This window comes from Lampetra planeri, chromosome 56 (assembly GCF_965212315.1).
Source record: "Lampetra planeri chromosome 56, kcLamPlan1.2.h2, whole genome shotgun sequence".
NCBI classification, from domain to species: Eukaryota; Metazoa; Chordata; class Hyperoartia; order Petromyzontiformes; family Petromyzontidae; genus Lampetra; species Lampetra planeri.
The window spans coordinates 4,284,484-4,356,572 of NC_136162.1; the positions used below are offsets into that span (position 1 = coordinate 4,284,484).

The following is a 72,089-nucleotide window of genomic DNA, read 5'->3' on the forward strand; positions in this document are numbered from 1 at the left end:
GTGGTGGCGGTGGCAGTGGTGGTGGTGGCGGTGGTGGTGGTGGCCGTAGTGGTGGTGGTGGTGGTTGTGGCGGTGGTGGCTGTGGCGGTTGTGGGAGTGGCGGTGGTGGTGGCGACGGTGGTGGCGTTGGTGGTGGCGGTTGTGGCGGTGGTGGTGGCGGTTGTGGCGGTGGTGGTGGCGGTGGTGGTGGCGGTTGTGGCGGTGGTGGTGGCGGTGGTGGTGGTGGTGGCGAGAGATCTGTTGACTGCGTTGTGTACCCGGAGGAGGAAGCTCCGCCGGGCTGTCAATTTTATCGCAATTTCATTTTTTCCGTAAAAAAAAAATCTCTCTCGCGCGTCAAACACCACAGATTGGTTTCCGTTGTCACGCGAGCAGCGTATTCCCAGCCATGGTGACCATCGGTTGACGGCGAAATCAGAAACCATCCCCCTGCCTGCGTCCTCGCTGCCCTTCACCAACGCCGCAGAGGAGCTGGGAGAGTGCCCACACCGAGCCCCACCACACGAGGCCTGCCAATCGACGGGTGCAGGCACGCACGGGTCGTTTGATTCACACGAAAGTCTGTGGCGGGTTTTTTTTTTACCACCGATTTTTTTTTTACCACTGATTTTTTTTTGTTACCACTGTTTTTTTTACCACTGATTTTCTTTTTTAGCACTGCTTTTTTTCCCACTGCTTTTTTTTACCACTGCTTTTTTTTGTTACCACTGTTTTTTCTTTTTTACCAGTGTTTTTTTTTTTAACCACTGATGTTTTGTTTTACTCGGTTTAACGCGTAGTTAAGGAGTTCGCGACCGATATTATTCATGATAAAGGTTTTTGGGTTAGATCGCGTAAGTATAAATGTGTCCGTGACCCTCCACCAGCCGACACAGCCAGTGAGGGTTGTCGCGTAAACATAACGTGATCATTAGTTTACTACTTCAACCGACCGGTGAGTTTACAATTGCAAATGTTGTGGAGAGTAAATCCACAACAATTACAATTGTAAATGTTGTGGATTTTCAAAATATTGTGGATTCACTCACAACATTTAGAAAATGCACAACATTTACAAAAACCACAAAAATTACATTTGCAACATTTACAATTGCAAATGTTGTAGATTTTCTAAATGTTGTATATTTTCTAAATGTTGTGGATTTACTCTCCAACACACCGGTGGGTTGACGTAGTGTAACTAATTGGCACGTTTTGTTAAGGTGACAAACCTTACTGGCTGTGTCGATCTAACCCAAAAACCTTCATTTTGAATCATTTGTGTTTGTTTTTAAGCGCTGTTTATTGATTTATTTATTGCTCATCCTGTTCACGGAAAGATGGCTTGGTTTTCATGTCAATAATTTGTTGCTGTTGCTGCTGCTTTAATTCGTTTGCACATGCCCAACGTCTAGCGTGCTGAGGCCGCCTCCACTGCCGATAGCCATGTGATGTGGTCGTCTCTCCGTGAAAAGAGCTGCGGCCGAAATAATAAAGTCTGAATCTGAGTGAGTACAGCAGTATGGTGAAAAATAAAACACTCAAACAACAACAACAAACCCATGACCGACGTGGCACGAAGAAAAGCCTCTATCGGCGAACTCAGAGTGGCTGGGAATCACTATGAGACCTCCTTTACCAGTGGCAAAATATAGTGATAGGTTTTTATCCTTTCAACTGGTACAAAAATTGACACCTTTATACAAGGCATCATGTTTGCAATAACCACAACACAAGCAGTCAAAATGCAAAAAAAAGAACAACAACTCTGATGATGATAATGATATGCATATCATTATGTATGCATATCATTATATATGCATATCATTATCATCATCAGAGTTGTGGTTATTGCAAACATGATGCCTTATATAAAGGTGTCAGTTAAATTTCGATTTAAAGCTTTGTGACTGCAGGGATTCATCTTCTTGGTTCTTTCGGTAAAGTCACGTAGAATGGGAATAATAAAATAATAAAAATAAAACATAATAAAATAATTCTCACGATGTTTCGGCCACAACGCAAGCAGCCGTCCTCAGGTGGAGAACAGGTCTGTCGAGAAGACAGCGTCTATCTTAGACCTGTTCTCCACCTGAGCACGGCTGCTTGCGTTGTGGCCGAAACGTCGTGAGAATTATTTTATAACGTTTAATTTTTATTATTTTTTTATTTCCCTTCTACGTGACTTTACCGAACGAACCAAGAAGAAGGTGTCAGTTTTTGTACCAGTTGAAAGGGTAAAAACCTACTACTGGCTGGGAATCGTTTCATTTTAAATTGCGAACGGGACGGGGGGAGCGGCCGTCGCCACACAACTCACCCCAGCGCTTGAGAATAGCGAGCGAAGGAGGTTGCACGTGGCTGGGACTTGCACCCACGGGACAGGAGGAGAAGGAGGAGGAGAGGGAAGAGGGGTGGGGGGAGGGGACAGCGTTAAACGGCGTTGGCTAAGTTCAGGCCGGCAGGTGCGAGCGGTGTGCGCAGGGCTCGACGCTGGGTAGCTGCGTTTACAATCTCTGCTGGGGGGGGGGGGGGCACCGCAGCGTGAATGTTGTGCAGCTGTTGTAGCCCATCGCCCCCTCCTCCTCGTCGTCTTCGTCGTCGTGAAAACCAATCTGGCATCTATTGACGCCGCTCCGAACCAAACCGCGCAAAACCGTGGCAGCAGATGCCCGATGCCCGAGGTGTGAATGGGAAATTAAATGAAACAAAAACTTCTAGATTTGAAGCTTTCGTGACTGCAAGGATTCATATTCTTAGGTTTTTTTCGGTAAAGTCACGTAGGTATAACAACAACAACAACAAACAAACAAAAACAAACAAACAAAAACTCTCCGGCGGAGGCCTGCGACCGCGGAGTCATCCGGAACGGACTCTGCGCACAACGGGCAACGGACGCGTTGCCCCGAACCACACAAATACGGAGCAGACATCCCAGCCGGCGATACGCTACGAATAATATCCCCTCCCTTTGATGCTGCTAATCCTGCATAATGCACGGGCATAAATAGTACTATTCACATACCTGCATTTCCCATATCACATACCTGCATTTCCCTAATCCCCCTCCCTTTGATGCTGCTAATCCTGCATAATGCACGGGCATAAATAGTACTATTCACATACCTGCATTTCCCATATCACATACCTGCATTTCCCTAATCCCCCTCCCTTTGATGCTGCTAATCCTGCATAATGCACGGGCATATGCAGTACTAATCACATACCTGCATTTCCCATAAATATGCTAAATTCCTATTGATATGCATATTCTTTTTTCAAGGCTCCCCCTTTCTTCCCCCCTTCCAATCCAGCTTATATATATGCTCCAAGCGCGTGTGCTGTTTCATTCAGACGCTAACGCCTCGACAGACCTGGTTTTCACCTGAGGACGGCTACTTGCGTTGTGGCCGAAACGTCGTGAGAATAATTTTATTATGTTTTATTTTTATTATTTGATTACTTCCCTTCTACGTGACTTTACCGAAAGAACCAAGAAGATGGACTACTAATAATCTCGATTTGAAGTTATGGATGCACTTCGACTACTACTCCGCTCGCTCTCGACGCCGTGGTCTGGCTTGACCAGCTCAATGTGAAATTGTAGGAACCACTGAGCCCCAGGGGTCAAAATTGAACAAATCACGGACATCCCTCGAAACAGATAGTTCATGAAACGTTTCCTCGATATGCTGTGCGTATATCGAGTTGCCCTATAACAGGGATCGGCAGCCAGAATAACAAGAGACATTTTTTTCCAAATCGGCAAGAAAAAACCCTCGATATTTCTCTCCACCATTCGTACTCCGCGCGCATCAACAGTTTAACAACATCACAGCGGCGATACATCACGACTGCTGCTCCGCTGGATCTTGACGCGGTTGCCTGGCTAGCAGAGGTCGCAAACGGGTTTTGATTCCTTACCCGTACCCGGCCGCATCAGTGTCGCAAACGTGTACCCGTACCCTACCCGATACCCGGATACCCGTACCCGGCCGGGTAACGGGTAGGGTACGGGTATCGGGTAACCGATTGCGACCTCTGGGATGAAGCCACGTTGCAGGCGCGGGTGGGTTGATTCTAGGAACTTGAATCGTGAGAAGAGACAAGACGTTGGGAAATGAGTGACAAACGGTTACTCCCCAGTGACTCACGGCCTACCCGTACCCGTACCCGGCCGCACCAGGGTCGCAAACGGATACCCGTACCCGGCCGGGTACGGGTAGCCGGGTATCGGGTAGGGTACGGGTATCGGGTACCCGGTTGCGACTTCTGCTGGCTAGACCAGCTGAATGTGAAATTGTTGCTGTCGCTTTGCATCCACATCAGCTGCCGCACGGAAGAAAAAAACTGGCGCTCAGCGGCCCTTCCAACTACTTCCAGTCTGTGAGAAAATAACTTTATAATATCGGATTCCTCTAGTATGACTAAATATTCTGATTCTGAAACCGCTGGATTTCAGGGCAACGTGACAAAAATGCCGTTCGCTCTGCCGCTAAGCCTCCGGGGCCAGGAATAAGTTAATTATCTGATAAATGTGCTTCTGGTACATCACACTCTGTTGCTGTTAAACTGTTGGTGCGCGCAGAGTACGAATGATGGAGAGCTCCACTGAAAGAACTGCGGCTCAGTGGACCTTCCAACGATTGAAACAGCTGTAAAAAAGAGCTTCATTGCTTCAATAGACATCCTTTGCCAGTACCAAAATATAATAATAGGGTTTTCTCTCTTTTTCCTGGCAACAAAACTGAAACATTTTTACGAGGATTCATGTCTGCATTAACCACAATACATGCAATCATAGTGTGTTTTTTGTTTGCATTTTGACTGCAAGTATTGTGGTTAATGCAGACATGAATCCTTGTAAAAAGGTTTCAGTTTTGTTGCCAGAAAAAAGGGGAAAACCCCTATTATTATAGCTTCATAGCTTATGGGATACCTCCAGGATAAATACAAATACTGATTCTGAAACTGCCCGAACTCAGGACAACATGACACATGCCTATTCCTGCAACCCCCCCCCCCCTCCTAGTGACGGCGGCTAGCTCGGATCGTCGGTGAAAGCGGGCCTGGAGTTGTACTTGCTGGGGAGGTGTGGGTATCGTGAGCATACCGAGCCGTCTGTACGAAAGCTCATTTGTTTAGAACTTAATTCTAGATTTGAAGCTTTCGTGACTGCAAGGATTCATATTCTTAGGTTTTTTTCGGTAAAATCACGTAGGTAAAACATTAAAATTAATAAAAGTAAAATAAAATAAAAATCACGACGTTTCGGAGGCAACACAAGCTTCCGTCTTCAGGTGGAACCGTCACAGCCACGACAGCTGTATCAAGTAAATGAGCTGCTTTTAGTTTCGTTTGTTGTCCTTCCCCCGCACTTCCAATTAGCAGGCTTGGCGAAGTACGGCGCGAATGAAGTTCGGCATACATGCATGCATGCATACACATAACAAATGTAACGTACAATTTGCATAATTACGTCAATTCCTGCCGATTTGGCAACACCAAACGCAATCTTGGGCAAGGCAGCAGAACAAAAGCAATGGATTCTATCCGAATCGATTGACGATCGACCAATGCGGTGAACCCATTTAGACGGCCGGGTTGGATCGACGCGGGGGGGGCGGGGCAGTGGTGGAGAAGGGCGGGAGGGGGCGGGGTGGGGAGGGGGGCATTTACGAAACGTCGCCTCGATGTTTCACCCTGCCGCGCCGAGAGATCGAACTGCAGCCAACAACGACATCGCGGGCGAACACGTGACGCGCAAGACCCGTCCGATGGCACCGCCCTCAAAGGAACACAACAATACGCACTGGCATTGAGAAGGGGGCCCAATCTTGTTTCGAAGTTTTCGTGACTGCAGGAATCCATACTCTTTGGTTCGTTCGGTAAAGTCACGTAGAGTAGAAAAAATAAAATAAATCACGACGTTTCGGGCGCAACGCAAGCAATCTCCGGCTTCTCTCCCACTTGGGTAAAATTACTTGCTGTGGTTGTCACACGTGATGATGATTGCTTGTGTTGCAATAGAAACGTCGTGATTTAATAAAAAAAAAAAATTTTATCTTTTCATTTTTTTTACCTACGTGACTTTACCAAAAGAATCAAAGCGTATGGGGGCCAATATTGCTGAAAATGTCACGCGTCGCCTATGTTGATGTTAAATTTCGATTTAAAAGCTTTCGTGACTGCAGGGATTCATCTTCTTGGTTCTTTCGGTAAAGTCACGTTGAATGGAAATAATAAAATAATAAAAATACAACATTATAAAATGAAATAATATAAAAAATAATATAATATATGTTGATGTTTTCGCTGTTGTTGTCCTTGCAGTGTGGTGCTATTCGACGGGGTGTCGAGTGGCCTTCTTGGCCTGCAAGTCCCCCCGGTGCGCTCACCGTCACGAGCCGCTGTGGCTCGTGACGGTGAGCGCATAATACAGGGGGTTGTTTTCTTTTTTTGGGTGGGGGGGGGGGCGTTAGATCGCGTTAGATCGCGTAAATAATTTATATATTGTATAGATCGCGTAAATAATAAATACGTTTCGATTTAAAGCTTTCGTGACTGCAGGGATTCATCTTCTTGGTTCTTTCGGTAAAGTCAAGTAGAAGGGAAGCAATAAAATAATAAAAAATAAAACATAATAAAATAATTCTCATGACGTTTCGGCCACAACGCAAGCAGCCGTCCTCAGGTGGAGAGCAGGTCTGTCGGGGAGACAGCGTCTGAATTGCCGAAATGTCGTGAGAATTATTTTATTATGTTTTATTTTTATTATTTTATTACTTCCCTTCTACGTGACTTTACCGAAAGAACCAAGAAGAAACAAATTAATACGTTCTCATCATCTTCTTGGTTCTTTCGGTAAAGTCACGCAGAAGGGAAATAATAAAATAATAAAAATAAAACATAATACATTTATAAATGTACGCGATCTCACCCAAACAAGCAAACAAAAAACAAGCTGTACTTTACCGATGTGCGTTTGCTATTTTGGCGGGCGGTCCCTGCAAACATCGCGATCCCAACGAAGCCCTTTTGGAGACGGACGTAACGGATGCAACGTCGCTAGGACGTCGCATTTAGTCGCCCTTCGCTCAGCGACGGGGTCGTGGAAGGGGGGTGAGGTGGTGGTCACTCGTTCAACTCCCACTACTCCCAGGGTCCTGGAACTTCCTTCACACCCCCCCCGCACGTCACACGCCGCGCCATCAAATACAAGCCGACACCCATTAGCGACCACCCCTCGTACAACACCCGGGATGGAGGGTCGGGAGACAGGTAACCATGGACTAGAGGCCGACCGAAATTCGGTTTCGGTTTCGGCGCCGAAAGTTGGCAAATGGCTCTAGATTTGAAGCTTTCGTGACTGCAAGGATTCATACTCTTAGTTCTTTCGGTAAAGTCACGTAGGTAAAAAAATTAAATTAAAATAAATATAAAACAATCAAAATCACGACGTTTCGGAGGCAACACAAGTCTCCGTCATCAGGTGGGACCGTCACAGCCAGATTTGCTGCATCAAGCGAGGGAGGGATTCAAGGTGCAAGCTCTTAAGTACCAGTTAAGGGGGGAGGGGGGACTTTTGGCAAATGGCCTCTTTCGGCATAGTTTCTGTTTCGGCCGAAAGTAATTTTTTTACCATTGGAACCTCATTTGCCAGTAAAAATATGATAATTGGTTTTTTATCACATTTTTGGCAAAAAAAGGTGTCAGTTTTGTTGCCAAATAGAAGGGTAAAAAACCATCTTCTTGGTTCAATCCGTAAAGTCACGTAGAAGGGAAATAATAAAATAATAAAAATAAAACATAATAAAATAATTCTCACTCATTGTGAGAGTTATTTTATTATGTTTTATTTTTATTATTAAAATAAAACATAATAAAATAATTCTCACTCATTGTGAGAATTATTTTATTATGTTTTATTTTTATTATTTTATTACTTCCCTTCTACGTGACTTTACCGAAAGAACCAAGAAGATGAATCCCTGCAGTCACGAAAGCTTTAAATCGAAGAGTAAAAAAACAATTACCGTAAATTGTTTACTTTCGGTTTATTTTGGTTTCGGCCGAAAGTCAATTTTAAACTTTCGGTTTCGACCGAAACCAGAAATTCAGTTTCGGTCGGCCTCTACCATGGACCAAGGAGGCCATCGCCACGGCAAGATTATACGGGGAGCCGGATCCAGAGGAGTGCGAAAGATAAAAAAATAAAAAAAAACTCGTTGAGGTCGCCTCTTGCGTTTTTATTTGATTCTCAATGTCAGGCGTGCTTTGGTTATATCCCACTCTCCTCTTGTCACCCCTTCCCCATTATTATTATAACAACACAAAATTGTCCTTGGTGGGACTCACCTTGTATGGTTTGGGGCAGCGAGACTGCTTCCTTCATCTTTCTACACCCCCCTGCTTTTCATAACGGGGTTGGATTCATGTTGACGGTGTGTGTTGTGTGCGTGTGTGTGCATGCGTCACGACGAGATGTATCGGGCCTGCACATGTGCCTCAATAAAAATAAATATTTGTAAAAAATACAACCGTGAGCTCCAATTTTGGCCACCACGGTGGCTAGGAGATGTTAACTACCTCGCCTGGTAAACAGGAGGTCGTGGGTTCGATCACGACCCTGACGACGCCTGCTGCTGCATATTTGAAGTCTGCGTGTTCTGTCTCTCGGTCCTCCGAGTTTTTCCCTCCACATTTACAATCGGCTGCTGTGAAATGTCCACGCGAAAAAACACTTCGTCCGCTAGTTTTGATGATTGCGATGTCTTTTCCCCCCCATTTGAGTAGTTTGCAGGTAAATTTGGAAAATTCGAACTGAGTGGCAAAGAACGCATGGCCTGCTCTCTTTTACTCAATTGGAAACCTATCACATACCAATCATCTACCCCCCCCAACCCCCTCCCCCCCGTAATGCGAAAAAACCTGGCCAGGACCCTCGTGAAAAAAAGTTACGAGGCGCGGTCAATCTTTCCTCGGCGAAGCAAGTATAATAACAACACGCGACATGAACAACGTAACGTCGCACGACGTTGAAACGTTCCGCTGCGAACCGGCAACGGCGCGGGTGCTGTCCGCGAGACAGTGCAAACCGCGGCATTAACCGGGAGGGGGGTGGGGGGCCCTCACTGCCTCGCGGCACCACCGCTACCACCGCTGCCGCCACTCACAGCGATCGTGGGCTCCACCGACGACAGGTCGGTCTTGACCGTCACGAGGTTGCCCGTCGACCGGGCGCTGCTCGTCGACGGCCCGTTGAAGGGCCTCTGCTCGGCCCACGCCTGGCGCGACGCGCGGGGGATGACGTCCAGCGGGTTGCCGCCGGCATCCGCCGCCGCCGCCGGAGCCGCCCCCCCACGTGGCCTGCAGATGGTCACGAGGGCCTTGAGCTCGGAGCGGAAGCTCTCGTTGAGCCAGCAGTAGATGAAGGGGTTGTAGCAGGTGCTGCTCATGGCCAGCCAGTGGAAGGCGAAGTAGATGCCGTTGTTGGTCTGGATGGCCTGGCTGGAGAGCAGCACCACGTAGCAGTTGAGCGGGAACCAGCAGACGGCGAAGACCACCACCACGAGCATGAGCATCTTGATGGTCTTCTTCTTCTTGCGCCGTTGGGCCACGTACTGCTCGGTGGTGACGTCGCCGATGGCGTTGCGCAGCCACAGCTTCTTGGCGACGGTCACGTAGGCCACGGAGACGATGAGCAGCGGCAGCACGTAGAGCAGCACGAAGGTCGCCTGGTCCAGGGCCTTCCACACCACGTCGGACGGCTCCGGGAAGTCCGGCATGCACATGCTCCGGTAGTGCTCTTTGCTGGGGGAAGAGAGAAACGTCGCTGCCGTTGTTATTTTATTTCACGAGCCGAGCGGCGGTGGGTGACGCAGGCGGAAGGATACGCGTCGTTTGCGGAGGTTCGAACCCAGCGTCCGCCCTGATTAATACGGCGGGTGTACAGCAATGCCCAGGGTTTACGTCGCTTCCACTGTTGCTACGTCGTTTCGCGAATACGTCGTCACTTTGTTTTATTGACTCCACGGCCGGATTTGCGTCGCCTCGACCCCCCCCCACGCACACCCTCTCACGTCGCTGACGGCCTTGGCCCTCCGTTATCGTTCCACGTCGCCTATCAGCCTTCGGCCTCCACCACCACCTACGACTAATACTGCTACTACTACCCTGTAAATCGCTTTGATTCCGTACGTCGTTTCGACATTCGTCCTCGCACCTTTCAGGAACGCATCCCACCCCGATGTAAACCGAGGTGTTGCCGCATTAAGCGAATTTTAAAAATATATATTTTATATTTTACCAGGCAAGGCCCAATGAGCTACATAGCTCTTTTTCAGAAGCGACCTGGCATTCACAAATGATAGGTCAACAAAGTGGCTCGTCATCGTCACGCGGAAATGTAGGACAGCCAACTCCTCTAATCGCAAGTTGATTCTAAATGCGTCGGACTAAATGTCACGTGCACCGCCAAGAATGATTTAAGGGTGGCTGCAATTATTGAGACCGCGGGGAGAAAAGTAGACGACCGTGAACCATTAATCATCAAATCAAAGTTTCTGAATATGTATTCGTTCCGGTTGTTGCTTTTTGTCATCGAGCGTGCACCCTGAGTCCGTCCCGTCGCGCCCGATATTGAACGAGCGAATCTGGCGACAGCGGCGGCAGACAGCAGAACAAACTCACGGTTGCTCGCACACGAACGGAAAAAAATAATAAGTTAGACCACGATTCATTCATCCAAATGTCACTGGACTAAGAAAAGAAAATCTTCGTACTGCGGAAGCTCTAAATGTTTAAACTCGCCGATGGGAAAAAAAATGACCTTGTGTTCCAAACAGTTCAAATAAACAATTTCCTACACCGCTTTCAGATGCCAGGCGTTTTTAAATTCGTTATGCCACTGCATTGATGTCCAAGGCTCTGAAAGGTCACCATCTTTCCGCTCTTGAGCAACACTATGGGTGGACAAAAAGGATGTCAAATGGCAAAGGCGAACTCGCCGCTGCAATTCCGGCGCCTTTGAGTTGTCTGTATACGGATTGTTTCGCGTGAGCGCGGAGGAGCGAAGGCGCAGCGGTTAGCGCACCGCTCAATCAACGCACCCGGGCGACCCGGAGTTTGATTCCCGGCCACGGCTAACGATCAGTGGCGAGCGATGTCATGGGCAACTCATTCAACCGACGCACAATGACCAGCGTGGCGAAGTAGAGACATTCCACAAGTAGTGACTAATCCCATATCTGCATTTCCCATAAATATGCTAAATTCCTCTTGATATGCAGATTATTTTGTCAAGGCGCCCCTTCCCCCCTCCAACCCAGCTTAAATATACGCTGCCAAGCATGGTGGTGCCCATTCAGACGCTGTCTTTCCAACAGACCTGTTCTCCACCTGAGGACGGCTGCTTTCGTTGTGGCCGAAACGTCGTGAGAATTATTTTATTATGTTTTATTTTTATTATTTTATTATTTCCATTCTACGTGACTTTACCGAAAGAACCAATAAGATGAATCCCTGCAGTCACGAAAGCTTTAAATCGAAAAATAAAACCACATCGTCGCGTTCGTCACGCGTCACGTTCGTCTTCTTCTTCCTCTCCGCAGCGTTCAAAAAGTAAAAGTGGAATGACAAAAAAAACGAACGCGTCTACGATTGTGTTTCTAAATTTGTAAAGACATTCCACGCCATCTGGAGGGAGGCAGGGGGAGGAGGGATGGTGGTTGTTGAGTGGATATATTGTGGATTTGTAAACACAGCCAACTCGTGACAGATCTCCCTCCCTCTGGTGTGCCTCAAACACACGGCCATCTGCTAGGGGTGGACCGGTGATGGGACATCAGCAATGCTTCTTGTGTTATTCATTAGACAGACAGTGGCGCTGCTCATAGCAATAGCACATTATTGGCTAATCCTTCGTCCCAATGTCATCCATAAACGAAACTATTTAAACTAAATTACTTTTAGATTTGAAGTTTTCGTGACTGCAAGGATTCATACTCTTAGGTTTTTTTCTGTAAAGTCACGTAGGTAAAAAATAAATAATATAATTGAAAAATAATAGAAATAAAATAATAAATCACGGCGTTTCGGAGGCAACACAAGTCTCCGTCATCAGGTGGGACCGTCACAGCCAGATTTACTTTCTCACTTGAAATCTATAGCGGCAGCCGAATTCTCTAAACGCGTGATGTTGATTCTAAATGTGGAGGGGGGGAAAACAGGAGGACCCGGAGAAAATTCAACACGATCACGGGGAGAGAGAGAGAGACACGGAAACTGAAATTATGCAGCAGGCGTCGGAGTCGGGATGAAACCCACGACCTCCTGCATACCAGGCGAGGTAGTTGACATCTCCACACCAATTACGGCTATCGGTGTCACATCGTGAGCTCTTCTACGGTGAGGGTAAACCATTGAAAAGTCGATACTGATTAGGTAAAAAATATATATATAAATACCTACTTGCAGTACTGCCCCTTAATCTAATTGTGTATTTTTATCGAGGACATCTTCACTCAACACGCTCTCTGACAGAGCTCCCAAGACGGTGATGGAGAATGGAAGGGCGTAGTTGGCAGGGGTCGCGCTGCGAAGATTGAACGCACGTTGAGCTATGTTTCGCGAGTGTACGTAGCCAAAATGATGAAACATAAGGAGAGGATTTACCTTCATCCAGAGGTGTTAAAGATGTTCAACACCAAAGAGATATTCTTGGTTCGTTCGGTAAAGTCACGTAGAAGGAAAATAATAAAATAGTGAGAATTTTATTTTTTATTTTTATTATTTCCCTTCTACGTGACTTTACCGAAAGAACCAAGAATATAAATCCCTGCAGTCACGAAAGCTTTAAATCGAAATAAACTAAAGAGATAGTTTTTTTTGTTTACAATCTGAGTACAACGTTTCGCCAATAATTACAAATCGCATCCTCAGGCGACAGCCTAAATGCTTTCAAGCTATCAATTCCGGTTTAGTGATTCTGCACTTGCTCTATTACTATAGTACTATACCGCCTTCGACTTTTACGAACGACCGGGTGTTTACAGTTAGCGGTTTGTCGTATTATCTGGCTGTATAGCCAATGAAAAACTACAATTACTTTACTTCGCAAGTAAAAAATGTATGTGTTTTAATATTTATATATATTTTTAATGTAGGGCCCCTTTATAGCAAATGCTACTGGCCTCGCACTCGCTTAATCCGGCACTGGGAAGGGGGGGGGGGATGTGTCACTTGGGGATAACCCAAAGTGTAGGTGAGGCATCTGTTTAATGCGGCATCCATCATAGGATCGCAATGCACGAAAAGCAGGACACAAAAACAGAACCAGGACCCAAACTAAGGAGGCAAGGCCACTTTAAAGAGATGGGGTTTCAAAGCAGACTTGAATAGGGTCGGGAGGAAGGGGACGGGAAGGAGTGGGGTGCTGTACCTGTACTCGAAGCTGAAAAGCTTCTGAAAGACGGCGTGGGGCAGGGAGAAGGCGGTGGCCAGTACCCAGATGACGGAGACGCAGAGTCCCCCCTTGAGCATGGACATGCGAGGTTTGAGCGGGTGCATTATGACCTGGGCCGGTGGCACAAGGCACGCGAATAAGACACACGGTCACGCGCTTTGAGTGGGTGCATTATGACCTGGACAGGTGGCACACGGCACACGAATAAGACACACAGCCACGCGCTTTGAGCGGGTGCATTATGACCTGGGCCGGTGGCACACGGCACGCGAATAAGACACACACACACGCACACACACCTGCATGAGCCGGGGGGAGGGGTGATTCAGGTGACCGCGTGCGCAACCGACGTCGTTCCTCCGATCGCCGACACGGAAAAGCGTTGACGAGGCCGCGTCTCGTTCCGCGCACAGATGAACCGTCAAGGGGCAGTCAACCATCGTCAACGCAGCAAGCAGCAGAGCAGCACCGGCGGCTTGTGGCTGGCCGTCACCGCGTCGCGGGGCGCTTTCGGAGGCGTTTCTGCGGCCGTCTGGAACGCCCCTGCCCTTCCGATATTTGGAAGCCATTTGGAGCGATGCACTTTTAAATGACCCGGATTGGCAAACGCATTTCTTTAGAGCTGCTTTTTTGTGTTTAGTTTGTTGTCCTTCGCCTCCGTTTGGCTACGTACGGTGCGAAAGAAGTTCAACAGACAAAGACAAAGATGCCCCGTATAGCCGTAACGGACTGTAGGGGCAAGTGCTGTTAGCGAGCACCTATGAAGGCGGAACGGTACACGAGGGGGTGGGTGGCCAGCACCACGCCCGACCGCCTTTGTCTCCCCAGTGGCGATGTTTACACACCGCACCAGGCACTCGTTTGAGGCTGAGTCGACCTAGGGGAGGCCCAGGACCGGTTCAGATAATCGTCACTGGTGTTGGCCGTGAGCGGGAATCAAACTGGGGTGGCCAGGTTCGTAGCGCCGCGCGCTAACCGCTACACCACCGCTCCCACCAATTACTGCATACACACACATATACACACATACACACCTATACATACACACAGACACATACACACATGCACACACACCTATACAACAACAACTGCCATTCGCCACTAAGTGGGGGTGACGTCACCACGACGCTTATACATACACATACATACACATATACACACCTATATATACACACAGACACACCAATACACACATACACACACACCTATACATACACACATATACATGGACACATACACACATCTATACATACATACACACACATATACCGTGTGTGTATGTATATGACGCTCGTACCCGTATCTGACATCGATTTATACAGCGGCGCCTTTGTTGCGAGGCGCTGAACGGCAATTATACAAATGGTGCATGAGACGATAGTGCTTGAGATAATTGAGCAGTCTGTGTGGGGGGGGGTGTTAAAAGTGTGGTGTCAGCAGAACGGGAGGGAGAGTTCGTGAAAGGCCCCAGTTAATCCGTATCCTGGGCGAGGTACATCCCCACGTCCGTGTCGTTTATTCGGGGTTATATGACCATACTTCACCATTGCTGGTTGGCAAAGGGGGTCCCAAGACGGTCTGATATATCGCTCGCCTCGTGACGTTTAACTGTGGCTGGGAATCCAACTCAGGGGAGCAACCGGGAGGTCTCGGCGCAGTGCAGCCCATGGAGTTTGTCTTGAAATTCGTCCTGAACGGCGTTTCTCGAGCTCCGAGTTGTCATCCAACGCTATTTCGCCGTCGTTGCGTTTTCCCCTGATCACGGCATTCTGTGCATTGCCACGGTCGCTGGAATGTGGGGGCGAAATCCGCGTTGAAAATATTGAAGAGCATCAGCTGGGCTCGGTCTCCTCTCAAAATGCGAATTACTGCTGTGCGAGTGTGATGGAGGAATGTGAAATGAATCGCGTGCTATGCGGAGTTTGAAGTGTTATGTGATGGGGAGGAGTCGTTCAGCAGCAGCAGCAGGAATACTGGGTGGGGGCTTTTTCGCGGTTGTGCCAAATGCCTCTCCGACCGTGATTTTCGGCTCCTACTGCTACTATTCTTAGGTTTTTTTTCGGTTCCACCTGAAGACGGAAGCTTCTTAGGTTTTTTTCGGTTCCACCTGAAGACGGAAGCTTGTGCTGCCTCCGAAACGTCGTTATTTTTATTTTATTTTTATTTTTTACGTACGTGACTTTACCGAAAAAACCTAAGAATATGAATCCTTGCAGTCACGAAAGCTTCAAATCTAGAATCCTACTGCTACTGTTGGGCATGACGTCCGACTTTGTTTTGCTCTTTCAGGAAACAGAATGGGCTCTACGGACGTAGACACAACGGAGCTACCTCCGAGATCACGTGACCTCTAGTCCACAATCACAACAGAGGGCAGCACCTTCCTGTCTCGCTCGTCACGTGGTACTCACCGATAAAACATGTTTTATCTCCCTCGCCTGGTATGCAGGAGGTCGTGGGTTCGATCCCGACCCTGACGCCTGCTGTATATTTGGAGTTTGTGTGTCTCTCTCTCTCATCATGATCACGATGGCTAAGAGATGTTAACTACCTCGCCTGGTATGCAGGAGGTCATGGGTTTGATCCCGACCCTGACGCCTGCTGTATATGTGGAGTTTGCGTGTCTCTTTCCCTCCCCCGTGGTCGCGTGGATTTTTCTCCGGGTCCCTCCGGTTTTTCCCCACCACGTTTAGAATCGACAATACGCCTTCAGAGTATTTGGCTGCTATAAAGTTCCACGTGATGATAAGCCACTTCGTTGAGGCTATCATTTGTGATAACCAAGTCGCTTCTGGAAAAAAGGCTACATAGCTCAGTGGGGCCTTACCTGGTAAAATAAACAAAAAATAGTTTAAATCGAAGTTCTTTGTCACATAACCATGAAATGTGATGGTATACTTGTTTTGGTGTAGCCATTGATGCCCAGGCTCAGACAGTCATCTCGCTAGACTCGAGAACACGCTTTAAATCGCAGGCAGTGGGCCGAACCCCGGATTCGAACCCAGGACTCTCAGCGGTGCCGTCTCTGACCTTTGACCTCCGATCTCTGACCTCCGAGCCATGCGGCCATCTCGCGTTCGACGATTTCTTAAGCGGCAGTTGGTTGGCAGCGAACTGTGACGCACTAAAAGTCAGCACGCGCGTGATTTGTATCCTCAAAAAGCGCCTCCTGTAGCGAATCGCAACGAAACGTTTGCGTTGAATTAAACTTCATAATTATTATGCGAAGGCGATGTTTCATTCTCGTGGTTATCGCGAGCGGTGCGGATGGCATTTGCCTCTGCAAGCGATCTGACGTGTGCTCGCAGTGCGCAGTTAATTCCGTTTAATTACACGTAACGAGCCAGGCGATGCCCAATACATCACCCTTTTCATGGTGTGCAGAAATTACAAAGCAAAGATCTAACATTCTGAATAATCCATGCACTGGGAACTACGAAACGTCCGAACGTCTAATTAAATTCTGCTCAATGATGTCCTTTAAGCAAGATGAGAGCCCATTCATTATTTTTTCTATTCATTATTGGTCAAGAGCTGTTCTACCATAATAAAATATGCTTTTTAAATTTTATTTCACCAGCAAGGTACCCAATGAGCTGCCGGGGGTTATTTCATGCGCGTTCTGCGACGGATTTTAGTTTCCATGCAACGTGCCGGCTATCGTCATACCAGCCGTGCGCAAGAGCCCCTGTAAAGTGCCCCATGCCATGTAACGTGATTCTAATTCAGAATATGATCGCTACCGTCGTATCAGCCGTTTTGGCCCGGCTCGCTATTGAAAAAAATAACTTCTGAGCTCAATGAGGCTTCAGCGGAGATAAAGCGACTGATTTAAATCTCGCAAGATCCTTTCTTCTTATTTTTCCTTTCACCCTCCCCCCCTCCTTGTGTGCTTCATCCGAGGGGGGGGGGGGGCGTGGGGATGGGGGGGCGGTGATGCGACCAAATACACACGTGCGATGCGAACAGCAGTAAGATGAGATGTGATGACCTTGTTTTTTACGTGGGGCAACGTGATATAGATTTATTTTCTTTACTCTAAACTCAGAATCAAAAGGTTATTTTAGTTTTTTCCCCAGAATAAATTCTACGTGTTTTAAAAGCGTATTTTTTTACAGGTGTCCAGTCGGGGCGGTTTAGAGGGTTACAGAAACAAACGAAACAAAAAAGAACACGATCTGAGTGCAAAATATAGGAAAATAATTCAATTCCCGGCCCGTGGCTAAGAGCAGCCGCGGGTGATTTTCTGAACCGGGTCCGGTCTCTCCCCACCCCACCCCACCCCCTCCTCCACCAACCTGCACCGAACAGCGTAGTGAAGTGTGGCCAAACCATCCCCTTCAGCCAGCAGTGGATTGATACTACAAGAAAAATATCAAGATAAACGAAACTAAATATTTTTTCGATTTAAAGCTTTCGTGACTGCAGGGATTCATCTTCTTGGTTCTTTCGATAAAGTCACGTAGAAGGGAAATAATACAATAATACAAATAAAACATAATAAAATCATTCTCACGACGTTTCGGCCACAACGCAAAGAGGACGGCTGCTTGCGTTGTGGCCGAAACGTCGTGAGAATTATTTTATTATGTAATTTTTTTTTCCCTTCTACGTGACTTTACCGAAAGAACCAAGAAGATAGATATTTTTTATTTCACCGGGTAAAGCCTCACCGAGCTCTTCGTTATTTTTCAGAAGCTGCTCTGGCCAGCAGTGACAAAGTCAACGAAGTGGCCGATAGTGTCGACATTTATAGCGGCCAAAGTCTCCAAACTAAACGTCGCAGCTCTTGGTGACGCGATAATGTTGTACGGTAGTGCCCTGCGCACGCGCGCTAGAGGGAAGGGCCCTGAGACTTCATCGCTTGTTGAGCGCGTGCCGAAAACGCGTTAAATAAATCATTGCAGTTAAATTGTAAATGCCGACCTGGAATACGGGAGGGAGAAGGGGGGGCAGTGTATACAAATGATGTAATCAAAATGTTCTAATGCATGAAGTATACATTTTTTTATAATAACTTCCTAAGCAGGCAGCCTACGGGGCTTTAACGAATGGCTCCGAATAGAATTGGAGTGAGGACAAGGCGATTTGACTTCAAGCCATAATTACCATCGTGAGTCGTGCTCTATCAACTTTGTACCTTTCAGTTTAACACGTGGCAAGGCTTTCGCGACCAATATTATTCATAATCAACGTTTTTGGGTTTAGATCGCGTTATTTATAAATGTGTCGTAACCCTCCACCACCCGACACGGCCAATCAGTAAAAAAGTGTCACGTTGACAAAAGACAAATAGTTCACTGCTTTAGCCCACCGGTGTGTTGAAGCGTGAAACCACAACATTTACAATTTGAGTACGACGTTTCGCTGGTAATTGCATCCAGCATCATCGGGCAATTCGCCAGAATGGTGAGGCTCTGCTGTGTCTCCGTGTTCTTATATAGAGCAGCAGCAGCAGGGTGACGTCATCATTAACTCATTAACTCATCAGGTGCAAAGATTTGTACCTTTTGCTGGAAGCTCCAGCGAAACGTCGACCGTGCCGGATGCACTCTGCGGCCAAATCGTCGTAGACACGTGGCAAATGTTGTTCGCTGCTCAACGTCCCTCCGCTCATGCTGACCAACCCAATCAAATGGCACGTTTGACCCCGAGCCCACGTGACAACTCGTTTTGATTGGTCTTCTTGGTTCTTTCGGTAAGGTCACGTAGAATGTAAATAATAAAATAATAATAAAACACTATTTTATTATGTTTGATTTTTATTATTTTATTATTTTATTATTTCCATTCTACGTAACCTTACCGAAAGAACCAAGAAGATGAATCCCTGCCATCACGAAAGCTTTACATCGAAATTTAAATAGTTTTGATTGGCTCTGTCGCCTGTCGCGGTGTGGGGGTGTCGAAGCGGCGTCCTTCATCGCATGGCCCCAGTGGCAATCGGTGACCCCTAGTGGCCTTTAATTCGGTCTCTGACCTGTGACCCCCGACAATACGCAAAGAGTGAAAACACTCCCCCCCACCCACCCCAGCATCATCATCATCATCATCGTGCTGCTGTCAAACTCCCAATGGTCTCAAATGTGTGGCGGCCCCTCACACTCATGATGATGTCTCATCGACGAAAGTGCCTCCCTCTGAAAATGAGTGAATAAAAAACTGCGTTAGAGTCACAACATTGACGATGGTGCCTTCACGATGTAACCCGAAAGGGACCATTTATAATTGGTCAACACACTTTATCTGGCATAAGGTATTCCAACGGTTTTAAGGTAATTTTGGGGTGCTGATTCCAAATCTGACATCAGTTTTTGTCTATCATATCGGGTTTTTGAGATATCAAATATTGCATTTTCAATAAAAACTGCAGAAGAAAAGTATTAAATAAATGTGGATATCTACATGAAATTATATTATAGACACACTATCCTAAAAATACAGCACCATATTTTAACACTAAAGCAGGCACTGACTCGCAACAACTTGCAATCATAAGTGACATAGTTAATTTCGGGTAAAATCAATGAAAATGGGGTATGCCGATAGCATAAAAATGAGATGTGATGGAGCAAATCTGAGATCAGATTTGGAATCAGCACCCTGAAATTAGTCTAGAACAGCTGCAAAAGTTCAGGCCAGAAAAAAATGTTTTTTTTGTTGACCAGTGTTATGCATGATTATGATTATTATTTTTAAAAAAATTACGTAACGTGGGCGAGCGATTTCAGATGTCGCGGCGTTGTTACCTGGTATCGATCGAGCGCGATGGCTGTGAGCGTGAGTGTGGACACGTGGAGCGAGCAGTACTGAGCGAAGCGGCTCACGTGACACATGGTCTTGCCGAACACCCAGTTGCTGTTCACGAATCGCACCTGACAAGACACAGAGAGGGGCAGGCATGCACGCAACCGCACGTGTGTCCATCCGGTACAGGTACTCCTCAACTTACGAATGAGTTAGGTTCCAGAGGTCTGTTCGTAAGTCGATTTGTTCGTAAGTGCAACTTTGCTCCCGTCAATTCCAAACACATTGTGCGGCGTGTACACTAAACACGGGGGAATGGTTTTAAAAGTTGTATAATCTCCTGTAGATGTAGATGCCACTGATCCTTCATGTCCTGTAGATGTAGATGCCACCACCGCCATCTATTGCGCGGCGGTTGAACTTAGGGCTCTCGATCTGAACAGGCAACTGGACACAGGCACAGGTTTGTTCGTATCTGTGAAAGTTCTTAAGTCGCATGTTCACGAGTAGAGGAGTCCCTGTACTCGCTGAGCTGCATTGGCCTCCGGTTACCGGTGAAGTCGCACTCATCACACACACAAAGTGCCTGCCACAAATGAACCACAACACCTCACGCGAACTCTGCGGTCATCCTCGCAGCTTTTGATTCAGCCATTGAGCAAATACGACGGTCGTCGCATCGCACGGCGCTATCAGATTGCGCGTATGCGGCCGTCTGGAACGCTCTTCCTTCCGAAATTAGGAAGCCACCGGAGCTATGAACTTTTAAATCATCCGGATTAAAAACTTTTTTCTGAAAAAGTGCTTTTTGGTGTTTAGTTTGTTGTCCTTCCCCTGCACCTCCGATTAGTACGGTTGGCTACGTACGGTGAAAAATAAGTTCAACATGATACTTCATACAATAGAAGGGGGGGCGGAACATTAATTGGCTGGACCCCTGAGTGGATTCCTGTCTGCCTGGACGCCACGCGCCCGAGTGCGCGTGTGGTGACGTCACCGCGTGCGTCTGAGTGGTGACGTCACCCATGTCCCTACAGTGCTGAGCCCGGGGTTCGTGCGTCACGCTGATGTCACATCTCCCGCCACCCACCCTCCTTACAGGAACACATCACTTTAAGGACATTGCCATTCCGGGCGAGGCTAAAGAATTGGGCTGTAGTTGGAATAAAACTCGTCACTTACCCAGTGCCGGATTAAGCTATGTTATAAAGGGGCCCTAAATAAAATGAAAAAACACGTAAATATTAAAACACAATTTTTTTTACTTGCATAGTAAAGTAATTGTATTTTTTTCATTTGCTATACAGCCAGCTAATACGACAAATCGCTAACCTTAAACACCCAGTCGTTCATACAAGTTGAAGACAGTATAGTACTATAGTAATAGAGCAAGTGCAGAATCACTTAACCGGAATTGATAGCTTGAACGCATTTAGCGCGGGGCCCTTGAAAGTGCGGGGCCCGTAGCATACTGTATGTAGCTACTGTTGCTCCTAGGATAATGGGGCACAGCACTTACCCCTCGTCTGTCCAATTTACTGCGAATCGCACGAGGTGCTGCGCATGTTGATGGCATCTAAATTGAGGCCGGGGTGATTTTTTTTTCTCTCTAGCCAAGGTCACTTTTTTTTCTGCGTCCGTTGACCTTTGGTGGGTCGCAGCTCTGAAGGGGTAAAACGAAACAACACAATTAAGTGGCATTTCTTGACTCAGAAAGGCCCCAATGAAAATCTCGCAGGTAAAAAAAAACTTGCCTCGCGACATTTGGGAAAGGTCGGCCAACCGGATCTTGGTCGGAGTTGGAACGGCCCAAAATTACTACGGCGGCAATTTACTCAATTTAGGATTTCTGTAAACATCGCAAAAAAATATTACCCCCCGCCCTCGCCACCTCTCGCTGCGAACAACTTGGTGCGAGCCTTTTCAATGAGACCCTACAACCCTAAAGTCCGCCTGATGAAGCTGGTTGTAATTACTGGCGAAACGTCGAACTCAGATTGTAAATGTTGTGGCTTGGCTCTCCAACACACCGGTGTGCTGTCCTAGTGACGAATTTGCACGTTCTGTTTACGTGACAACCCTTACTAGTTGGCTGTGTCGTGTGGTGGCGGGTTTAACGACACATTTATATATTTACGCGATCTAACCCCAAAAAAACTCTATTATGGATACATATATTGTATATAATTGACCTTTCATTTGTTAAAATTCACTGCTCTGATACTTTATTCTCTTCTGCTTTCGGTCACTGGGGTTGAAATTGATTGGATTTCGATACAAAATCTGGAAAATCACCGAGAAATGTCGATTTTACCACAATGTAGAAGCATAAATTAGACTTACCTTTTGTCTCGAGTGCTGAAGAAATAAATAAAGACACCAAATACACTTTGTTGCTGCGTAGAATTAATTATTAGATTCACTCTCAATAAATAAACGTCAAATTACAGAGAATTTGCGGAAAAAAATGTCTTTCCGCTCGACCTTGTTCTGTATGAGTGTAAAAAAATCCACCTCATGAATATTCATGAGGGGCTGCGGCCTGTGAGTAATACTAATGCCTACGTGTTAAACTGACGTTATTTTATGTACACCAGATAAACAATATATAAAATACCCCAAGAGTGTGAGGTGCAAATTACTCGTTTAGAAATAACAATAATCTTCTTGGTTCTTTCGGTAAAGTCACGTAGAAGGGAAATAATAAAATAATTAAAATAAAACATTAAAAAAAGATTTAAAAAATTCAATTTTATGTTATTATGTTTTATTTTTAAAAGAATAAAAATGAAACATAATAAAAAATAAAATTTTATTTTATTTATGTTCTATTTTTAAAAAACCATAAAAAAGAAAAAAATGTATTTGTATTTTTTATTATGTTTTATTTTTATTACTTTATTATTTCCCTTCTACGTGACTTTACCGAAAGAACCAAGAAGATGAATCCCTGCAGTCACGAAAGCTTTAAATCTAAAAATAACAATAATATAAGCAAAGGTGTGCTGGGATTCTCCAATTGTGATGGATTTTTTAAAATAATTTACACGAAGTGTTGAGTTCAAGTTCAAGTTTCAAGTTCATTTATTAGGTATAGCCCTGTGAGCCATTCGGCTCTTGAATCGGGTGCAACCGCAACAAACAAAAAACAAAAACATGAACAAGAAAACATCTTAAAGTGAATATGTGACTATGTGCAAACAGAAAATCCAAGAAAAGGCAGCAAAATATTGCAGAAAAAGCACCGTACACCAACACTGTGTGCAAAAATCCCAGTGGGATGCAAGTCAAACAACAACAACAACCACAAGACAACTTAGATTAAGGCCAACAGTCTAACTCTGTCCTACAACAAACAAACATGGCCAAACCAAAACAACTTTTCGAAAATCACCAAAATAAAGCCATGAAAGCAATGAAACAGCGATCATAGGAACTGTGACCGAATTTTCACAATTAACGACGTAAACAACATGTACTACCAAACTCTGCAGCCATAGCTGGCTGCATGAGTCACTCCACACAGCAGGAGCATCAGTCGGAGTATCAACATTTGTTGTACTCAAACAACTCATTACGATCCAGTGTAGCCGTATATACGCGTGCGTGTGTGTGTGGTAGTGGGGAGCGGTGGTGCAGTGGTTAGCGCGCTGCGCTACGAACTCCAGCCACGCGAGTTCGATTCCCCTTCACAGCTAACACCAGTGAAGAATATCTGAACAGGTACTGGGCCTCCCCTAGGACGACTCAGTCTCAAGTGAGCACCTGGTGCGGTGTGTAAACATCGCCACTGGGGAGACAAAGGGGGTCGGGCGTGGTGCTGGCCACCCACCCCCTCGTGTATCGTTCCGGCCTTCATAGGTGCTCGCTAACTGCACTTGCCCCAACAGTCTGTTCAGGCAATGCAGGGGATCTTTTGTTATTTTTTATCCACAGCCATTGGGTATCCATCTCAATCGTGGAGGTCCCACGTGATACTTCTTTAAGTGGCAATCTCAATCTCGAAAGGAAACCAATGGAAGGGACGGCAGTATCTGTAAATGTGGAATTTAGCCTATTTTTTAAACCGTAGTGGGTTTGATTTTGCTGAATTCGCGTGAAGCGCTCACAAGGATGTACATTTTCTGCGAATGACATGAACCGGCTCTTTGATAAATTTGAGTGGTGAAAACACAGAGTCGAGGTCATAGTCTCCTGCTGCGTGTGTGTGTCTCTCTTATTATGACTGCATGCGTTTAAACAAAACTATTTCACTTGTTGGTGAAGTTGTGAAACGAGGGGCTTATTGGCCCCTGGTATTCACACAACAGCCTAAGATTGTGAACTGCGTAGCAAGATGTTGTACATTGTCAACTTAATAGTACATGGACTCATCTTCTTGGTTCTTTCGGTAAAGTCACGTAGAAGGGAAATAATAAAATAATAAAAATAAAACATAATCAAAGAAAAACATATAATTCTATTTTATTATGTTTTATTTTTAAAATAATAAAAAGAAAACATAATAAAATAAATAATTCAAATTTTCTTTTATTATATTTTATTTTAAAAAAACATAAAAAAGAAATATTTTTTTTATTTTATTTTATTATGGGGTTTTCCCCCTTCTACGTGACTTTACCGAAAGAACCAAGAAGATGAATCCCTGCAGTCACAAAAGCTTTAAATCGAAAAGTACATGGACTCCTCTACTCAAGAAACACTCAACTTATGAGTTTTCAGAGATACGAACAAACGTGTCCGTATGTCGAGTTGCCTGTTCAGATCGAGAGTCGTAAGTTCAATAGATGGCGGTGGTGGCATCTACATCTGCAGAACATGAAGGACAAGTAGCATCTACATCTACAGGAGATGATACAACTCTTAAAGCCATTCCCCCGTGTTTCGTGTACATGGCATACAACGTGTTTGGAATCGACAGGAGTAAATTTGGACTTGCGAACAAATCGACTTACGAACACACCTATGGAACCTAACTCGTTTGTACGTAGATGAGTCCTTGTACCATATTGCATAGATTTTACTATTTTACTTTGCGCGTTACGTTTATGCAGTCTTCCGATTAAGGGTTCCTACCACGTGTTAATGCTCAGTGCGCCGGACTTTTTCATATCCTGGCGAGGCAGTTGATCCAACGGTGCAAGTTTTCTTAACCCTCCCCCCCAACCCACGCACTGCATCTGCCCACACATGTCAACTCAACCAGAATGAGATATTAAAATAAAAAAAGTTGTATATACTGGAGGAATCCGATGAGCCTATGAAGATATTTTTATTCACAGATGTCGAGCGGTGGGCGTGCAACTGCTGGGTGGGCAGAGGTTGACGGCGATTTTCGGAAACTTTGCCACCACAGCGGAGGGGCAGGTGAGCGTGTGGTGTGTGGGGTGAAGTGTGGCTCTTCCCACCTCTTCTAAGATGCCTGGCTGGCCAGTGTGGATGGGTACTCAAGATATAAATGTTCTATCTACGGGACCTTTTTGCCAGACTCCAAAATGATGAGGTTATACCCCTTTCTGGCAATAACAACAGGACGTGTTAAGATGTTCAAAGACCAAATAGCTAAATTTCGTAGAGCATCAAGCCTGCGTTAAGCACACACACAATTGTAGCAAAACAAGCCAACAAACATGCTCTGATTTATATTGTCTCTGGACTGTTTGCCTTTCGGCGTTCTGTGGTCTAACACAGGTCAGACAAAGCCATTAAGAAGGCTGTTTCTAGTGCAGGCCAATCAGCCTCAAAGACAATGCCATCCATTATCAGAGCACGTCTGTTCGCGTGTTCTGCCGCAAGCACTGTGTGTGGTGAATGCAGACTCGATGCTTTGCAAAAAAAAAAAAATTCTATTTTGTGTTTGAGCATCCAAATCTGAGGTCGTGGCTCGCTCCTGTTGCATTGCCAGAAAGGGTAAAGACCTCTTCTTAATTAATATCCTCTCTTCTTGGTTCTTTCGGTAAAGTCACGTAGAAGGGAAATAATGAAGTAATAAAAATAAAACATAATAAAATAATTCTCACGACGTTTCGGCCACAACGCAAGCAGCCGTCCTCAGGTGGAGAACAGGTCTGTCGGGGAGACAGCGTCAGACGCTATCTCCCTTCACCTGAGGACGGCTGCTTGCGTTGTGGCCGAAACGTCGTGATAATTATTTTATTATGTTTTATTTTTATTATTTTATTATTTCCCTTCTACGTGACTTTACCGAAAGAACCAAGAAGATGAATCCCTGCAGTCACGAAAGCTTTAATTTAATTTAATATTCTCTCCTCCAGACTGTCTCTCTCAGCGCGTCCCCTGCGGCGGCGTGAACTTCACTGGCGGCAAGGGTGGGAAAGCACCTTTACCATTTAACATTTCTGCACAAGATCGGAAAGAGGAGGGGTTTTTTTATACTGGTTTATACTGGTAGGAACCACCGCCGCAGGAGCGCGTTCCAGACGGCCGCCGTTCTCTGCTCGACGGTTAGCCAAAGGCCGCTGCGAGAATGGCCATGAGATTGCGTGGTGGTCGCCGCTGTGAGTCATCAGACCAGAGCACATTGCCGAGTAATTTTTCTGCATTGGGATTCTTTTCACAGCCAGTAACGTGGTAACATTATGTGGGCGTAAGTGCGTTTCTTTTTCAAAGGGCTGGGGAGCGGTGGTGCAATGGTTAGCGGATTGTGCTATGAACACGACGATCCGGGTTCGATTCCCGCTCACGGTCAACGCCTGTGACAATTATGTGAGCCGGCCCTGGACCTCCCATAGGTCGACTCAACCTCAAATGTGTACCTGGTGCGGTGTGTAAACATCACCATGAAGGAGACAAAGGCGACCGGGCGTGGTGCTGGCCACCCACTCCCTCGTGTGCCGTGCCGGCCTGTATAGGTGCTGCTCGCTCACACCACTTGCCCCTACAGTCTGTTAAGACTATACGGGGGATCTTTGTCTTTCCAAAGGATACACCCAGAGAGAATCCCTGGAAACGCGTCATAGGCTGTGAAGTTTCACATAAACTAACCAAACATTTTTTTTATTTTACCAGGTAAGGCCACACTGAGCGAAATAGCTCTTTATCAGAATCGACCTGGTCACAAACGAGAGCTCAACTAAGTGGCGTATCATCTCGTGGATATGTATAGCAGTCAAATAATCTACGCTGCATGTCGATTCTAAACGTGGAGTTGAAAACCGAAGGACCGGGAGAAAAATCGACGCGGCCACGGGGAGAGCGACAGAACACGCAGACTTCAAATATACAGCAGCAGGCGTCGTCAGGGTCGGGATCGAACCCACGACCTCCTGTTTACCAGGCGAGGTAGTTAGCATCTCTGAGCCAGCGTGATTATGATGAAAGAGAGAGACACGCAGACTTCAAATACACAGCAGGCATCGTCAGGGTCGGGATCGAACCCACGACCTTCCTGGTTACCAGGCGAGGTAGTTAGCATATCTGAGCCAGCGTGATGATGATGAGAGAGAGAGACACGCAGACTTCAAATACACAGCAGGCGTCGTCAGGGTCGGGATCGAACCCACGACCTTCCTGTTTACTAGGCGAGGTAGTTAACATCTCTGAGCCAGCGTGATGATGATGAGAGAGAGAGACACGCAGACTTCAAATACACAGCAGGCATCGTCAGGGTCGGGATCGAACCCACGACCTTCCTGGTTACCAGGCGAGGTCGTTAACATCTCCTAGCCACCGTGGTGGCCAAAATTGGAGCTCACGGTTGTATTTTTCCAAATTTTCATTTTGATTGAGGCAATGTCTGGGCCCGATACATCACGTCGTGACGCACACACACACACACCGTCAACATGAAGCCGCCAACCCCGTTATGAAAAGCAGGGGGGGTGTAGAAAGATGGAGGAAGCAGGCTCGCTGTCCCAAAGCAAACAAAGGGGTCCCACCGAACGGGGAAAGGGCAATTTTGTTGTTGTTATAATAATAATAAGGGAAAAGAGATGACAAGAGGAGAGAGGGATTTAACCAAGGACCCAGAGAGAAATCCACGAGTCCGCGGGGAGAATTCCAAATATACAACAGCAGACATCAGAGTCGGGGTCGAAACCGCGACCTCCTGTACACCAGGCGAGGTAGTTAACATCTCCTAGCCACCGTGATGATGATGAGAGAGAGACACACGCAAACTCCAAATATACAGCAGCAGGCATCAGAGTCGGGATCGAGCCCACGACCTCCTGTAGACCAGGCGAGGTAGTTAACATCTCCTAGCCAACTGTGATGATGATGAGAGAGAGACACACGCAAACTTCAAATATACAGCAGCAGGCATCAGAGTCGGGATCGAGCCCACGACCTCCTGTACACCAGGCGAGGTAGTTAACATCTCCTAGCCGCCGTGATGATGATGAGAGAGAGACACACGCAAACTCCAAATATACAGCAGCAGGAATCAGAGTCGGGATCGAACCCACGACCTCCTGTACACCAGGCGAGGTAGTTAACATATCCTAGCCACCGTGATGATGATGAGAGAGAGACACACGCAAACTCCAAATATACAGCAGCAGGCATCAGAGTCGGGATCGAACCCACGACCTCCTGTACACCAGGCGAGGTAGTTAACATCTCCTAGCCACCGTGATGATGATGAGAGAGATACACACGCAAACTCCAAATATACAGCAGCAGGCGTCAGAGTCGGGATCGAACCCAAGACCTCCTGTACACCAGGCGAGGTAGTTAACATCTCCTAGACACCGTGATGATGAGAGAGAGACACGAAAACTCCAAATATACAGCAGCAGGCATCAGAGTCGGGATCGAACCCACGACCTCCTGTACACCAGGCGAGGTAGTTAACATCTCCTAGCCACCGTGATGATGATGAGAGAGAGACACACGCAAACTCCAAATATACAGCAGCAGGCGTCAGAGTTGGGATCGAGCCCACGACCTCCTGTACACCAGGCGAGGTAGTTAACATCTCCTAGCCACCGCGGCGCCCACGTAGAATGCATCGCAAGCTTCCCCTTTACTAAACCCGAAGGAGGCGTGGGGATAATGTTCGCGCGTGGCAATTTGCGATGCGCAATTGCGGTGTTCCAACGCAGATTTTTTTTTTTGCGCAAGAGACTCTCCGCCGCACGGAGGCTCGTGCGCTTCTGCCCCCCCCCCCAGGGGTTTGATCGGAAGGCGTTCGTGGACAGAGCTGCATGGAGATATTCTTAGGTTTTGTCGGTAAAGTCACGTAGGTAAAAAATTAAAATTAATAAAAGTAAAATCAAAATGATGATGTAAAGGTGCGTGTAAAAGGGACTGAGCCTTTTTGTTATGTAGAGATGATGCGGCTGAAATCCCTGCCAGGAAATTCGTTTTTGTTGTTTTTACTTTAATTAACTTGAACTTTTTTACCTACGTGACTTTACCGAAAAAACCTAAGAATATGAATCCTCGCAGTCACGAAAGCTTCAAATCTAGAATCTGCATGGAGATGTCGAGGCAGAGGCGCAGCCCGGCAATTCCTTGCTCGCGCCAACTGCCGGCAGAAGGAAGGGCTGCAGTGCTAAAGGAGCCCCACGAGATGGTGTTCTGGGTATACTCTCGCAATTCTAGATTTGAAGCTTTCGTGACTGCTTTTGTACTTTTACCATCTACATGGCAGAGGCTCGGTCTCATTTGCAGCATTTTGTTATGTAGGCTAGCCGTAGTCTCAAGCCGCACCTCACCATAATAAAGGCTCAGTCATTTGTTATGTAGTCTAGCCGTAGTCTCAAGCCGCACCTTACCATAATAATAAAAAGTGGGCCGTTCCTGGCTCATCCCCCCCCCCTCAACCATTCTATATGCGGAGTGGTATCTCTTGTAATCTCTCATTTACTTGATACAGCTGTCGTGCTGTGACGGTTCCACCTGAAGACGGAAGCTTGTGTTGCCTCCGAAACGTCGTGATTTTTATTTTATTTTTATTTTACTTTTATTAATACTCTCGCAAGCCGCGCGGCCGACTTTGAAGAGCACCCACATTTGAATCCCACGATATGCGCGTACAACCGCAGTTGATTGCTCGACAGAGGCGATGGAGGTGGGGGGGGGGGTATTATTATAATTTTTTAATGCCACGTGGACAACTTGCTGTGCTGGGAGGTCGAACCTGTGACCTTATGGATTGCAAGTCCAGTGGTGCAGCTGCCATGCCAAACGTCCAGGGAGTCTCAGGCAGAACTAGATTCTAAAGTATTTTACGAGGCAGAAAAAAAAGAGTAATTTTATCTTCACAAACTCAAATGATACAGCTAGCGCAATTTGAATTTTACATTTGCCCTGGGTATATTATTATTATTATCACCGCAGGCGTTACATTTTACAAGCATTCTCCTGGTTCACACCGCACGGTGTAGTCTTTGTGTAACGTGCACATCGTGGCATGCGGTGTAAAATTGACTTCACAAGACTGATTGATATCAACATGAGAAGGAGTCTGCATTCGAAGCAGCCATTCGGAGCCTACGGCGCTCTTCTTGAATGTGGTTGATTATAGCAAAAAGCCAGCAATTTGAAAGTTTGAAATTGAAGGAAGTAACCACCCACCCACCTTTTGCACGCACCTGGAGGTTTGGGGGGAGGGGGGAGAGAATCACTTTGCTGTGTGCCTGACAGGGGGGAGGGGGTGGCGAGCAGTAGCTGCCAGGAGACTCGGAGTTGAAGTTGTTGTAAGACAGAGCGAGAGAGAGAGAGATATGACACGGGGAACGAACAGGCAGAAACATGTTGAACTAAACGCGTTTCATACTCTTGGTTTTTTTTCACTTGAGTGAAGCAATGGCTGGTGAACCCGCCAGATGGTTTACAGGCAAAGGGATATTCGTCGAGACGTGATCGCTGCACGCGAGTGGGATTGCTGCGAGAGGCTGGAATTGACACACCACGTTGTGACGATCATCACGACATTCGATTGTCTCATAGCTCTTGTAAAGCGCGATGTTGGTTATGCATCTGCGTGGGCATGCGGGTGGGCAGAGCTAAACGGGCAAAGCCATTCTGCCCTTAAAAAAAAAAACACTCGCGGACACGTCCCGATCTCTGCACATGTTTTTTTTTCTTTTCACACTTGATGATGATTGCTTGTGTTGCAATCGAAACGTCGTGAGAATTTTTATTGTTTTATAATTTTATTATTTTATTATTTCCCTTCTACGTGACTTTACCGAAAGAACCAAGAATACGAATCCCTGCAGTCACGAAAGCTTTAAATCAGAATGTGTTTTTAGCTCGCTGCGGTATAATACGGAGGCTTTCGCGACCAGATTATCCATAATCGAAGTTTCACCACGGCCCTGCGGTGTGATTTTTTAGTTGTTAAGATTTCTGGGGCAGGCGGCGGTAATTGCAGTGGGAAACCCAGAGGCTGGTAGGGGGCCAAGATATCTCAGAAGAGGTGGGGGGGGGCGAATGGGACTGGGCACCCCGCGTCCAACCCCATGGCGTTTCCCGCACCAGGGAGCCGATGACACGTGCCAACCACCGTACCACATGCACCCCGCTGGTTGCAGGAATTCAATGTCCGTGGTACGTGCGGGGGGCTTTCTGTGCCCCAGGCAGTCTCACCGGGGTGGAGGGGGGGCAGTGCCGGATTAAGCTAGTGCGGGGCTTGTAGCGTATGTTATAAAGGAGCCCTAAATAAATAAATAAACACTTAAATATTAAAACACACAATTTTTACTTGCATAGTAAAATACTTGTATTTTTTCATTTGCTATACAGCCAGCTAATACGACAAATCGCTAACCTTAAACACCCGGCCGTTCGTAAAAGTAGAAGGCGGTATAGTACTATAGTAATAGAGCAAGTGCAGAATCACTGAAGCGGAATTGATGGCTTGAAAGCATTTAGCGCGGGGCCCTTGAAAGTGCGGGGCCCGTATAGCTAATTCATATGTAACAGCTACATATGTAATAGCTACATATGCAGCAGCTACATATGTAGCTACTGCATATGTAACTAATTCATATGAAGCTACTTGTGCTACTACGATAATCCGGCACTGCGGGAGGGGGGGGGGGATGGATGTTCCAGGGCTCCAGAAATGAAATATTGGCGTAGGTGCCAGCTGCCTGTCGCACAGCTCAGCGGTGGCGTGCCGTCACGCATTTGCACAGACTGCCCGATGGCCAGTCAGAGGCTGGCCGGTTTTGTTTCGAATTCCCACTCAACGCCTGTCCACCGAACCTCCGATGAGCGTGGTTGTCTACGTACGGTGCGAAAGAAGTTCAACATACATGCGTAGACTCACGCAGAGACCCATAGTTTGTTGTGCTTCCCATGCGCCACAGGCCGTAGTAAGATGAACGAGAGGAAGGGAGACACGGGGCGAGTGGAGGAGAGTGGTGCGTTAGGGAGTCGATGAAGAGGAAGTGAGACACGGGGTGAGACAAAGACACGGGGCGAGTGGAGGAGAGTGGTGCGTTAGGGAGTCGATGAAGAGGAAGTGAGACACGGGGTGAGACAGAGACACGGGGCGAGTGGAGGAGAGTGGTGCGTTAGGGAGTCGATGAAGAGGAAGTGAGACACGGGGTGAGACAGAGACACGGGGCGAGTGGAGGAGAGTGATGCGTTAGGGAGTCGATGAAGAGGAAGTGAGACACGGGGTGAGACAGAGACACGGGGCGAGTGGAGGAGAGTGGTGCGTTCGGGAGTCGATGAAGAGGAAGTGAGACACGGGGTGAGACAGAGACACGGGGTGAGTGGAGGAGAGTGGTGCGTTAGGGAGTCGATGAAGAGGAAGTGAGACACGGGGTGAGACAGAGACACGGGGCGAGTGGAGGAGAGTGGTGCGTTCGGGAGTCGATGAAGAGGAAGTGAGACACGGGGTGAGACAGAGACACGGGGTGAGTGGAGGAGAGTGGTGCGTTCGGGAGTCGATGAAGAGGAAGTGAGACACGGGGTGAGACAGAGACACGGGGTGAGTGGAGGAGAGTGGTGCGTTCGGGAGTCGATGAAGAGGAAGTGAGACACGGGGTGAGACAGAGACACAGGGTGAGCGAGGTGAGCGGTGCGTTTCAAGAGCCGATGATGAGGCTCGACAACGGGTTTGGTGATGATGATGATGACAAAGAGCAGCGATGACAGCACAGGCGAGAAGACAATGCAGCGAGGGTCAGGAGGTAACCGGGTCGCATGATAATTGGACGACGGTGATGGCGCGATTCGTGGCTAGCCCTACATTGGTGAATCAAGTGGGGATTGTGAAGAGTGGGCATTTGTTGTAAATTCTATGACTTTTAATTGCGCACGAAATGACGGAACGTCGAAGTGCGCGGTCAAAATCCATCGCTGGTGCTGTACGTGCACGCTTGCTTCGAGGTCTGCGCTCCCTGCCTTCGTCCAACAAGCGGTGAAGTATGATCAATTAACTCCCGACAAGGTGGGGGGGGGGGTAGGGGGGCGGTGTTATTTCACCGTGCAACGCAGTGGATTGACAAAATAAACGGCTGCGAGGCGAGTTCGCGTGTCATTTGAGCACAACGCCACGACTTCGGGCATCCCACAACAAACCTGCTGTGATGTTAACTACCTCGCCTGGTATGCAGGAGGTCGTCGGTACGATCCCGACCTTGACGGGGTGGTGGTGGGGGGGGGGAGTAGATGGGGGGGTTGTAGGGGGTGGTGGGTGACGGGAGCATTTATTTTGGAGAAATGGATTTTGCTGTCCTGGTCAACTTGCTAACAAGGTAGCCCAACGGCAGCCTATAACACCTGGTATGCATGGCAGTCACCCCCATCCAGGTAACTATCCAGACTCAATCCCCCCCGCCCCCCCCCCCCCATCGCTTGGCTTTCGTTATCTGATTAGATCGGCATGTTCCTGGTGATAAAGTAATACCGTACTTACAAAAAGTGTTGCATTTGACGCGAACAATTCGTATTTCACATCAAAGCCTTGCCGGCGGGCGTGTCAAGAAACGCGCTACCGGAGCCAGAGCACGTGTCCGGAGAGGTTGGCCACGTGTCCGGAGAGGTGGGTCACGTGTTCGGAGAGGTGGACCACGTGTCCGGAGAAGTTGACCACGTGTCCGGAGAAGTTGACCACGTGTCCGGAAAGGTTGGCCACGTGTTCGGACAGGTTGATCACGTGGGAGCCGCTAGCCTCCACCGCCTGAACTCCACCACCACCTCCACCAAACATCAACCTCAACTCCATCACTCCACCTCAACGTTAACTCTCCCTCCACCACCTCAACCACCATCACCACCACCTCAACCTCAACTACCGCACCTCCACCAACCTCAACTCCACCACCTCCAGCTCGACCACCGCAACTCCACCACCTCAACTCCACCACTTCCACCTTATTGTCCTTCGCGTGCACCTCAGGTCGGCACGGTTGACTACGCACGGTGCGGACAGAGGAGGTTGAACGTGCGAGTCGCTTGCCACGATGCCCGGCGTTTCGCTCCGCGTGCCAAAGCAGCTTCTTCGCTCCCTGGAAGTTTTTTTTTCTTTTTGTTGTTGCCGTCTTCTTCTTTCAGTTTAGCTCCTGGAGAGAAGCTCCTGGGAACGCGAGGTGTAAAACGTCGGACGTCGCGCCGAGCGATAGGCACAGCCCGTGAAAGCGCACGGCAGGGCTGGACCGCCCAGCAGCGGTCCATCTCCGCCACTGCATCATCCCGCCCAGGGGTAGCGGCGCGCCAGTGAATGTCTCGCATCGCCACTGCCCGCCCCGCGCCCCCTTTAACGCAGGAGGAAGAGTAAAACGACACGGACTCTCTCCCTCTTCCTGTCTCTCTCTCTCACGCGAGGCCCTCTCATCGTGGACAACAGCAGACCTCGACATTGGCGGCATCGATCTCGTGAAACGCGTTCGTTGCTTTTGGCTATAGCCATCGAACTTCACGGCTCAGCCATCGGACACGTGCGGCGGTGGTCGGCGCGTCGCGGGGCGCTTTCAGATGCGCTTCTGTGGCCGTCTGGAACGCTCTCTTCATTCCGATATTAAATTTTAAAAAAAGCCGAAAGCTGGGCACTTTTAAATCGTCTAGATTGACAAACTCATTGTCTTTAGAACTACTTTTTGTGTTTAGTTTGTTGTCCTTACCACGCACCTCTGATGAGCGCGGTTTGCTACGTGCGGTGCGAAAGAAGTTCAATAAAAAATACAAATATCCCCCATATATCCTTAGCAGACTGTTGGGACAAGTGCTGTTGGCGAGCACCTGTGAAGGCTGGAACGGCACACATGGGGGTGGGTGGCCAGCACCACGCCCGACCGCCTTTGTCTCCCCAGTGGCGATGTTTACACATCGCACCAGGTATTGATTTGAGGCTGAGTCGACCTAAGGCAGGCTCAGGACCGGTTAAAATAATCTTCGTGAACGGGAATCGAACTCGGCTCGCCTTGTTCGTAGCGCAGAGTAGCGCTAACCGCTACACCACCGCTCCCCAACGAGTACCACCCCTCCCACCCCCCCAAACACACAGACACACACACAGACAGAGACACACACACTGACACACATACAGACACACACAGACACCATCGACTCAGCTGACGCGCAAAGGTGCACGAACGAGGGAACGCCGCAATCCGCGTGCACGCGCGTTGCTCGCCTCGCTCACCAGCGTGAAGGGCGTGTTGAGGGTGGTGATCATGATGTCGGCGATTGCGAGGTTCACGATGAACATGCTGGTCGCCGACTGCATCCGCTTGTTCTTGATCACCACGTGGCACACGAGCGCGTTGCCGAACAGCGAGATGACGATGATCACCGAGTAGGCGACGATGAGCAGCGCCTTGACGGTGCCGTCCTGTCGCACGGAGCTCGCGGCCAGACCCTTGAGTTTCTCAATCGAGAAGTCCGCTGCTGCTGCTGCGGCGACTGCGATTTCGCCTGTGCCGTTGTTGCTGTCGACAGAGGCAGAGGGGTCGGACGGGCCGAAGTTGGCGCCCGTGGTCAGGGCGGCGTGGGGGGACACGGAGCCGACGCCGCCGACGGAGAACTTGGCGACTAGAGACGCGTTCCCATCGCCGCCCGCGGCAGTGCCGAGCCATGCGTGCCGCGTGTGGTAGGGCAGAGCGTGCCACAGACTGTGGAGGAATTCCACCATGGCTGGTGAAAGGGCACGACCCCGCGGGCTGGTTGCGTGTGCGTGGTGGTGGTTGTTGTTGAGATTGAAGAGGGTTGTTGTTGTTGTTGTTTGTTTGTTTGTTAGGAACGACCGCAGACGGACAGAGTGAGGCTGGGTGGTGGGGGTTGACAACGGGCAGACTGAGAGGCAAATGACGACAGGGGAGACACGCGCAGAGAGACAGGGCAGCGAAGGGAAGATGAGCAGGCCTCGTGGAAGGTGGTTACACGATCATGGGTTCAAAGGAGAAGAGGGGTAATCAAAAGAACGAATCAAAGACATGCAGTTCTCAAGTTATCTGTTTGATGGGGAATCAATTAATTCCGATGCTCTTCATCAATTCCCTGCACTCTCAATGAATGTATTAATTGATGCAATGGAGGACATGCATATGTATGCCCTGGGTAATGAGAATTGGGAGATACATTGTACAAAAAAGGTATGAATATAGTTCTTGAAGCCTGCTCTTCAAAAGCCTTTTCGCATCAAAATAAAAAATGCGACTGGATCAAGCGACAAACGGCCAATTATAAATGTGCAGTCAGAGTGACAGCGGCCGAAAGAAGCTTTTAATCACAGTCAGAGAAAGATGCTGGTGACGCCCATCGATGTACAAAGACACAAACACGTCAAGACAAGAAACGTACAGACGCTGAGAGTATATACAGGACACAGAGACACGTAGACAGACACGGAGACAAAAACACACACACATACATACAACACGAATCCCGATGAAACAGCGAGAGGCACGGGGGAAAGATCGACAGAGAAAATGAAACAACACGGAGAGACACGGTCACACGTTAACACCAGCGCTGCTGAGACACGGATGGAGGGACGAAGCCCCCCCCCCCCCCAGAGCTATCAGATCGACACGAATGCAGCAACACAAACACGCGCGCGCGTATGCATGCGCCGTCTGGACTCAGACACCCACACACAGACACACAGACGGCACAGAGAGAGAGAGAAAGAGAGAAATCCAGACGCGGAGCCGCGCTGCGAGCGGGGCTATATAGCCGCAGCGCGTCACCTTGGAGGCTGCGTGAGCCCCCCTCCCTCCCACGGATGGTCAGCACGATGGACGCCTTTAATTGGAACGGCACCGAATTACGCGCAACGGCGGAACGGGGCCGCGCAAGCAACGATCGATCCGGTGGCTTCCTCGAGAGAAGCGGTACACATCGAGAAGGCTACCCCCCCCTCCACCCCCCACTTCTCTCCAAACACCCCCCCGAGCGAAAGATGAGCGCCAAACCAGAACACAATAAACATGTAGCGCTCGTCAAAGCGAGCGGGAGCGCAAGATGAACTTTGCGCAATACGGACACGGCCGATGTGAGGAGGATGCTGATGATGCTGATGCACGCTACGCTGGTACAGGGGACGCTGTGAACACAGCGCCGCTAGACTGCACGCTCTCTGCGCATTGCATGGAGGTGCTACGAGAGTGGGAGAGAGAGGGAGGGAGGGTGAGACGGAGGAGAGAGAGAGAGAGAAAAGGGGTTGGTGGGGGGGGGTGAAGGATTGCAGTTGGCTTTTATATCCAAATGTGGCCGGGGTGCTGAGAATGGGTGGGGCCGTTGGGGGTGCTACAGCGAGCGGACCACGTTGCAACGACGATTCTTGTGAGCGTTGCCACTCGGTACGGGCACGCGAATGCATGCGTCGCCTCCGCGTGTAAATACTCTGTACAATGACGCATTGGGGGGGGGGGGGCGTGGTAGCGTGGTGTAGTTAGCGCACTGATGCCACGGACCTGGCGAGACGGGTTTGATTCAACAACACCAGCGATAGCGTTAATATGAACCGGTCCTTGGGCCTCCCCTAAGTCGACTCAGCCTCAAACGAGTGCGGTGTGTAAAATAGTCGTCACCAGGGAGACAAAGGTGGCCCGTGCGTGGCGGCGGGCATCCCACTGTCGTGCTGTGACGGTTCCACCTGAAGACGGAAGCTTGTGTTGCCTCCGAAACGTCGTGAGTTTTATTTTATTTTTATTTTACTTTTATTAATTTAAAATGTTTACCTACGTGACTTTACCGAAAAAACCTAAGAATATGAATCTCACCCCCCCCTCGTGCCGGCCTTCATAGGTGCTCGCTAACAATATTTTGCCCCAACGGTGCGTTAAGTCTATAAGGGGGCATCTTTGTACGCAATGGCATTGGGGAGCGGTGGTGTAGTGGTGAGATGGCTGAGCTACGACCCCACCCACCGCAGGCGATCCCGGTTCAATTCCCGCACACGGGCCAACATTGGTGACGACAATAATCTAACGCCGGTCCCGTGTCTCCCCCTAGGTCAGCTCAGCCTAAAAACGAATACCCCGGTGGTGGTGTTGTTGTAAGAGCATCAGCATTGGAGAGACAAAGGTGGCCGGGCTTGCTGCTGACTACACCACCCGTCTTCGTGCTCCCTTACAGCACTGGCAGCAACAGTGAGGAGGAGAGAAGTCTCTTAGTCAGCGTGATGATCGCAGTCCGTCCAAGTTGGTGAATGTTGCGCATTTAAAAAAAACAGCAGCAGCAGCTCTTTCAATTGCAATCATCCAAATCGGCCTTTGTCAATTAACTGCTGGACCTCCGCTCTCTCTCTCTCTGTCTCTGCACACCAAGTGATTACATCGTTTCATCTCCACGGTGTCTGAATTGTGTCTGCCACTCCACTCACCATCTGTCTCGGCAAGCAGAGGCCCTCATCCTCGTCGTCGTCATCATCATCCCGATTCAAGAGCCCAATGGCTCACAGGGCTATACCGAATAAATGAACTTGAAATGAATGAACTTGAAATCCCTTGCTGGGCGATGTGTCCACGAGCCAAACGGTTGCGTCTTCGGGCTCGTGGTTTGCCGCCTCTCATCCCACCCCTCCACGCTCATCTCGTGCGCTTTCCATATTTGGCATTCCCTTGTCATTCAGACGGAAGCGATCCGTACATCGGAACCTCTCGTTTAGACAACGCGCACGTCGATATGTAAATATATAACTGCATTAGATGTTGCTAATCGTTGTCAATTTCAATTTTCCAAAAGCACTCAAACCCAGCTCTCATCCCGCCTCTTTATTCGTATTTATTTTTGTTATTTTATCCCAATCTGCCTATCAATAACTGTCCTAGTTACACCCCGCACGCACACACACGGTATCTGTATTGTAATAGGTTACACCACAAGCCACATGCGGTCATCTCCTTTTGCGCTGTTGCCGCTAAAGCAAGGCCGTAGCCATGGAGTCAACATTGGGGGGGACCAAATCTTCTAGGGGGTCTAGGGGTCCCCCCCCCCAAGAAAAAAAACTCAAAATTTTAAAATAATTTCCTACCATTTCCTGCCTAAAATAAAAAAAAAAATCACTAACACATAAGATGGACTTTTTATTTATTTTTAACAATAATGTCTAATAGTGTATTGCATTACATTGCTCTGTTTCTTCCTTTTTTTACCTTTTCTTGTTTCATTGTATGTAATGGCAGAGATTAGGGATTAATAAAGTACAACCATAACCACAATCACATAAACAGAAATCTATTTTATAGCAATATATTGGGGGGGGGGACATTTTGAGGATATTTGAATATTGGGGGGGGATGTGCCCCCCCCCAATTTATATGATAATTACGGCCTTGCGCTAAAGCCACGTGGCACGGACGGTTGTACTTAGACCTCGGTGTCCTGCCCACGGCACCACCTGCAGCAGCAAATTTGTCTCTCTGCGAGCTGAGTTGATGGTGTGTGCGTGTGTGTTGGGGAGGGTGATACTCGTTGCGGAGCGGTAGTGTAGCGGTTAGCGCGCCGCGCTACGAACCCAGTTCGATTCCCGCTCACGGCCAACACCAGTGACGATTATCTGAACCGGTACTGGGCTTCCCCTAGGTCGACTCAGCCTCCAATGAGTACCCGGTGCGGTGTGGGGGAGAGAAAGGCGGCCGGGCGTGGTGCTGGCCACCCATCCCCTCGTGTGCCGTTCCGGCCTTTATAGGTGCCACTCGCTAAGACCACTTGCCCCAACAGTCTGTTACAGGCTACACACCGGGGGGATCTTTGTCTTTTGCGTTATTCGTGGGAGGTCGGAGAAAGGAGTTGAAAGCCGCTGCGTGTGGAGGCTGCGTGGACGTCGTGAGAGTTGGTGCGCACGCGCGCGTGTGCGCGTGCGTGGTTGTGTGTGTGCGCGTGTGAGTGGTTGTGTGTGTGCGCGTGTGAGTGGTTGTGTGTGTGCGCGTGTGTGTGTGACTTTACCGAAAGAACCAAGAAGATGAACCCCTATACTGTATATATAAAAACAATTGTTATCGCATGATTGAGCCACTCTTTAATTTAATAGCTAACGTGCCTGATTGTGTTACCTGACGTGTGCGGTAATTACGGACTGATTAATCGACGTCTCGCTAATACGCGCAGAGGTGAACGCGCTGTCCTCGCTGCGGTCCGTAGCGAGCGCGCGTTGTTGACAGGATCCTGCAAACATGTGACACGCGGTAAAGTGAACTAAGTGTCGCCGCTGCTGCTGCTGTTGATGTTGTTGTTCTACTTACTGTGCAAGTAACTTCCGGCATCACTCGCGTGTGAAATTGTTGCCGAGTCAGCTGGAATGAGATTGGTTCTTTACCGTCATTAAAAATCACTCAATTATGGCCGGGGGCGTAGGGGGGGTGGGGTGGGGGGCGGGGGGTGGAGGTAGGGGATGGGGGCGGGGGGGTTTTGGGGGCGGGGGGGTTTTGGGGTAGGGGGTGGGGGGATGGGTCGGGGGGGTACGGGGTAGGGGGTGGGGGGGATGGGGGCGGGGGGTTTTGTGGGCGGGGGTGATGGGGGTCGGGGGTGGGGGCGTGGGGAGATGGAGGGGGGTGGGGTGGGGGCGGGGGTGATGGAGGCAGGGGGGGGGGGTGATGTGTGTGGGTGGGGCCGTGGTGGGTGGATGCTTTTGCTATTAGCTCCCTCCCGCCCCCAGTTTGAAATTACTCATTTGAGGCTGAGTCGACCTAGGGGGAGGCCCGAGTCACCGCCAACGGTGTCGTTGGCCGTGATCGGGAGTCGAACTCGGCTCACCCGTGTTCGCACGTGCGCCGACTCTAACTCCCTCCACGAGGCGCTCCCCATGTTGCAGTAGAGTTGACAGCGAATACTAATTATTATATCAACACGAGGAGGCGTCATGACATACAAAACCATCATCCCCTCGGTGCCCCCCGTCAGGACGGCCTGAAGAAAGCCCTGGAACGCGATTGAAATTCCGTGGCATATCACGTGGGTGAACAATCGGTGAAAACGCGAAATGCTTTTTTCGTGTGTGTGTGTGTTCATCACATTTCACAACAACAACAACCCCGATTAATATAATCCCGTCCCCTCTTTGCAGATGTTTCGCAAAAACCCTGTTGCTCGCGTGGCGAAATGCAAAATGGGGAGAGAGAGGGGGAGGGTGGTGGTTAAAATAAATAGCGAGTGAGATGAAATTCGTGGTAAAATGTTGCGTTTCAAAAAGGAAACAGGCAGCGTGACCCAAGCTCTTGAAGCAGTTCGGAGAATTATGGATGCCTCTCATGGCCATGCATCATCAGAGCAATTCGATTCAACCGCTGCGTGTTTACTTTTCAGAAATTATGTTGTGTGTGTGTATGTCTTTAGTCTGTTGTCCTTTTCCCCCGCACCGTTTGGCTTACGTACGGTGCGAAAGAAGTCCAACGTGAAAACCAGGGACGTGCGGGCAGGGGAGGCAGGGGAGGCAGACCCTCACATGTCATACTCCAATGAAAATAGCTGTTACGAAAAGTTACAAAAGAATAATCAAACAAAATAAATATTAATATTTTTCCACTGATCTGTATTATAAATGTCATTTCTGTGCGATTCCAATCATTTTTATAGTCAAAATCGCCACATTTGCGGAGGAAGAGACGAGAGGTGAGGCAGCGACGAGCTCAGCCTTTCCTTAGAGCCTAGTCTCACATGGGTTGGACCAGATGACGCCAAAAGGCGCAAGTATTGTGGTCTATGCAAACATGACTCCTCGTAAAAAAAGGTGTCAGTTTTGTTGCCAGATAAAAGGGTAAAAAAACTATTATCAGCTCAGTTGTCCTTATCTGCTAAAATAAATAAATACATGTTCAGTTTTATAGTTTAGCTTGAAGGCCACCCAAATCCATGCCATGTAGGTCATGGAGGTTGTTTGACCATACTTCACCATTCCAGTCAATGCAGGTTGGTGAATGGCAATAGGACAGAGGCTCAGTTCTGATACGGCCTGTCCACCACTGGCGTTAGCCCGTGGCCAGGAATGAAACTCGGGTCACGGAGTTCACGGCGCTTCGAGCAAAACCACAGGGCATATCCCGCGACGACTATTCTTAGTTTACCAATGTAAGGCCCCACTGAGCTACATCGCCCTATTTCAGGAGCGACGTGGCTATCGCAAATGACTGCTCATCTCCGTGGCTTATCGTGTGGAAATCTATAGCCGCCCCGAAAACTCGAAACGCGCCATGTTGATTCTAAGTGTGGAGGAGGTAAAAAAATAAAAGTTGGAGGAACCGGGAACGCGACCACGGGGAGAACATATCGGCTACGTACGGTGCGAAAGAAGTTCAACATACATACATCATGGGGGTAGAAACTCCTCTAAACTGATTCTAGATTTGAAACTCACTTGATACAGCAAATCTGGCTGTGACGGTCCCACCTGATGATGGAGACTTGTGTTGCCTCCGAAACGTCGTGATTTTTTTTTTTTATTAATTTTAATTTAATTTTTTACCTACGAGACTTTACCGAAAAAACTAAGAGTATGACTCCTCTAAACTGCTCCTACTTCCCCATCAACTTTTGATTGCCTTGTGCAACTCTTGCAGCCGTCTTTTTCACTGCCTTCTGGTAGAAATGCCACCGCAGATCCCAGCTGCTCCTCCAGCTGCCAGCTGTGCCCCATGTGCACTTACAGTCGAGTTATGTTATCGTTTCCCCAGCTCTGTAGGAATCTCCGTCTTTATGAAGATTACTTTTCCTCTCCTGCTCCGCTGCTCACCGAGCCTTGTAGCCACATCTCTAATAGAAAGTCAAAAGGCAAGCCATTGCGAAACCTCAATCATCTCCACTTCTTCTGAAAGCTGTTCACCGCTTCAGTATTACAAATTGGCCTGAAGCCGATGTTCTCTGAAGGTGTGTTAAAGGATGGTTGCGAGTTTCTTAAATCCAATATCTCACCGCGTCTGTCCACTCAACTGGACAGTATGCGGCGGGACTAACAGATGAACAGCGCCTTACAAATGGGCATTATTACTTTCTCATGGTTACGCCCAAAGTTCATCGATTGACAGGTCATGTCTGGAGGAGTCAAACGTTCTCCAACGTCTTCCGAGACGTAGAACAGTGGGCCAAAATTACGTCCTTCTACCAGGCAGTGGCACGAGCGATGCATTTCAGGGCTGCACCTTTACCTTTTATATACTGGCAGAGGTTGTGACCTGTGAGGCCAGGCTATTGTTACTGTGAAAAAGTGCTTTGTAGCTCATCGGATTCCTCTAGTGTAAATACATCTGATCCTGAGAGTCTCCGTCTGAAGGCGTGTCTCCTCGTCTGACTCTGACTAACGTGTGTAATGACAGTCGAGACCAAAAGGCGCTGTGTGAGTGGACTAGTGGCCACGGGAGGTAATGACAGGGGAGTCAGTTGTGAGTGTGAAGGGACTGGTGGCCACGGGAGGTAATGACAGGGGAGTCAGTTGTGAGTGCAAAGGGACTAGTGGCCACGGGAGGTCATGACAGGGGAGTCAGTTGTGAGTGTGAAGGGACTGGTGGCCACGGGAGGTAATGACAGGGGAGTCAGTTGTGAGTGCAAAGGGACTAGTGGCCACGGGAGGTCATGACAGGGGAGTCAGTTGTGAGTGTGAAGGGACTGGTGGCCACGGGAGGTAATGACAGGGGAGTCAGTTGTGAGTGTGAAGGGACTGGTGGCCACCGGAGGTAATGACAGGGGTATCAGCTGTGAGTGTGAAGGGACTGGTGGCCACGGGAGGTAATGACGGGGGTATCAGTTGTGAGTGTGAAGGGACTGGTGGCCACGGGAGGTAATGACGGGGGTATCAGTTGTGAGTGTGAAGGGACTGGTGGCCACGGGAGGTAATGACGGGGGTATCAGTTGTGAGTGTGAAGGGACTGGTGGCCACGGGAGGTAATGACGGGGGTATCAGTTGTGAGTGGCAGTGGTCTGGTGGCTACGGGAATGATCAAGAAGGGAGCGAGAATCCAGTGTCAGCCAGAATGATCGAGAAGGGGGGCGTGGGCTCGTGTTGGTATAAAAGGGAGAGATGCGCGGGAGACTCAGGGCTGATGCAGTGGGGTCTCCACATGGTATCAAGTGAAGGTGTCTTCAATAAAGTTCCATCTCAAGACAAGTGTGTCAAGTCGTCATTGCAGATGTATCGTATTATTTTCGTCACGAATCCTCAGATGTGCTCCATTTATATGCAAGGCTTGGTTACACGTAGAGGCGGGGCGGCGGGGGGCGGGTGGGAAATCACAGTTGGTAAAATGATAATGACGCTAGTATACCCATGAAAAGTTCACCGAGTCTCACTTTCAAGAGGGCCCTGTCGTGTTTTTTTGCAGTGGGTGGCTATGATTGCTGCCGTGTGCAATCCTGATTTGAGTGATTCGTTTCATCCACTCAAACTTGTAAGCAATCTTTTTGTTTTACACTTTTTAAACAGCGGCGCCCCAGTGGCTAGGAGATGTTAACTACCTCGCCTGGTATGCAGGAGGTCGTGGGTTCGATCCCGATCCTGACGCCATGGTGGCTAGGAGATGTTAACTACCTCGCCTGGTATACAGGAGGTCGTGGGTTCGATCCCGACCCTGACGCCACGTTAGCTATGAGATGTTAACTACCTCGCCTGGTATGCAGGAGGTCGTGGGTTCGAACTCAACCCTGACGCCTCGGTGGCTATGAGATGTTAACTACCTCGCCTGGTATCCAGGAGGTCGTGGGTTCGATCCCGACCCTGACACCTTCTGTATATTTAGACTTTGCATCTCTCTCTCCACCCGTGGTCGCGTGGATTTTTCTCCACGTCCTCCGGTATTGCCCTCCGTATTTAGAATCAACATCACGTATTTGGCTGCTATACATTTCCACGTGATAAGCCACTTGGTTGAGCTATCATTTGTTGCCAGGTCGCTTCTGAAAAAAGAGCAACATAGGTCAGTGGGCCTTACCTGGTAAAACATTTTTTTTGTGATAGTTAGTTACCATGACAGCTGACGCCTGTTGCTGTAAACCCCCTGAAAGCCACGCCCACAGGAAGTCAGTGATGTCGTCAGCACTCGGGCCGCCTGTTTCAGTTTCATGTATTAGGTATAGCCCTGTGAGCCATTCGTCTCTTGAATCTGATGCAACCGCAACAAACAAAAAACAAAAACATGAAGAAGAAAACATATTAAAGTGACTATGTGCAAACAGAAAAGTTCAGGAAAAAACTGCAAAGTCTTCCAGAAAAAAAGCACCGTACACCAACGCTGTGCAAAAATCCCAGTGGAATGCAAGTCAAACAACAACAACCACAAGACAACTTAGATTAAAGCCATCATTCTAACACTGTACCACAACAAACAAACATGGCCCAACCAAATAACGTTTTCGAAATCACCAAATAAAGCCATAAGCAATGTAACAGTGATCATAGGAACTGTGACCGAAATTTCACAATCCCTGGCATAAGTCTGCGAGACGTGAGACTCTCCCTGGACGAAACCTCTCACTCGTGAATTTACTTGGGCCGCCTGTCAGAGACGACCGGCCAATTTCCCTCGCACCGTTCCTGTTGATATTGCAAACGATCCCTTGACATTGTGTACATACCAAAGGGTGCGGGCCTGCATGGCATTCACATTGCACTCTTCCGGAACCTGCAAATACGTGGGGCGTCTTCGTTGCGCTACACACACTATCTCTCTCTCTCGCTCTCTGGATTTCTCGGAAAGTCTCCCCTGAAATGAAGGATCCTTCTGCGATGTCCGGACAGACCCCTTCGCGATCCAGGTGAAAACCTAATCAAGTCAACTCTCACAGAGGCGCTCAATCCCGAGTCTCACGCTTACAGCTGTGGCCGCTGCGGTGGCTAGGAGATGTTAACTACCTCGCCTGGTGTGCAGGAGGGCGTCGGTTCGATCCCGACCCTGACGCCTGCTGCTGTATATTTGGAGTTTGCGTGTCTCTCTCTCCCCGTGGTCGCGTGGATTTTTCTCCGGGTCCTCCGGGTTTTCCCTCCACATTTAGAATCAACATCGCGCGTTTAGAGTATTTGGCTCTTAGACATTTCTACGTGACAAGCCACTTCGTTGAGCAATCATCTGTGGCCAGGTGGCTTCTGCAAAAAAGCTACATAACTCAGAGGGCCTTACCAGCTAAAATAAAATAAAACGTTTAGTTTAGCCGCAGCAGTCCACGTGACCTGCATAAATACCAAAAGAGAATCAACACATTCTTCAATAACACTGCGATCCTAAAGGAGAAAAGAAAATTACATAATAGGCGACGTTTCGGGCACATGGCCCTTCTTCATAGCAGAAGGGCGGTGTGTCATCGACAGATGTTGCTGTTGGATTGTGCGCGATGGTGGCTCATCAAAGCGCTCATCGAGACTCAACGATTATCGGGCGAGACGTGTTCCACTTGTAAGACGACACATTTCCCAAGAAAACGCGAGCAGCAAACACATTTGCAGGGATCGTCTGTCACCCACCGCGTCCCATCGTGCTGGCAAAGTGCAATGCAGCGAGTGCGGGGAAGGGTGCTGGAGAATCGATTGCGAAACGGAGTTTGGTCACGTGCGGGGGCAGCACCAAAAATATACGATTGGATTTTTTTTATCAGCAACAAACGGAGCGTTTCACAGCAAGCAAAGTTCTGACCCGTTTTTTTTTATCGAGGTGTGTACAATTTGAAAGTGTTTGCTCCATCAATTCGGGTAACAAAAAAAACTAAGACAAAGATCTCCCCCCCCCCCCCCCCCGATAGCCTTACCAGACCGTTGAGGAAAGTTCCGTCAGCGAGCAGCACCTATGAAGGCCGGCAAGACACACGAGGGAGTAGGGTGGCCAGCACCACGCGCGGCCGCCTTTGTCTCCGCAGTGGCGATGTTAACTACACACCGCACCGGGTACTCATTTGAGGCCGAGTAGACCTAGGGGAGACCCAGGACCGGTGCGGATAATCGTCACCGTTGTTGGCCGCGAGCGGGAATCGAACTCGGGTGGCCGGGTTTCGTAACTCGCTCAATGGCAGAGCGAGCAGCTCGCAATCGGATGGTTGCGGGTTCAAATCGTGGTCGGGAGATTGACTAAACCACATCATTACACCAACCTTGATATACAATGAGCACCGATTTTTTTTTTTTACGAAGCCCTATGGATAGACTCGATCGCGTCAGAAGAACGTGGCATGGGTCTCAACTGGTTCGGGGCTGTAAACCAGGTGGTGAGCACCGCCGATGACCCGATGCACAATTTGAGGAAGAGACCACTTCATACCTCCCCCGACGTTGGCCCGACGTACAATATGTCAAGCACCAGGACGTCGTGAAATGACATCGCAGCCGACGAGATAAATGCCGTTGTTCTTGAGGCACCGGTGCGCAAAGCACACCGAAGGATCCCACAAATCACTTCATTACGGAGACGGCTTTGCTCAGACGTCTAGGGTAGGTCACAGGCTAATCCTACAATTTCGGAATCTATTAATGTTTTTTTTATGATTGACAGGAGAGAATGGATTTCCCCACCGAACCTATAAATATAATGGAAATGTTGAGCATCTGGATTCAATCTAAGTCCCGTCGGGTTGACCGTGTTCCAGTCATTTGCACTCGCCACAAAGACAAAGAACCCCCGTGTAGCCTTTACCAGACCGTTGGGGCAAGTGCTGTCGGCACGGCACACGAGGGGCTGGGTGGGCCAATACCACGCCCGGCCGCCTTTGTCTCCCCAGTGGTGATGATTGCACCACCACACGACCCGGGGAAGACGCATGACCGGTTCAGATAATCGTCGCTGGTGTTGGCCGTGAGCGGGAATCGAACTCGTGCCACCCGGCTCGCATGTCAATCAGACACAACTATCGCCTCTTTACTTTGAGAGCCCAAGATCATAGTTGCTGCTGTATACTTAGCATCTGATTGAAGGGACGAGCAAGATGATAGTGCTTTCTCCTTGGTACATCGGTCTCTCCGCGTAAGAATGAAAAAAAAGCAAAAGTACATTTTGCACAAGCGCATTTTACGAGTGCGTCATTTCAGCAATCCTGTGCGGCATTACTAATTCAGCACACGAAGAACCCTGCACCGGGTTCAACGTGAAAGTGTCTCATTTGGCATCGTCAGGCTTGCTTGAAGCAATGCCGGTTAACTGACAGACGCAATCCGCCTGTGACCTACCCTAGCCATCTGAACGCTAAGTTATAAAGGAGCACGTTAAACACAACAAGACAATCAGCGCCGCTGAGATAATGCTCTCCCAGGAGGCAGTACATTCTTTTTATTTTTTTTTTACTGGGAGAAACAGATTTGCGAAGCAGACGTATTGTCTGTGTGTCGATATTGTTATTCATGCTCTGATTAAATTATGCATTTGTGATGTACCTTATTCGAGACTATTTTGGGCCACAATGTAAATTATGAATGCATTTTTTATTTTACCAGGTAAGGCCCACCGAGCTAGACAACTCTTTTTCAGAAGCGACCTGGTCATCACAAACGATAGCTCAACGAAGTGGCTTGTGATCATCACGTGGACGTTGAAATCAGCCAAATACTATAAACGCGTGATGTCGATTCTAAATGTGGAGGGAGAAACCGGAAGACCCGCGTAAAAATTCACGTGACCACGGGGAAAGAGACACGCAACTCCAAATATACAGCAGCAGGCGTCAGGGTCGGGATCGAACCCACCACCTCCTGTAGACTAGGCGAGGTAGTTAACATCTCATAGCCATCGTGATGATGATGAGAGAGAGAAAGACACGAAAACTCCAAATATACAGCAGCAGGCGTCAGGGTCCGGATCGAGCCCACGACCTCCTGCATACCAGGCGAGGTAGTTAACATCTCCTAGCCACCCCGATTGGTGGGGTGGCTGGTACAAACGCCCGGGCCCACATGGCTATGGTAGGGGCTCGGCGACCCTTCAAGGAAGATGAAAAAGAGTAATTTTGTTGTTTATTCTCTCTCACCAAAAGTAATTGGAGAGCCGCATCTTAAATAAAGAAAATTGGTGATGGAATAAATCGTTTCCATTTAGTCACCCCCTCCCTCTCCGCCTTCGTTATTATTCAACAATACAGTTTGACCGTACATGTTGTTGTGACCAAGACATCCCATAGTGACCCCATTCCCTGCCACATTTAATCAATCGTCGTTACATTTAATTACGTTCGAGATTTAAGGGTTTATTTTTTAACGACTACCCACCTCTCATTCACCGACTCACACGGCAGTGTCGGCCGCGACGGTGGAGGAGGCGATGGGGCTGCTGACAATCACCGTGTCCCAGGAGGGATGCCCTCGCGTTTTTATCGTCGACAGCGACGCCGTCAAGAGCCGCAGTGGCATCACGGTCGCCGTGCGAAAACGTTGTGAGGTCGCGCTCGTCATCATCATCATCACACACAAAGCGCTCGCTGCAAATGGACCACAATTCCTCGCTGATCTCGTCAAAGGAGCGTAAACCACCATCCACGTGAACTGCGCTCATCCTCGCAGCAGCAGCAGCAGCAGCAGCGGAGGCGGCGGCTTTTGGCTTTAGCCATCGAACTTCACGGCTCAGACATCGGACACGGGCGGCGGTAGCCACCGCGTCGCGCTTTCAAATGCGCTTCTGCGGCCGTCTGGAACGCTCTCTTCCTTCCGATATTATTTTTTTTTAAGCCTAAAGGTGTGCACTTTTAAATCGTCTAGATTGACAAACTCATTGTCTTTAGAACTACTTGTTGTGTTTAGTTCGTTGTCCTTAACCCGCACCTCTGATGAGCGCGGTTCGCTACGTACGGTGCGAAAGAAGTTCAATGAAAAAAATATTAAATATCCCCCGCAGAGCCTTAGAAGACTGTTGGGGCAAGTGCTGTTAGCGAGCACCTGTGAAGGCCGGAACGGTACACGCGGGGGTGGGTGGCCAGCACCACGCCCGGCCGCCTTGATCTCCCCAGTGGCGATGTTTACACACCACACCAGGTACTGATTTGAGGCTGAGTCAACCTAGGGGAGGCGCGGTTCGCAACGTACGGTGCAAAAGAACTTCAACCTATATACGTGTTGTTTTTTTCATTTTATTTGTTACGATTATTACACTAGTTATTAGTATAGTGTATAGATGTTGCAGCGTAAAATGTAAAAAAATACGTGTTATTGTTCGTCTCCTTATATATAAATTACGCTTGGAAGAGTAGGCCAAACCCCACTTCTAAGGGGAAGCTCTGAAGAGCGTTGTCGAGTGGAGGGCCCTTCTAGCAGAAGTGGCGTAAGAAAGAAATCGCGCGGCTGGACCTTTACAAATAAATAAATAAATGTCTACGTTTTTACTGCCGTGGCTCTGAAAACAACAAAACGAGGACAGTTTGGTCAATACATAATTCATGAATACCGCTCAAGGAAATTGTGGGGAGGGGGTGGGGGTGGTGTGTTGTTTTTTTTCTCCCCACATTGAGTAAAGACTAAGTGAACATGTGTACGTGAGCGCGTGACGCCGGGCCCCTTATCTCAGAGAGGCGGGGCGCGCATGAAGCAGCAGCTCAGGCGAGCAGTGTCTGTCGAGAGCGGAGGCTTAAGATTGATCATCTTTGCTGTGGAACGCGGGCGTGGGTGCATTGGGAGTGGGGTGGTGGTGGTGATCGACAAGGTGTGGCTCTCCGTCGAGCGCATGCTGATGCGCTCCTTGGTCATCCTGCCGTGCAGTGTTACGCGGCTCGGCGAGCGATTCGTTAAATTCACTCCCGGCGACTTCTAGAGATGTTGGTCAGTTTATTTTGTGTGAACCGGCTCGTTGTTTTCAGCTCTGGGGAATGGGGGTGGGGTGGGGGTCGTGCGTCATGATGACAACGGGGGCGGGGGGGGGGTTGGGGGAGAGGCCTCGTTTTTGGGAGATAAAATGAAGTGCCCGTATTGGTGTTGTGGAGTAAACACGCTGTGCTGTGGCAGTGGCGTGGATCAATCTCCTCCTACATGCTGCCGTATTCTTTACCACGAGGCAGGGCCGTGCATAGAGGATGGGGGGGGGGGGGGTGCCGGCCCAGGGACGAATCTCAACCGCGTGGTCCCCCCGAGGCCTTCAAGATAAACAGGAATTTTTGAATTTGGTCAAATTCGCAACAACAACAACAACAGAAAACGCCCTCAATATTTCAAGAGCGTCAACGCACTGTGGTCAATTGCAAGACGGTGGTGGGTACTTCATAAATAACGTCACGGAGCAGATGGGTCTCGCAAGAGCCCCCCCTGTTAAGACGTTAATGTGACCTACTCTTCCACGCCGGGCAGAGGACGGACGCCTCGGAAGAGGTGTTAGTACACCACCCTCTGCACCTCCCCCACCCCCACCACCGTAGGGTGTAACACGGCTCAACGCGGATGGGTGAACGGAGCCGTTCAACTTTCCCGAGCCGAGGGATTGAATCCGCCGCCGGCAGCCTCCGTATCCGCGGGCGGGCCCAGCGTGCCGCGAACCGTGAGGGCGACGGGCGTGGCAGGCAGCCCGCGTCCGTATTAAACGTGTAATTAATTCAAACAAACCAAAAATGTCGAGCTCTAATCTTTCCGCGGATATTGCTTCTTTTATACAGCGGTTGAGCTCCGATAAGCATTTCATGAAGAAGCGTTTATCACGCTGTGTGCGCGTGGACCAAAAAAAAATCGAAAATAAATGATTTAATTTGAAATGTTTTCAGGGTAATGTTATATATTAACCGCTAAAGATAATAATAATAATACCGATAAGCATGCCGCTGCATAATTGACACTTGCGGTGTTTACAATTATACATTTTTGGAGGGGAGAGGGGGGAGGAGAGGGGTAAAAAAGATCCGCTGCGTCAAATCGCGTTGTGACGCATTAATGGGACGTAATTGACGTCGAGCGATGAAATCGTTTCCATTTAGGGTGGCAATTATGGTAATTATAAGAATGGTTTGTTCCGCATGTTAAAACGAGCTTGCGAAGTTACAATTTTTGCAAATTATTAGGCTCTTTGCTGAATTATTTTTCAGATCCCACTGGAGATGTCTTTTTTATATTCGGTGGCGAACGGTCACATTGGGACAGAAAAAAAGGAGGGGGGGCTTTCAAGTATTTTTTTCCTAAAATGAAATTTCTAGTTGATAAAAAAAAAATCTTGCGGATAAATCTAAAGACACATCTAGAGAGAGAGAAAAAGCGGAAGTAATAGCCCATCATATCGTGCTGCATAATATGAATCACCGTTTGTATCCGAAGGTATATCTGAAATATGTAAATCAATTATTGCGCACTGCCAAGCCACGTCTAATCTCGCGAAGATTATGTAGAAATAACATTGTGTGTTTACAGCAGCAGCAGCAGCAGGATCTGGCAGAGGTAGGTAGTGACGGTAGGGAGAGGGGCGGATAATCCCCCGCCCCCCCCCCCCCTCTCTAATTTTTTTCGTAAAAAAATAAAGCACAATTAAATCTGGACTTAAAGCTTTCGCGACTGCAGTAATGCATATCCTTTGGCTCTTTCGGTAAAGTCACGTAGATAGGTTCAAAGTAAATAACACGACAAACGGCGACGTTCACGATCGCAACACAAGCGATCGTCATCTGGAATGTTTTTGTTATTTTCTACCTATCTACGTGACTTTACCGAAAGACCCAAACGATATGAAAGCGCAATTAATCAATGGGCAATGCACGAAGGCTTTCCCGATACACGCAGCGGGGCGAGAGCGAGAAGCAGGCTATATGAAGGACAAAAGCTAATCATATCCTTACTCATTCTGTTTTAACATTTGTTTAAAGGTTAGTCTACTACGTTCACTTTGTTTAACCCCCCACCACCACCACCGCTCCCCCACCGAGCCCCACCTCCTCCACCCCCCAGAGGACCCAACGGTCAGCACACCGGACTTGCAACCCAGAGGTCATCGGTTCGACCTCCCGCACGGGAGATGAAACGACGGCGCAAAATTTCCCCGTTGCAAGGCCCACTCACGCGAGCCCACGATGCAAACCGCCGGCGACAATCGGGCGCGCTAGTCAAGGGCTAAATATGATTTAAAGCTTTCGTGACTGCAGGGATTTCATCTTCTTGGTTCTTTCGATAAAGTCTCCGCCTGAAGACGGCTGCTTGCGTTGTGGCCGAAACGTCGTGAGAATTATTTTATTATGTTTTATTTTTATTATTTTATTTTTTTCATTCTTACGTGACTTTACCCAAAGAACCAAGAAGAGCTAAATATGATCGCCCCGTTATTCAAAGCAACCTACAGTAAAGGGGCCATTAAAAGCCATCGCTGGTCCATTCTCTTCGGAATCACCTCCACCTGCAAGTATCCTGATAGCCCCCCCCCGCAGGGCTGTTGATGGCGTTCATTGATGTGCGAGGTGGACGAGGTGGACGAGGTGGATGAGGTGGACGAGTTGGACGAGGTGGACGAGGTGGACAAGGTGGACGAGGTGGGCGAGGTAGCGAGGTGGACGAGGTGGATGAGGTGGGCGAGATGGACTAAGTGGGCGAGGTGGACGAGGTGGACGAGGTGGACTAGGTGGCGAGGTGGACGAGGTGGGCGAGTTGGACGAGGTGGACGAGGTGGACAAGGTGGGCGAGGTAGACTAAGTGAACGAGGTGGACGAGGTGGGTGAGGTGGACGAGGTGGACGAGGTAGACAAGGTGGACGAGGTGGACGAGGTGGACGAGGTGGACGAGGTGTCTCAACGGTGCGAGCTCCGAGGGTGGCTCCAGCGAGACTCTGGGGTTCTCACGTCTCGTGGAGGGAGTTGACGGCGAGGTCACATGTGGGGACTCTGTCCAAGACGTCTGGCCCCGCAGTGACGTGAGCAAGCTATGACAGAGCCCAGCACCTTCACCAGACAAACCCCCCAAACCCCCCCCCTCCGCCCGTCTTTTGATTATATAAATTTGACACATCACGATCAGACGTTCGGAAATAACAAAACGAGCACTCTTCTTGGTTCTTTCGGTAAAGTCAGGTAGAATGTGACTTTACCGAAAGAACCAAGAAGATGAATCCCTGCAGTCACGAAAGCTTTAAATCTAAATTTAACCGCCACTACGGGGTGGGATTCCATAAAACTCTAAGATCTTTCAACAAACTCCGGGATATTCTACGTGACTTTACCGAAAGAACCAAGAAGATCAATCCATGCAGTCACGAAAACTTTAAATCGAAATTTAACCGCCACTACGGGGTGGGATTCCACAAAACTCTAAGATCTTTCAACAAACTCCGGGATATTCTACGTGACTTTACCGAAAGAACCAAGAAAATGAATCCCTGCAGTCACGAAAGCTTTTAATCGAAATTTTAAAACGAGCACTTTTCTTTGATGGTCTCAATCAAGGCGTAATTTTTCTACGCCGGGCACGGGCAACGGGCAATCGGTGAAGGGAAAGACGCTCCTCGGCAAGTTGCAGAGCGAGAGTTGAAGAGCAGCGAACTCAGCCAACCACTTCACAGCAGAGGTCGCAACCGGGTACCCGATACTCGTACCCTACACGATACCCGGCTACCCGTACCCGGCCGGGTACGGGTACCCGTTTGCGACCCTGTTGCGGCCGGGTACGGGTACGGGTAGGCCGTGAGTCACTGGTGAGTCACCGTTTGTCACTCATTTTCCAACGTCTTGTCTCTTCTCACAATTCAAGTTCCTCGAATCAACCCACCCGCGCCTGCAACATGGCTTCATCCCAGAGGTCGCAATCAGGTACCCGATACCCGTACCCTACCCGTACACGAGAAAAAGACAACGACCCCCCCCCCCCCCTATCCACACACCGCCATCCTCACAAGAGAATAGTAACGCAGGCTGGGAAACCACGAGTTTCTTACGAGACAATTCGTGAATAAATAATTACATGGTTTCACACGTAGTAAGGCTTTCGAGACCAATATGTATTCATAATAAAGGTGTTTGGGTTAGTTTGCCTAAGTGTAAATGTTGTGTCGTAACCCTCCACCACCCGACACAGCCAATTAGTAAGAGGATTTGTCACTTAAACAAAACGCCAATTAGTAACTACTTCAGCCCACCGGTGTATTGGAGAGTAAATCCACAACATTTACAATTTATACCTACGCGATCTAAACCAAAAACACTTTATTATGAACTAATTATGTGGTTTCCAGAGGGATTTTTTTTAGCAGCAGTGAGCATCAGTGACTAAAACGAAACTTTGAAAAAAATATTATTTATTTTACCAGGAACGGCCCCACTGACCTGCTCTATAGCTATTTTTAAATCCTTTATATTAAGTTCACTTGCTTGCTAGCTTGCGCGCTTACGACCGTGCAAATCTTTCGGTCGTTTTATAACCCACTTCCCGTGATCCAATCGAGCTGACATTTTGCACACAGACTCGTTGTGCGTGACAATTAATTTTCGTGAGAAATTTTTTCCAAAATTTTCAACATTTTAGGAAAAAATTTATTATATTTAATTACCAATTGCTTAATGGTGGCAGGCACTTATCTGACCCATAGGTGTCAGCCATCTCAAGCCAGAGGACGAGAGGACTCTAGCCGCCACGCATATAAAGGATTTATAGTGAAAAACTTTGTTTTTACGGGTTAATTTTTTCAGACGCGTATTTGGCGACCACGAATATATCGCCTCAACGGGAGCGGCTTATCGTCACGTCGAAAGTTATAGCAGTAGCCAAACACTCTGAACGCGTGACGTTGATTCTCAATATGGAGGGGGGAAAACCCGGAGGAGCCTGCGACAAATCCACGCGACCACGGGGAGAGAGACGCGCAGACTCCAAGCATACAGGCGTAGCGCTCGGGATCGAACCCACAAACATCCTGGTATACCAGGCGAGGTAGTTAACATCTCCTAGCCACCGCGTGACGATACGGTGCTGCACTGATGAGTTTTTTTTTTAGGAGGATAAAACCGGTCCGCTGTTCCCTATCGCTGTCTCAATGCTCTTATAAGTCGCTAAAAAAAATGTTTGGTGGCGATCTCAGACCTCACGCGTCGCTTGTACTTCTTCAAGAAACGCCGATGTATTTTGTTCCATAATGCACAAACAGCTGTGTGCTTTTGACTTATTTCTGTGCCCTCGATTAATGAATACTTGTTCATACAAAACCAGGACACGTCAAAAATAACTCCCCCCCCCTCCAACCCCCGCCAAAAAAAATGTAAATGTTCAACGTGCCAATTCCCGATAACAATGTCCCCAAGATGTGCCGCAGCAGCAGCAGCAGCCGCAGCAGTGAGAGACGCGCGTGTGTGTGCGTAGCAGATAAAATAAAAAGGCTGCATAATGCAACGAAGGGACCCCCCCCCCTCTCCTCGTTCCCCGACTGCCCCCCCCCGCACCGACTGCCCACACCCCCACACACCCACACACCCACGTCCCGAGGGGTGGCCTCTCTGGTGAGAATTCGCCCGGGTAAAGAAATCGTCAAATTACCATTTTTCGGTGACTCACTTAACCCACGCAGCTGGGTGCAACGTTGCGCGGTGACCAGTGACGGATTATCCCAGTAGCACCAGTACCTACAAATACTACGGGCCTCGCACTTTCAAGTGCCCCCCACTTTCAAAGGCCCCCCACTTTCAAGGGCCCCGCACATTCAAGGGCCCCGCACTTTCAAGGGCCCCGCGCTAAATGCATTCAAGCCACCAATTCCGGTTCGGTGATTCTGCACTTACTCTATTACTATAGTACTATACCGCCTTCAACTTTTACGAACGACCGGGTGTTTAAGGTGAGCGATTTGTCGTATTATCTGGCTGTATAGCGAATGAAAAAAATACAATGACTTTACTGTGCAAGTTAAAAATGTGTTTTAATATTTGCGTGTTTTTTTTTTATTAGGGCCCCTTTATAACATCATGCTACAGGCCCCGCGCACTTAGCTTAATCCGGCACTTGCAGTGACTTAGCCTGATCATCCGTAACGGTTTGTAGCCGGCTTAAGCCAACAACAACAAACATCGTAATGCCATTTGTAACGCGCACAATGTTTAACGAGAATGCATGGCCGTGACTCAGAGGCGCAGAGAGCCAACGTCATCAGTGTCGCTCGAAAACCAGGCGACAAGAAGAGGTGGGGGGGTCTTTAAGAAAGAGGTGGGGGGGGGGGCTTTAACAAAGAGGTGGTGGGGGTCTTTAAGAAAGAGGTGGGGAGCCTTTAAGAAAGAGGTGGGGGCCTTTAACAAAGAGGTGGGAGGGCCTTCAAGAAAGAGGTGGGGGCCTTTAACAAAGAGGTGGGGGGGCCTTCAAGAAAGAGGTGGGGGCCTTCAAGAAAGAGGTGGTGGGGGCCTTTAAGAAAGAGGTGGGGGACCTTCAAGAAAGAGGTGGGGGACCTTCAAGAAAGAGGTGGGGGGTCTTTAACAAAGAGGTGGGGGGCCTTTAAGCGTCTCTTAGGAGTCGGTGTAAGTGGGATGATGCGAGAGTGAATGGGGGGTGGCGTTCCAGACGACGGCGGCTGCCACGGAGAAACTTTGCCCAGCAGTGAGGAGGGGGAGGGTGGGGAGGAGGGTGGGGAGGAGGGGGAGGGTGGGGAGGGTGGGGAGGAGGGGGAGGGTGGGGGAGAAGGGGGAGGGTGGGGAGGGTGGGGAGGAGGGGGAGGGTGGGGAGGAGGGGGAGGGTGGGGAGGGTGGGGAGGAGGGTGGGGAGGAGGGGGAGGGTGGGGAGGGTGGGGAGGAGGGGGAGGGTGGGGGAGAAGGGGGAGGGTGGGGAGGGTGGGGAGGAGGGGGAGGGTGGGGAGGAGGGGGAGGGTGGGGAGGGTGGGGAGGAGGGTGGGGAGGAGGGGGAGGGTGGGGAGGGTGGGGAGGAGGGGGAGGGTGGGGGAGGAGGGGGAGGGTGGGGAGGGTGGAGAGGGTGGGGAGGAGGGGGAGGGTGGGGAGGGTGGGGAGGAGGGGGAGGGTGGGGAGGAGGGGGAGGGTGGGGAGGGTGGGGAGGAGGGGGAGGGTGGGGAGGAGGGGGAGGGTGGGGAGGACTGGAAGGGTGGGGAGGAGGGTGGGGAGGGTGGGGAGGACGGGGAGGGTGGGGAGGACTGGAAGGGTGGGGAGGAGGGGGAGGGTGGGGAGGGTGGGGAGGAGGGGGAGGAGGGGGAGGAGGGGGAGGGTGGGGAGGACTGGGAGGGTGGGGAGGAGGGGGAGGGTGGGGAGGGTGGGGAGGAGGGGGAGGAGGGGGAGGAGGGGGAGGGTGGGGAGGACTGGGAGGGTGGGGAGGAGGGGGAGGGTGGGGAGAAGGGGGAGGAGGGGGAGGGGTGGTGGGGGCCCTGCCTGTAGCTGGCGGTAATGGGGGTTGGGCGAGGACAACGGATCCCCACTCCGTCGCCAACGCGCGCACCTCGTAAAGGGGATTTAACAATGTGGGTCGCCGTGATGAGACGTGAATGGGGTGGGCGGTTGTTTTTGTTGCTCCACCCCCCCCTCCGCCCCCCCCCAGCTCTCCCCGGGCCCCCCCCCCAGCCCCCCCAGCCCCCCCTCTTTTCGAGTGTGTCACCAAATTCATCAAAAGATTCCGTGAGGACGCCTCGCGCTCTCCCCACCTCTTGTTGAGCGAGAAGCCATGGGAGCAGAGAGAGAGAGAGAAAGAGATGGAGAGAGAGAGACAGAGGGGGAGCATTTGCAAGTCCATTCTCATCGCTGTGTTTTTAAATCTCCCCTCTCTCTCCCTCCTCCTCCTCCTCTCCCCGGCGTGACACATCGAATGGCGTATCGGGCGAGACGGCTTCTGCGTTCATTTATTTTTCACTCGACGTTCCAGATCGCTGCTAGGCTGGTCGTGGCGCAGTTTGGTTTCAGTTTCATTGATTTCGTACAGCCCCGTGAGCCGGGTTAATGGGAGCGTCGTTGTGATTATCATTATTATAGATCGGTGCGCCTAACCATAATACTAATTGATTATTGTCGCCATATGAGTGCTGTAACCATGTGAGCTTGCTATAATGACGAGTCACATGCGTTGTGGGGGGGGGGCATCTGGTAACCTCACAGCAGCCCCCGCGAGCCACTGGTGACCCCAGCTCACCTTTGCTGCGTCCCCAGCATCATCAGCATCATCATCAGCATCATCATCATCGTGCTGCTGCTGCTGCCAAATGCCCGGTGGCGTTTCAAATGTGGCTACAGCCCTCGCACACCGATGATGATGATGATGTCTCATCGGCGAGAGTGCAACCCCCCACCCCTTCTCCTCCTCCCTCGCTGTGAAAATGAGTAAAGAACGCCGCCCTAATGCCACCTTCGCCGGGATTGTTTGCACGCAACTCCACAAACGCCACTCTGCGTGTGTGTGTGTGCGAGTGTGTGTGTGCGTGTGTGTGTGTGCGAGTGTGTGTGAGTGTGTGTGTAGATGAGTGTGTGTGTGTGTGCGAGTGTGTGTGTGCGTGTGTGTGTGTGCGAGTGTGTGTGAGTGTGTGTGTAGATGAGTGTGTGTGTGTGCGAGTGTGTAAGTGTGTGCGAGTGTGTGTGGGTGAGTGTGTGTGTGCGTGTGTGTGTGTGAGCGCGTGTGTACAAGTGTGTGTGTGTGCGAGTGTGTGTGTGCGTGTGTGTGTGTGTGAGTGTGTGTGTAGATGAGTGTGTGTGTGCAAGTGTGTGTGTGTGCGAGTGTGTGTGTGCGAGTGTGTGTGTGCGTGTGTGTGTGTGTGAGTGTGTGTAGATGAGTGTGTGTGTGCGAGTGTGTAAGTGTGTGCGAGTGTGTGTGGGTGAGTGTGTGTGTGCAAGTGTGTGTGTGTGCGAGTGTGCGTGTTTGTGTGCGCGTGAGTGTGTGTGCGTGTGTGCGAGTGTATGTGTGTGCGAGTGTGCGTGTGTGTGTGCGTGTGTGTGTGCGCGTGTGTGTGCGCGTGTGTGTGTGTGCGTGCGTGTGTGTGCGAGTGTGTGTGTGGGGGGAGCGGTGGAGTAGCGGTTAGCGCTACGCTGCGCTACGAACCTGGCGAACCGGGTTCGATTCCTAATCACGGCCAACACCGGTGACGATTATCTGAACCGGTCCTGTGTGTGTGCGTGTGTGTGCGAGTGTGTGTGTGTGCGTGTGCGTGCGTGTGTGTGCGAGTGTGTGTGTGGGGAGCGGTGGTGTAGCGGTTAGCGCTACGCTGCGCTACGAACCTGGCGAACCGGGTTCGATTCCCGATCACGGCCAACACTCAGTGGTGACGATTATCATAAACCGGTCCTGGGCCTTCCCTTGGTCGACTCGGCCTCAAATGAGTACCTGGGACAGTGTGCGGTAAACATCGCCACCGGGGGAGACAAAGGCGGCCGGGCGTGCTGCTGGCCACCCACCCCCTCGTGCGCCGTTTCGGCCTTCATACGTACTCACTACCAGCACTTGCCCCTTTCAGTCTGTGACGGCTATACGGGGGACCTGTGTCTTTGTGCGCTTGTGGTATCGTGAGCAATAGAATTTAGTCGAGATGGATGTGGCACGTTTTGCCAATTATTATATTCATCATCCACCCCCCGAAAGGAACATCTCGGGACTGTTGCGATCGAAATTAACCGAACCGTGCCAGGCACTCTGTCACTTTCATTTGTTTGGCTGTGGCAGGAGGTGCAGTGAGGCCGTCCCGACGCACGCAAACGCCGCACCCGTGAGACGCGGGCCGATGATTTGAATGCAGAGGAAATGCGGTGCTTTGCTGTAAGCCTAAAAAAAGATTCATAATCTCTACATATGAATGTGTGTCTCTGTATTTGATTGATACGGAGGACGTAGAGAAGTTAACAAGCACGAGGGTGACGAATATGCGACGGTGTCCCGGGAGTGGTGGAGGGGGACGGTGGGGGGGGGCGAAAGGGGGGAGGTGGGGGGGCGAGAGGGGGAGGTGGTGGGGGGGGGGCGAGAGGGGGAAGTGGGGGGGGGAGCGAGAGGGGGAGGTGGGGGGGCGAGAGGGGGGGAGATGGGGGGGGCGAGAAGGGGGGAGGTGGAGGGGCGAGGGGGGGGGAGGTGGGGGAGGGCGAGAGGGGGGAGGTGGGGGGCGAGAAGGGGGGAGGTGGAGGGGCGAGAAGGGGGGAGATGGGGGGGCGAGAGGGGGAGGTGGGGGGCGAGAGGGGGGGAGATGGGGGGGCGAGAGGGGGGAGGTGGGGGGCGAGAAGGGGGGAGGTGGAGGGGCGAGAAGGGGGGAGATGGGGGGGCGAGAGGGGGAGGTGGGGGGCGAGAGGGGGGGAGATGGGGGGGCGAGAAGGGGGGAGGTGGGGGGGCGAGAGGGGGGGAGGTGGGGGGGCGAGAGGGGGGGAGGTGGGGGGGCGAGAAGGGGGGAGGTGGGGGGGCGAGAAGGGGGGAGGTGGGGGGGCGAGAGGGGGGGAGGTGGGGGGGCGAGAGGGGGGGAGGTGGGGGGGCAAGAGGGGGGGAGGTGGGGGAGCGAGAGGGGGGGAGGTGGGGGGGCGAGAGGGGGGGAGGTGGGGGGGCGAGAGGGGGGGAGGTGGGGGGGCGAGGGGGGGGGGAGGTGGGGGGGCGAGAGGGGGGAGGCAGGTGGGGGGGGGCGAGAGGGGGGGCAGCAGCAGCAGCTTCTGGCTCGCCATCGAACACAGACGGTGCGCACCGCACCGTCGCGCGGCACTTCCAGACGCGCCTCCGCGGCCGTCTGGAACGTTCTTCCTTCCTATGCTGGACAGCCCGCCGGGAGTTATGGCACTTTTAAATCATCTACATCAGTGCCGAATTAAGCGAGTGCGGGGCCTGTAGAATATGTTATGAAGGGGCCATAAATACGAAATATTTAAACACAAATTTGTAATCTTGACTTAACGCTTTCTTGACTGCAGGAAAAAACTATTTATTTGAACCTATCTACGTGACTTTACCGAAAGACCCAAAGAATACAAATTTGTCACTTGCATAGTAAAGTAATTGTATTTAAAAATTTGTTATACAGCCAGATTGTACGACAAATCGCTCACCTTAAACACCCAAGTCGTTCATAAAAGTCGAAGGCGGTATAGTACTATAGTAATAGGGCAAGTGCAGAATCACTGAACCGGAATTGAGAGCTTGAAAGCATTTAGCGCGGGGCCCTTGAAAGTGCGGGGCCCCTTAGCTACTAAATATGTTACTACTAGTAGCTACTACATATGTAGTAGCTACTACTACATGTGTAGTAGCTACTACACATGTAGTAGTAGCTACTACACATGTAGCTACTGTTGCTACTACGATAATCCGGCACTGATCTACATTGACAACTCATTTTTGTTGGAACGACTTTTTTGCGTTTGGTTTGTTGTCCCTCCGCCCCACATCTCCGATTAGCGCGGTTGGCTACGTTCAACATAAACACCCGTGACACCTAAAGTTACTCACTGTGCACGCTGTTACAGGTGCGTTACTCGCTATACACGCTGTTACAGGTGCGTTACTCACTATACACGCTGTTACAGATGCGTTACTCGCTATACGCGCTGTTACAGGTGCGTTACTCGCTATACGCGCTGTTATATTTGTGATGAGCCCGGTGACCTGAGTTGGATTTTCCGGCCACGGCTAATGTAAGTGACATCTGGAACAGTCCTTATTACCCCCCCCTCCCCCCTCTCTAATTCTACCAACCAATCTGACGGGCGCGGTGAAGTATATCGCTGAACAGTCCCCACATATGCCTGGCAGATTGATGCATGTCAGTGTTCTCCACTCGTTTTCAGAGGGGGAAGTTGTTGGAGGGGGAGGTGTCACTTTCGCTGATAAGACATCATCAGTGTGCGGGGCCGCTGGGGTTTGACATCAGCACGATGATGATGGGGGGGGGGGGGTCACGATTTGTGTCTTGTCGGGGTGGGCGCACGTACAGGGGCCGCACGAAAGGCCTTGCAATGAAAACCACTGATTTATATTTGTTTTTAAAAAGAAAACGGCCGAACAGCTAAATAATTCGCGCGCGCGTGTGTGAGATTATCCATCTGCATCAAGCAATTAATACCGAACGAATTGCAAATTAATTGGTGCGGTGTTGGTGTTGAATTTATGGTGCCATAGTTGGTGGTGGTGGTTGTGGTGGCACGGCCGTCAGCACCACGTGTTGCGGATTGCGGGGGGCCCTGCTTCCATTTCCCGGCCACGAGCTTTGTACCCCCCCCCCCCACCACAACTACCCAGGGCTAGTAGCGTAACACATGGGATTTACTAGTGTATTGTATTACATTGCTCTGTTATCCTTTTGTACCTTTTCTTGTTTCGTTGCATGTAATGGCAGACATTCGGGATTAATAAAAGTACACCAATAACCACAATCATATGAACAGAAAAAAAAAATTTGGAGCAATATATTGGGAGGGGACATTTTGAGCATATTTGAATATTGGGGGGGGGGTGTGTCCCCCCCAATGTTGTATGTACGTGTTTCGTATGTATGTTTAGAATGTGTGTGTGTGTAGTTTATATTTTAGTTTTTTTTTTATCAGTTTACCATATGGTAGTCATTATATAGTTTAGTATATGCCCAGTTACTTAATGTTAATAGCTCAGCTTTTTGGAGAGTATATTGAGTGCATTGATTATATTGATGTAGTTTATATTTTTTTTCTTTCACATCGGTGTATTGTATGGTAGTAGGGTATTTGTAGTTCTTTAGAAACTCCTTCTTTGTCGCTGTCCACGTAATGCACGAGCTTGATACGCGGTGGTTTGGCTGCTGCAGCTCTTTACTGTTAAAATGTCCCTCCCTTTATTACTGCTAATCCTATTTCCCTCCCTTTATCACTGCTAATCCGACATAATATACGAGCATAATATGACTGTGAGACCCCCCACCACCTACACATTCCACAAGTAGTGACTAATCCCATATCTGCATTTGTCATCAACATGCTGAATTCCTCTGATATGTAAACTCCTTTGTCAAGGCTCTCTCTTCCGACCCAACTTAAAAATACGCAGCCAAGCTTAGCAGTGTTCATTAGGACGATGTCTTTCCGACAGCCCTGTTCTTCACCTGAGGACGGCTGCTTGCGTTGTGGCCGAAACGTCGTGAGAATTTTATTTTATTATGTTTTACTTTTATTATTTTATTATTTCCCTTCTACGTGACTTTACCGAAAGAACCAAGAAGATGAATCGGGATGCTGTTTACGACGGGTCCCATATACGACCCCGTCGTCGTGAAAGCGTGGACCGCCTCAGAGGAGGGAGTTGGTGAGATGAAATCGCCTCTCGGATGTATTTGTTGCATCCAGCAGTGAACCAAGCACGGTTCTTTGGTGACAAATGACCGTCGCTTGAATGACGTTAGGAAATAACTTGGGGTGGGGTGGGGGAGAAAATGCAGCGATTATTTTCGGGATAAATCTTAAGTAATTCACTTCAGGCGACTGCTCATTAGGTTACTAGATTTCCATACAGAAAGAATCCCCTTTGATGCTTAACGCTTTTGTGGCCAGATGTTGGATAATAAAAATAAATCACTTCTTTGTGGGTATTTTATACAAAAGGCCGACGAGATTATGTTATTAGTCGTGAATTATGGGGTTATTTTCTAATTCGGCCGATGAGGGCGTTTAAAATGGATCAAATAGCTTTATTTTTTTAAGCAATATACCGGTGGCGTTATACACTCTGTTATCATGTTTTTGAGATACGTCGAGTAAAACTTATCCTCATCCTCCGCACCCTGAACATCCGTCAATCCCTTTATCCGCAGGTCCACATCATCCATCATAGCCCACACCAATCTGCGGTTACTCCGTGGGTCCGTTCTTGTCTCTTCTCAACCTATCATCCCTCCCTATGCGGTCGATAAAATAGCTACCACGCTGTGGGGAAGTTTAACAGTGATTTATTTTTCTTTCCGAAAGATGGACTTGCCTCTGCCATAAGAATGTCGACTTTCCCCACTGGCTTAGGGCCATCAACAGGTGACGAGCACCCCAGCCTCAAATGCTCACTCGAGCAGGAATTCACGTTTATTTACGAGATAAAAAAAAATGACGAATATTACAGTGGTCAACACACTTTTTTCTGACAAGGTATTCCAACGGTTTTAAGGTAATGTTGGGGTGCTGATTCCAAATCTGGCATCAGTTTTTGTCTATCACATCAGGTTTTTGAGATATCAAATATTGCATTTTTAATAAAAACTGCAGAAGAAAAATATTAAATAAATGTGGATATCTACATATAATGATATTATAAACACACCATACTAAAAATACAGCACCATATTTTAACACTAAAGCAGTCACTGACTCGCAACAACTTGCAATCATAAATGACAGAGTTAATTTCGGGTAAAATCAATGAAAATGGGGTATGCCGATAGCATAAAAATTAGATGTGATAGAGAAAATCTGAGATCATATTTGGAATCAGCACCCTGAAATTAGTCTAAAACAGCTGCAAAAGTCCAGGCCAGAAAAAAAATGTGTTGACCAGTGTTATTTTTATTGAACCCATTGCAACAATTACAGCCGTGAGACGCGCGCACGTACAGCAAGAGTTATGAGGTCCGAGGATTGTTTATTTTCAATGTCTAATGGGTTTACAGGCCTCCTGGGACAGTGGCCGACGGTCTATAATCATGATGTGGAGAGGCAACCAAGGAACAGAATTGCGTCCATTCCAGAGTGTGATGGAATCAGAAGGTGTCGGCAGCTTGATTAATTAAATTCAGATTAATTTGAATCGATTGCTTCGGCACGCGTGTCGCCGTTCGGAAGCTGTCGTGAAGGGCGATTCAATTTCATGATAAACCCGTTGGCTTTCGAATGACTCTCGCCTTCTTCTCGATAGCCGATTGGATCTTGCGAACGCGGAGGGCTCCAACGTCTCACCGCGGAGTAGGAGATACAAGTATAACCCGTAAAAACAAAGTGTTTCACTATAAATCCTTTATATGCGTGGCGGCTAGAGTCCTCTCGTCCTCTGGCTTGAGATGGCTGCCACCTATGGGTCAGATGAGTTCATTGCACCATTACGCAATTGGTAATTAAATATAATATTTTTGTCCCAGCAACATAGCAAAGTACTGCTTCATCTACATAACAAAGGCTCAGTCCCATTCACAGCAGCTGCACCTTTACATCAGCCGCGCCTTAACAACTCTTGGAACCTCCCAGTTCAACCAGTCTACACAACAAAGGCTCATTCCTAGCAGTGGCTTCAGCCGCACCGACCTCACAATAATAATAATACAAAACTCCGATCCAGAGGCCTGCCTTGGCTCCTCCCACCCTCAACCAGTATATATACAAGGACGGTTTTAAATTTCGATTTAAAGCTTTCGTGACTGCAGGGATTCATCTTCTTGGTTCTTTCGGTAAAGTCACGTAGAAGGGAAATAATAAAATAATAAAAATAAAACATAATAAAATAATTCTCACGACGTTTCGGCCACAACGCAAGCAGCCGTCCTCAGGTGAAGACCAGGTGAGAATAATTTTTTTATGTTTTATTATTTTATTATTTCCCTTCTACGTGACTTTACCGAAAGAACCAAGAAGAAGGACGGGTTTCTTGGAATTTCTCTTACTTGATACAGCAATCGTGCTGTGACGGTTCCACCTGAAGATGGAAGCTTGTGTTGCCTCCGAAACGTCGTGATTTTTTTACTTTTATTAATTTAAATTTTTTTACCTACGTGACTTTACCTTAAAAACCTAAGAATAGGAGGAGGAGGGTTCTGCAAGAGTTAACAAGTGTCTCGTGAGCTGCACGGGAGACGTGAAGACGCGTCTATCTGTACGAATATCTATAGATTGAGCACCCTGCGTGAACGACTGCGATTGGTTGCAATAAATAATATATCGCAGGGGGTTGCTGTTGTTGTTTATTTCTAGAGAGGTCACGTTTCATTTGTTGTCCGACTCAGTGAAGTATATAAATAAACACAGGGGTGGAGCGGTGGCGCAGCGGTTAGCACACCCGTGCTATGCACGTGACTATGTTGAACCTTTTTCGCACCGTACGTCGCCGACCGTTGAAATCGGAGGTGAACGCCACGGCGAATACAAATCAAGCCGCTTCCGGAATTGTAATTCATTCACTACAACGTCAATAATCCTACAACTAACAATAGCTCACACCTGTTTACCATTGAGACTGAGAGTTCCCCCCACCCCTTTTCAATTTTCCCAAATCCACAACCACTCCGACCAACTTTCCCCTTCACTTTCTCTACCTCTCTCTCTCTCCACCAAGAGGGAGGTTGTTTGTTTATTTGACTGCCAAGTGCTGCCCGGGTCATCGCTCTAGAATGCTGCTCTTTAAAAATGCAGCATTCTCATCGAGGCCATCCAAATCAACTAATTCACTTTGACCAGGTGTGCGGTGTTGCACTTCAAGCAATGTGCACCCGTGGCGTTGTCAAACAAACACATACATCTCGTAGACTTCTCGATTATTGGTGGCACTGCGTTGGCAGTAGCGCGCGAGCACAAATAACAAACAACTCGTCACCACACCCATCAATTACACTGCGGCCTTAATCGCGTGGCTATGAAAAAGGTCCGATTACCTGAAACGTCGTCTCTTACGTCTTGATGAATATTGTCGAGTTGTTTTGTTGATGAGGCTCTTGTGTGTGGGGTGGGGGGGGAGTGGCTGCACCTGTTGGGTATATTTCCTGGCCACCAACCACCACACATCTTGTAAGGCATCAACGTCTTTGGCCACGGTGGCTACGAGATGTTAACTACCTGGCCTGGTACGCAAGAGGTCATGGGTTCGATCCTGATTCTTGACGCCTGCTGTATATTTGGAGTTTGCGTGTCGTGTCTCTCTCTCTCTCTTCCCGTGGTCGTGTAGATTTTTCTCCGGGTCCTCCGGTTTTCCCCTCCATATTTAGAATCAACATCACGCGTTCAGAGTAATTGGCTGCTCGAAATTTCCACACGATGATAATTGGCCACTTTGTTGATATATCATTTGTGGCCAGGTGGCATCTGAAAAAGAGCTACAACACACCTTACCTGGTAAAAGAAAAACATAGTTTGGTTAAATTTCGATTTAAAGCTTTCGTGACTGCAGGGATTCATCTTCTTGGTTCTATTTTTATTATTCTACGTGACTTTACCGAAAGAACCAAAAACATAGTTTGGTTTATCTTGATATTTATTTTTGCTGACTGAAGCCCTCCGATGACAATTACGGCCAAAGTCAAATCGCCTTGTCCTCACTACAATTCCATTCGTAGCCATTCGTTAAAGCCCCGTAGGCTGCCTGATTAGGAATTTATAATAAAAAATGTATACTTCATGCATTAGAACATTTTGATTACACCATTTGTATATTCTGCCCCCTCCCTCCCGTATTCCTGGTCGGCATTTGCAATTTAACTGCAATGATTTATTTAACGCGTTCTCGGCACGCGCTCAACAAGCGATGAATTATCAGGGCCCTTCCCTCTAGCGCGCGTGCGCAGGGCACTACCGCACAACATTATCGGGTCACCAAGAGCTGCGACGTTTAGTTTGGAGACTTTGGCCGCTATAAATGTCGACACGATCGGCCAGTTCGTTGACTTTGTCACTGCTGGCCAGAGCCGCTTCTGAAAAATAACGAAGAGCTCGGGGAGGCTTTACCCGGTGAAATAAAAAATATCTATCTTCTTGGTTCTTTCGGTAAAGTCACGTAGAAGGGAAATAATAAAATAATAAAAATTAAACAATAAAATAATTTACACGACGTTTCAGCCACAACGCAGGCAGCCGTCCTCTTTGCGTTGTGGCCGAAACGTCGTGAGAATTGTTTTATTGTGTTTTATTTTTATTATTTTATTATTTCCCTTCTACGTGACTTTACCGAAAGAACCAAGAAGATGAATCCCTGCAGTCACGAAAGCTTTAAATCGAAAAATATTTAGTTTTGTTTATCTTGATATTTTTCTTGTGATGTCAATTCACTGCTGGCTGAAGGGGATGGTTTCGCCATACCTCACCACGCTGGTCGGTGCAGGTTGGTGGAGGAGGAGGTGGTGGGGTGGGGTGGGGAGAGATTGGACCCGGTTTAGAGAATCACCCGCGGCTGCTCTTAGCCACGGGCCGGGAATTGAATTCGGGCTGTCGTTTGCGGAGGTGCACAACGCGCAGAACGTGACCCACCACGCCGTGGCAGGAATCACGTGAAATATAAATTCGGCTGCGTTATGAATCACAGTTGCAGTCTGTGCTATGGCCAGCCACAAATTGAGACAAAAGCACTTGCATTTTATTTAGATTTAAAGCGTCTGAATGAACACAGCGTCTTTCCAACAGACCTGTTCTTCACCTGAGGACGGCTGCTTGCGTTGTGGCCGAAACGTCGTGAGAATTATTTTAATATGTTTTATTTTTATTATTTTATTATTTCCATTCTACGTGACTTTACCGAAAGAACCAAGAAGACACTTGCATTTTTTAAAAGTTTTTAAACCGTCCATAAAAAAAAAAACATTCTCTCTTTTTTGAATCCAAAACCTGATGACGGAGACTTGTGTTGCCTCCGAAACGTCGTGATTTTTATTTTATTTTATTTTTTATTAATTTTGATGTTTTACCTACGTGACTTTACCGAAAAAACCTAAGAATATGAAACGTTTATATATCGCAAGTTCTCAAATGGTCTTCAGTATATTTTTTGCTTTTGCTCAGCGCGTGCCTCTGAAACGCTAAATGAAGGTTAGAGGGAGAGGGAAAAAATCAAAGCGCAGAATGATATAAGGCGTTGTAACTCCTTTTGAAATCGGATTCTATACAGAGTATGTTTTGAAGTTGACACACCATGGGGCGATCAAATAACATAAAGGTGGCATGATTACAAGGGGCACATTTATAATTCACGGAGTTTTTTTTTTTGTTTTAAATGGCTACATTCATTTTCACAGTAAGTCAAAAGTGATGTCGTGCAGAGGTCATCAACTCACACTTTATCGCGTTCAATGCGTTTTGATTTCCAGCAACGGTGGTGAGAGGTGAAAGTTTGAGCAAACGTTTTCCAATCCCAACTCACCTTCACACGCGGCGTAACAACCGGCCTCTGATCAAATTCACCCGGCATTCATCGGATTTCTCTCAGAAGCCAATCATAGCCGGAGCCTGGATAAGTGCCACACTTACACGGACGACTAACCACCATGCCGAATGATCCCAGTAGTACAAGCAGCTAAATATGTAGTAGCTATGAGACCTCCTTTACCAGTGGCAAAATATACCAGTTGAAAGGGTAAAACCCTATTACTATATTTTGCCACTGGTAAAGGAGGTCTCATAGTGTAAATGCTTACCCCGAGCTCTTAATACTCTGATAGTGCGCTGTCTTTGAGTTGTACGCCTTTTGGCGTCATCTGGTCCAACACCAATGGAGACTAGGCTCTAAGAAAAGCTGTCTCGGGTGTGGACCAATCAACTTCAAGGACAGTGCATATCATTATCATCATCGGAGTTGTTTCTTTTTGTTTGCATTTTGACTGCTTGTGTTGGGGTTATTGCAAACATGATGCCTTGTATAAAGGTGTCAGTTTTTGTACCAGTTGAAAGGGTAAAAACCTATTACTATGCAGCAGCTACACGTGCAGCAGCTACACGTGCCCCGCACTTTCAAGGGCCCCGCGCTAAATTCTTTCAAGCTCTCAATTCCGCTTCAGTGAATCTGCACTTGCTCTATTACTATAGTACTATACCGCCTTCAACTTTTATGAACGACTGGGTGTTTAAGGTTAGCGATTTGTCATACAATCCGGCTGTATAGCAAGTGAAAATATACAATTACTTTACTATGCAAGTTAAAAATGTGTGTGTTCATATAAGAGCTTATTTATTTATTTAGGGCCCCTTCATAACATCATGCTACAGGCCCCGCACTCGCTTACTCCGGCGCTGCTAACCACGTGGGCTGCCACGAGACCACGCTGTCAGCGACAAAGGCGGCGCAGCGGGGAGCAACAAAAACATCCGCCGTTGTGCTGTACTTCGATGCTGCCGTGCGGCTCCTTCACCTTGACCAGAGCGTTGACGCATGGTCCAATAATGATCTCCCATGGTCCAATAATGAAATAATGATCTCCCATGGCCCGCAAGTCGTGGGGAATCCATCGTCCAGCAGTGAATCGACAACAGGACCGTGCACAATGTTAGAGCATACATTGCATTGAATGTCCCTTTTCGTTGTGACTCATGCAGCCAGCTATGGCTGCATGAGTTTGGTGGTACGTGTTGTTCACGTCGTTTATTGTGAAAATTCGGTCACAGTTCCTATGATCACTGTTTCATTGATTTTATGGCTTTAATTGGTGATTTTCGAAAAGTTTTTTGGTTTGGCCATGTCTGTTTGTTGTAGTACAGAGTTAGACTGATGGCCTTAATCTAAGTTGTCTTGTGGTTGTTGTTGTTGTTTGACTTGCATCCCACTGGGATTTTTGCACACAGTGTTGGTGTACGGTGCTTTTTCTGCAATATTTTGCTGTCTTTTCTTGGATTTTCTGTTTGCACATAGTCACATAGTCACTTTAAGATGTTTTCTTGTTCATGTTTTTGTTTTTTGTTTGTTGCGGTTGCACCCGATTCAAGAGCCGAATGGCTCACAGGGCTACACCTAATAAATGAACTTGAACTTTAACTTGGATTAAGCTGATGAGGTTAAGCACAAGCCGTGCGGTCAGATTGGAAGAGTAGCCCAAATACCCTGTGACTCGAGGCCCAATCGCAGCAAGCAGTTGCAGGGCTGCAC

The 72,089-nt window shown here is 48.7% G+C and overlaps 1 protein-coding gene across 1 annotated transcript; it reads right to left on the reverse strand.

Moving 5' to 3' along the window:
• Window positions 1–2,295: 2,295 nt before the first annotated feature.
• GPR83 (G protein-coupled receptor 83) lies at window positions 2,296–36,248 on the reverse strand. Its single transcript, XM_078618098.1, has 5 exons — window positions 35,760–36,248; window positions 20,194–20,319; window positions 13,421–13,554; window positions 9,156–9,792; window positions 2,296–2,346 (listed from the first exon to the last, which is right to left on the reverse strand). Exons 1-5 carry the CDS (start codon window positions 36,246–36,248, stop codon window positions 2,296–2,298), a joined length of 1,437 nt encoding a protein of 478 aa, XP_078474224.1.
• Between the last annotated feature and the right edge of the window lie 35,841 nt (window positions 36,249–72,089).

What these genes read in the sequence shown, in the direction of transcription:
- GPR83 (XM_078618098.1), bottom strand. Translation starts at nt 36,248, where the DNA reads ATGGTGGAATTCCTCCACAGTCTGTGGCACGCTCTGCCCTACCACACG. An exon ending in CTTTTCAGCTTCGAGTACAG is followed by an intron (nt 9,793 to 13,420) that starts GTACAGCACCCC and finishes CTCTTCCCCCAG; the next exon opens with CAAAGAGCACTACCGGAGCA. An exon ending in CGGTGGAGCCCACGATCGCT is followed by an intron (nt 2,347 to 9,155) that starts GTGAGTGGCGGC and finishes CGTGGGTGCAAG; the next exon opens with TCCCAGCCACGTGCAACCTC.